Below are 72,089 nucleotides of genomic sequence, written 5' to 3' on the forward strand. Positions count from 1 at the left end.
ATTTCAACCCTGAACACGTATTGCAGAAGACCCAGGTGATCAGTTTAGAGACCTCCAATATCCAATGTTCCCACCAAACTTGACACCAATGGCGTCATCAACTATATCTTAGGATGGGTTCACATCTGCACCCCGGTCTCCACTTTCAGGTGTCCGTCTTCTGCCGACAGGAGATGGAAACCCGGCACAGTGTCCACCCGTGAGCGCCCATGAGTGTTTTGTGATCTCCGCAGCAAAACGTTTTTTTTTTTAAACAGACACAAAGTCCTGCATGTCCGACTTTGAGTCTGGTTAAAAAAAAATGGTTTCGCCGTGGAGACAACAAAACGCTCACGAGCTCTCACGGGCGGACACTTTGTAAACCCATTCAAATGAATGCGTTTGAAAAGTGACTGCCGGTTTCCGTTTTCTGTCCAGTTTCTTGGGCAGAAAACAGAAACCTGAAAGCAGAGACCGGGGTGCAGATGTGAACCTGTCTTAAGATATAGTTGATGACGCCATTGGTGTCAAGTCTGGTGGGAACATTGGAAATTGGAGGTCTCTAAACTGATCACCTAGGTCTTCTGCAATACGTGTTCAAGGTTGAAATTCCAAGCGATGATGGGGTGGCCATCAGTCCGCTACAATGATAACTTGCTGTCGAATTTCACATGGTCAGCTTTTGTTTTGGTTGTAATTGTCCATTTTCATTAACTTTACTCTAATGTATATGACCCCATCTAGTCAACCGAAACACGAGGACATAAAAAGGACACAAAAACTTAGCACAATCCAACTCTAATTATACAAAATTAAATACACATACTTCCATGTTGATCAAATTTTTAGCAAATAAATGATTTCATTATATTTTCGTGTATTCTTTGCCAAATCTTTGACATTCCTTTAGATGTATTATATCTTTTAGATATCTGTAGTATCCATGTAACCAATTGTAAAGCTAATAAGGCAAGATAAAAGCCTTCAGGTCTTCAGAATAATAGAACGCTAACAATTACATAGAGTAATTCAGGTCAACCAACTACTGCATGTCAATGTGTCGGCAAATCTGAAGCAGAAGCAGTTCCACTGAAAAAGAGCCAATTCTAACATTATAAGCATTAATAAGAACAGTGGTCAGATTGGTGTAGCATGATTGTAGTGTCAAATTCACCTCCTTGTAAAAAAGAGCCTATTCATCTAGCTTGCTTTAAATTGTAGTGAAGGGACTGGCAGTCCCTATAAATACATTTGTCACAGTTTACAGAATAATTCTTGATACAATAGCGCTGCCCATTCTTTGTGACCACACTGCTTATCACCTTTAAGTTCCTTGCTTTGTTTTGACAATAAAATGTCTATATTAACATGAATTACATTACAATTGTATCCATTTACCAAGCAGCATAGCCAGAGATAGTGGATTGAGACATATACATTTTCCTTAGAACAAAGAACCTTGAAATACCCTTTCATATTTTATGCTCTGCCTTCCTCTAATGCTTTACACATGTCATCATGGTCAATAGTCTTTCTGCCAATGTTAAAAGGAAATTCTTTAGAATAATGCACTTCGGAACAAATAGAGAGTAAATGAAAGGCACTTGGAGTAGGCAGTTTTGCGTAAATGCTTTTAGAATGTTATTAATTATAAATCCAATTTTTACCACCTTCTCTTGCCAGATAAAGACTTGCTGTATCCAATGTCAAATCTTGGGACATAGTGTCTCTTTGATACATTTAAACATTGCATAATTGAATTCATCTTGTAAAACCATACACATTTGTACCCACCATGAAAATGGAATGAGGATTTGATAACAATGAGCAAACACAAAGACTGGCCTGTTGGACAAATATGGCAGAGTATTCGCGACAAAGAACTGTGACCTTGGCAACTCTCAAAATATTCCACGATTTCTACAAAGATCAATGCAGACTTTTGTATTTCCAAGCACAATTATAGATTGCAGTAAATTGAGTAATAATTATCTGAAATTCCAGAGTGGATCGCAGGGTCAAGAACAGTGTGAGAGTCTAAGTCCAATATACACACAGCAATATCTCATATCAACCTAAGTATCTCCCCTGTGTAGGGTTCATAGGGTGAGTTAGTGCCAGTGTTTGTTTAATTCAATATTCTGATGTTTTAGTATGTGATGGGGAAAAAACTAAATTCTAAATACGAAACCCCACATATATTTGTGGGCAAATAACATTACGACACATTGATCTCAACCATCCCTTTGTGGAATACTAATAGGTAGCAACTAGAGATGAGCGAGTAGTATTAGTATTAGTAGTAGTAAAATATTCGTACTCGATCGAATACCACGCGATAAACATAAAGGTGTTTACCGCGTGGTAAACACCTTTACATTCACCTTTACAAATGCCTACTCGATCGAATACTACTCACTCATCTCTAGTAGCAACTGAAGACTGGAATTGAAAAAATTTGAGCTATAGGGAATACATTATTGGAAAATTGAATATCATTTGAAACATTTTTTGTTGTGTTTTTAATGTGACTTAACCCCTTCCCGCCGATGGCACTTTTTGACTTCCTGACCAAGCTCCATTTTTCAAAACTGACATGTGTCACTTTATGTGGCAATAACTTTGGAACGCTTTAACTTACCAAAGTGATTTTAAGATTGTTTTTTTTCGTAACACATTGTGCTTCATGTTAGTGGTAAATTTTGGTTGATATGTTTTGTGTTTAATTATGAAAAAATTGGAAATTTGGTGGAAATTTTGAAAAATATGCATTTTATATAGTTTGAAATGATGTACATTACATACAGATAGTCAGACCGCCAAAATTATATCCTAAATCTCATGTCCCAGATCTCTGCTTTATGTCGGCATCAAACTTTAGGCGCCCTTTTAATTTTTACGGACATTATAAGATTTACAAGTGAAACAACAATATTCAAAATTTTCCCAGTAGTTTAACCCTATAAGTGCTTAACAGGAATTAATACAAAATGGAGGTGAAATTTTCAAATTTGATTTTATTTCACTAATATTTTCGTTTAGCCCTAGAATTTGCACATTCACAAGGGGTTAAAGGAGAAAACGCATCCCACAATTTGTTAGGCAAGTTCTCCCGACTACCATAGTACCCCACTTGTGGGTGTAAACTAATATATGGACGCACAGCGAGACGCAGGAGGGAAGGCGCGCCAAGGAGCTTTTAGAGGGCAGATCTGGCTGTGATCAGTTTCAGGAACCATGTCACATTTACAAAAGACCTTGAGGAGTCAAAACAGTGGAAACCTCTAGAAAGTGACCCCATTTTGAAAACCGCACCCCTCAAAGAATTTATCAAGTGATGTAGTGAGCATTAGTAACCCCGAAGTGAATATGTAAGCTGTGCGGAGTAAATTGGGTACACCAAATCCCATTCTATTTTCCTACCAGCTCCTATGACGCGGACAGGGAAGAGGGGCATTCTGGGGGATCAGCGCTGGTGTATTCTCTCTTATAAGCTCTAAATAGGGGGTGTCCCCTGAAAACGCTCGCACAGCTTATACATTTCCTTCTAGTCGAAGCCACTTATGTCCTAATGATTTGGCGACTTTTAGGGTTTTTGTCTTCACATTGTACAAGGTAGATTTTTATTTTTATTTTCTGGCAATGTGGTCATATGAGGGCTTGGTGTTTGCGGTATTAGATGTGCTTCTCAATGCCACCATTTTGGGCCCTGTAACTTATTGACTACATTTTATTAACTCTTTCTGGGTGGGATGTAAAAGGAAATATCAATTCTGGCATTGCTTTTTAGCATTTATTTTTTTTCCCGTGCAGCGTACAGCATAAGTAACATGTTACCTTTATTCTGCGGGTCGCTACAGTTACGGCGATACCTCATTTATATGATTTTTTAATGCTTTGCTATTTGTGCACAATAAAATTCAATCTAGGGAAAAAAATCAATTATTTTTGCATCGCCATCTTCTGAAAGGCATAACATTTTTATTTTTCGCTAGACAGAGCTGGTTGAGGGCTTATTTTTTGCGGGAACACTTCTTCTTTTTAATGGTACCATTTTGGTTTTCATCTGACCATTTGATTACGTTTTATTGAACATTTTGTAAGGGAAAGGTGGTGAATAATCATTATTTTGTGCGGTTTTCTCAGTTTTTTTTTTACGACGTTCACTGTTCGGGTTAAGTAATGTTTTAATTTTATTGTTCAGGTTATTACGGACGCGTCGATACCAAATATGCAATTTTTTTCTATTTTTCTTTATTTTACATAATAAAACATTTTATATGGGGAAAATGGGATTTTTGGGGCTTTATTTATTTCTATTTTATTTTAAACTTATTTAAACTTTTTTATTTTTACTTTTTTCCAACTTTTTTTTTCTGTCCCCATGGGGGATTGAAGCGGTGATCGGCTGATCACCACTTCACTACATATACACTGCAATACACGTGTTACACGTGTATTGCATTGTATAGGAAGCTGTCAGCCTGTGTAGACGCACAGGCTGACAGCTTCCTTTAGGCAGGATCAACCAGGTACGTGAAGGGGGTAAGTGATGGGGCAGACCCGGGGTCACTGATCAGACCCCGGGCAGCCCCCTACGAACACTGGCACCCCCCAAAACCGGCACGGGGGGTGCCGATCGGCACCATTTTAGAGCGAAACCCCGGAGGTGCCGGCGGTCATGTTGACCGCCGGCATATCAGGGGTTAACACCCGCGATCAGACCCGGTTCCGACCGCGGGTGTTATGGGACATTGTCAGCCGTGTATTACGGCTGACACCCGCAGTGCATGGTGCGCACACAGGTTCTGTGTGCGCACCATGCATCCGCAGTAATAGTACGGCGGTTTGCGGGAAGCCCTTCCCGGTAGCGCCGTACTATTACGGCGCATGTTGGGAAGGGGTTAATACAAAAAATTAGTAAGGCAAATGGACCAGCCTCACGGGGGACAGGCATAAAAACCAGTGCTCACCCGAGGAATTAAATATGGAAGTCAACTTTAATCAGCACAACGCGTTCCAGGCATTTGGAGCCCTTAAGTGCAATATCAATCTTCTTCCATACAGCAGCCGTCTGCTCAAAGGACCTGTGATGATGTCATAAGTGTGGGAGGAGTGAGGGAGTCACATGATCGGGTCTTTCTGTTACAGCTTCATCTGTGAAGACGTCTTTGAGACGGTGACTAGCAGCTGCCCTCCTGTGCCATATTGGCGTTTTTGTTGAGACATCTATTGGTTGTGTCTCACACAACCGAACCAGATGAGCAGTCACCTGTTTTTCCTTATTAATATTCCTCCATAACCCGAGGGTGTTACACCAGGAACGGCTAGATGCCGTGTTCTTTCTTTTTTGTTCTTTTTTAATACAAAAAATGTCTTGATATATTCCAGTTTTTGAATTAGTTGATAGTTAACAGTAACCTATAGAGTTTCTGAGTATTTTTTTCTGCAGCTCAATTGTCAGCTTTACTGTATAGACTAAGAAATTGTGAACAGAGCCATCTCATTATTGTATTATACTGTTGGAAGGCTAAATAAAGTATAATTGCAACATTATTCACATAGATAAGGTTCTCTAATGTATCTTCCTGTTGCTTCACTTTGGTATTTGGGGGGATAATGCCATCCTCTATCTCTTGATATGTTATATTTAAGGCTATACTCACACATGACATTAAATTATTGAAATCAGCATTCAGATTTGAAGACAGCTGTTTAATGTAAAGTATTCCTCAGACATAAGCAGCTAGCTATAAAGCTGTATACAGCAGGGCTGTGGAGTTGGAGTTTGGACCAATATGCCTGGAGTTTGAATTGAAAAAAAGCTGAGGACTCCGGCTTCAAATTAGTTTTTGGAAATGACTAGTTGTTGTAGGGTTTTATTCTGATTGTCAGATTTGGAATGAAGACAGAATTTTTCTCCCTGACATGGGACAATTCACATCAGACTTATGGTTGTATTTTTTTTGCTGTAGGGTTATAGGTTGGGCTTGATGGACCTGTGTCTTCTGTGTCTTCTTCCAACCTCATCTACTATTTTACTATATAGTAGCCAAACATACATGTATGCTGAAAGGAAACTCTTCTCTACCAATGTCTCAGCAACCAAACTCTGTAGGCACATTAGACATATAAAGTACTTCAGGAACCTATCGTATTCTTTGTAGGCGATCATAAAATCAGTGAAAACATTAAAAACCTAAGAGGCCATGTGACCATAACCCAACAAAACAGCCTATGAATGGCAAAGTTCATGAGTAAAGGTGTTGTCATTCATGGCTGTTACTTTGGGGTGGATTTTAACATGTATCGGATCAGAGCTGATCCACATAGGTTCCAGTTAGTATATAAATATGGGTTTGACAGTAGACAAGGAGACAGCAAAAAGTGTTAGCGTTTGTCAGATCTTTTATGAACCTTGTTTAAAAACATAGTTACATAGTAGATGAGGTTGGATGAAGACATCAGTCCATCAAGTACAACCTATAACCCTACAATCCCCTACAGTGTTGATCCAGAGTAAGGCAAAAAACTCTATGAGGATTATGCCAATTGCCCCATTTCAGGGAAAAAATTCCCTCATTCGGGAAGGAATTTTCATATCTGCAACATTCATTCTGTTTTTTGTTCCATCGTAGGAAGACAAAAATACAATGGCCGCTAAAGATGGATCCATTAAATTACATACCCGACAGATCCCGATGATTATAATGGAATCCATTAAAGGGGCTCTATCAGCAAAATCATGCTGATAGAGCCCCACATATGTGTGAATAGCCTTTAAATGTTATATTAAACTACCCCCCCCCCCCCCCCCCGTTTTAAAATAAAACCCTAAAAAAGAATGTGATTTACTTTCGCATCGTGCACACTGGGCGGGCATTCCGGTAGCGCCGTCTTCTTCATCCACACCTCCTCTTCCTCCGATGTCCTTGGGTCCTGTCCTCCTCCGGCGCTCGCGAACTGACATTGATATAAAAAAATGACCTGGGCGCATGCGCAGTAGCATGTGGCTTCTACTACGGCTACTACGCATGCACCCAGGCCATTTTTTAATATCAATGTCAGTTTGCGAGCGCCGAAGGAGGACGGGACCCAAGGACATCAGAGGAAGAGGAGGCGTGGATGAAGAAGACGGCGCACCCTGAATGCCCGCCCAGCATGCATGATGCGTAAGTAGATCACATTCTTTTTTAGGGTTTTATTTTAAAACGGGGGGGGAGGGGGTAGTTTAATATAACTTTAGCGGTGCCTGAATAGCCTTTTTAAAGGCTATTCACGCATATGTGAGACTCTATCAGCATGATTTTGCTGATAGAGCCCCTTTAAGTTTCTGTTTTGGTGTCCATCATTTTCCCAGACAGAAAAGCAGAGCTTTTTCATCCAAGTTTTGTTTTGACAGAATCTACACCAAGGACTCGTAATGCAGTTGTGAACGTAACCGTCCTGAAAAGTAAACAGTATTTTCTACTTAGTCAAGTGTTAGTTCTAAAGGAAAAGCATTGCCACAAAACAGAAAACTATTACTCTTTTATTTTCTAGGAATTACTTTTCAATGCAAATTTCACTGTGCTATGATTGTTAGCTTAATATCCTATTTGTAATTATGATGATAAATGAACACACTATATGGATTTTAGTATCAGATTGTTATTGAGATTTACTGTCTTGTACCTTGCTACATTACTAAATTACAATAAAACCGCAGCAGTAATAGTCAATCAATGAATATTCATAACCTGAACATGTTATACAACTGTAACCATCGATAAGAGAAAAAATGAAGACTTGTTATTTTTAAACATAATCAAGTTAAAGAAAGCCGAACTCCACACAACCGGTACGCCGGGCCTAAAAATAAATTGCTTCATTAACTGTAATCATATCAGCCCTTTCCCATTATTGTAATTTAATTGTACAATGAATGAAAAAGGTAGGAATACATCATTTAACATAAAGGCGTGCGGTGGATAATTATCATAAATGACTTTATTCCTAATCGTGCTATGCAGCATTTGCAGAGAAAATAGAAAATACAAGCTGATAAAGGAAACCTGAAAGACAAATTCACAAGAAAGGAATTAATGGTGGGTGGCACTTGTATGTAATGGCATCTCAAGTCTCTGCTAAATCTCCTAGAAAACTAAAGCTTTTGAAGGAGCACTTTTAAAAAACAAAACAAAAAAAGAAATTATGTCATTTGAATGTACATGTGGAAGGTCCTTTAAAGGGATCCTACCATTCAAACTTTTTTTTGTCCCTAACACGACTGAATAGCTTTAAGAAAGGCTATTCTTCTCCTAACTTTCAATGTCTTCTCCACGCCGCCGTTCGCTTGCCGCTTGTCGGTTTTTGTCGGTATGCTAATGAGTTATCTCGCAGCACTGGGGGCTGGCCCCAGCACTCAAACTGCACTGGGAGCGTCCCCAATGCTGTGAGAGAACTCTCTCCAGCGCCGCCTCCATCTTCATTAGCAACGGCCTCTTCACCACGTCTTCTTCCAGTGCGCGGTGGGTCAAAATTCAACACATGCGCAAGTCAGCTCTGCCGACGGGCCACGAGCAGAGCCGACTTCACATGTGGGCGGCCATATTTTTGTGGCCGCTTATGCTAGCATGCGCAGTATGCTCCTGTAGTTCTTTTTTTTTTTTTTTTTTTTAATGTAGATTGTGAGCCCCACATAGGGCTCACAATGTACATTTTCCCCTATCAGTATGTCTTTTTTGGAATATGGGATGGAAATCCACGCAAACACGGGGAGAACATACAAACTCCTTGCAGATGGTTGTTTGCCCTTGGTGGGATTTGAACACCTGGGCTCCAGCGCTGCAAGGCTGCAGTGCTAACCACTGAGCCACCGTGTGGCCCCAGTATGCTCCTGTAGTTCTATGGCCGCCTGCATGTGAAGTCGGCTCTGCCCGAGGCCCGCTTGCAGAGCCGACTTGCGCATGCGTTGAATTTTGACCCACTGTGCGTCAGAAGAGGCAGTGAAGAGGCCATTGCTGAAGAAGATGGAGGCGGCGCTGGAGAGAGTTCACTCGCAGCATTGGGGACACCACCACTGCTGTTTGAGCATTGGGGCCTACCCACAGTGCTGCGAGAACTGATTTGCATACTGACAGAGAAGACATTGAAAGGTAGGAGAATATCCTTTCTTAAGGCTATTTCGACGAGTTTGAATGATAGGATCCCTTTAATTTCCTGCAGGGGTTACAGTAAATTTGGTGGTAAAAAGAGTGTCATCTGTAGCCCTGTTTTTACCATCAAAAATATTAGCACCCTGGGCAGAAACCTGATGGCCCCATTATTCCCATATGAGATTGAATAGGAATCATTGGGATCAATTTGAAAATAGATCTCATATTTGCACTTCCCCCTTATGCTAGGTTCACACTAGTGTTCGGGGACTCAGCCCCAATTCTGCTTAAAATTGGTAAGCAGGACTTTTGTCTCCACCGATTTCAGCACAAAATTGAATTCAGCGCACTGTCGGCGGTAAATAAAACCGCATGTGCCCCAACTCATGAAAGGTCCTCTTTAAGAGGAGAGCATTTCCATTTTTTGGGACCCAAAGTGGACCCAAAGAATGAAAACACAAAAGCTAGTGTGAACTTAGCATTAGTGTAAATGTTGAAGTGTTTCTGAGAAAAAAGCCCCACATTGTGAGCAACAGCCAAAAAGCGCTGCCATAAAAAAAAAAAATAGTTCCCCTCTGGTGACTTTCTGCTTCTAATATACCTATATGGAAAACACCAGCGTTTCCGTAGGTTTAATTGACATGCTGCGACTTACAAAAACGCAATGGTTTTTGAAATCGCAGCATGTCCACTGTGTATAGCCAGAATCCCATCCAATTCACAGGTACTGCATTTTTTCCTGCAGCATTTTCACTGCAGGAACATCGCACTGGTTACGTTACATGGGGCACCGGTCTGAAAAGGTTTATCAGTGAGGGTGGGAATGGAGAAAGTTTTTATCTTCAACATTCCCCCACCACTGTTGTTCCAACACTACCATACTGGTCTCTGCTTTTAGGCCCGTCGTGACAAACAGTAAATGCCCGCCCAGCCAATCACCGTATGAGGCCGATCATCACTATCGCCAGTGATTGTCTGTGCCCAAATGCGAGAAGGGAACTAGGGTGGTACAGTATTGAAAGGATACTGGCAAAAGATCAGTAACTTACTCTGAACCACATATTAAGAAATTTTTACAGTCCTTAAATAAAAACCGTTTTAATATACATCCAACAATAATGAAAGTCATTTCACAATATATGTCAAATATTTTGTTAGTTTTTTAAATTTGACAATAAGAAAAAGAATTGGTTAACCTGTAATTCAAGGAAAATAAGTAGAGTATTAGAAATTGCTATTAATTATGGGGAGGTTAGTGCGGTAGAAACAGTGGTGCGGACCCAAACAGTCAAGACAGGGACACAAAATATGCAGCAAACTGGTTTATTTAGAAAAAAAACAAACAGGAAAATAAATAAACCTTGACTTCAAGCACAAAATGAGCAAAACAATATACAGCCTTAAATTCGTCAAAAACAAAATAAAAAAACCTGCTCGTCTGAGCAACTAACTAAACTGAACTGATAACCTAACTATACATGTGGCTTACTACCAGCCACATGAACAAAATAAGTGAAATATTGTCTCACTGGAGTTACAGGACAGAACCATACAACTCCTTTTACTTCATGGAACTGCACTGGAATGCAGGAGCTGCAGCCTTTTTCTGGCCCAGTAATGAGCCGAGGATCTACACCTGGGCTGAGGCCTATCCAAATCCGCCCTGGACCACACATATGTCAGAAACCTGGGGCTGATATGTCTGGACTCCAGCACTCTGTCACCTTCTCACAATATCTGTGGTCCAGATTTACTAATAGTACAGAGTTAGGCAGGAAGGTATGGATGATTTGAATGGGGCATCACACAAGGTGGGGATAACCTTGGTAGATAAAGAGTAGGGGTATCTGCTTGTCAGGAGCTGCCATTTCAGTAGCAATGGAGACGTGGTTGATAGAGCATTATGTGTTCATGTAAACACCTTTATTAAAACGGGCCGTTCTATCATTCAAACACAGAGACGTTTCCGGAATCATTTCAAGGTTGGCCGTCATGGTCGTGTTCCGAAGTTTGACACGATAGTGAAGTGGGTGAATCACTTTCAACGAACAGGTTCTTTGAGACCCGGAACTGCATGAGGAGGTGACCAAGCGGTACAGACCCCGAAAACATCGAAAGGGTGCATCAAGCAGTTGAAGCCAGCCCTCGACGTTCAGCCATAATCAATGTTTTAATTTATTTTTTCTTTTGTTTTTCTTTGATTTTTGTAATGGAAACAATCAAGCTACACATTGAAAAAATAAAATTTGAGTTTCGTTGAAAAATGAGTGTGTAACTGTTATTTCAAATCATCCATACCTCCCTGCCTAACCCTGTACAATAGCGTAAACTTAGACTTAGACTTTGAAAATGTGCTAGATTTATCACAGTGGCTGACGCTAGATGATAAATCTGGCATAGTGAGACGGTCTAATCTATGTATATATCTATGTCTAATCTATGTATATACCTCCCATTTATTGGCTTACTTTGAGCCACAATTTTTGGTGCATCATAGCAAATTTAAGCCATGCTCCACTTTACTGGGAATCCCCATTCACTTGCTCCAAGATGCACCACATTACTCAAAATATGCGCCATTTATATGCCCATGTCTAGTTATAGCCACAAAAAGTAAATCTGGATTTCTGTCTTACAATTTATTTCACAAAAAAAAAAACAATATACACAGTATTTTAAGAAATGTGAAAGTTTACACAATGTAAAAAGTTTAACCACCATTAGTAGTCACCTACGTGAATCGGACACACTAGTGCAGATAAAGTGTTCTCTAAATGTTAATAAGCTTATATGACTTTAGTTGACCTGTGTCAAACTGAGCCAAATAGGACAAACACTTCGCTCCGTCCGCTAAAAGTTTATTTTTGTACACCACAATTTTCTAATGGAGGCATCAGAATTGCAAAACAGTCTAATTCCACTCAAACTAATGATGAACCAAGTGCTAAAAGCTACTACATAATGGACAGATGCCAAGAGATGGGATACTAACAAGGACAATTGTTTTCATTCATTAAATGCTATGGGACAAAGTTAACATTAAAAAAAAAATTCTGGTGGAAAGATCCCATATTCCAATCTACCGAGCACGGCGATATTGTAGTGATGAGGTTAACCACTTACTGCCTGTACACTGACTAATAAGTCATGTATATAATAGGTTTAATGGCCGAGATTTATTATGTTTTGTGCACCAGTTTTCTGGCGTACAGGGCATAAAGTGGTCACAATTTTTGGTGTAATTTTGACTATCTTTATTATTTATTTATTTTTAACTTTGGACCACCTTTGACTCTTTCCTGTGCAAGGGGTGGGACCATAGGCATACCACATTTTCAGAATACCAGAAACCAGGCATAAATGGTGCAGAAAATGTACACTACCTACAGGCTACCATACATTTTCCCCCAGGAGCACGGCCCGGTGGAGGGTGTACCTCCCTTATGAGGAGTTTTAGAGGAGGTCTTGGAAGGGATTCTTCGGCCCCCACAGAGCCCTGATCTCAAAATCATCCAGTCTGTCTGAAGAAGATTATATGATAAGACAGAAGGATTTGAGCAAGCCTACATCTACAAGCTTCGTACTTCAAAATGTTTAGAACAACCTTTCGGCCAAGGTCCTTCAAAGACTGTCTAAAAGTGTACCGAGAAGAAATCATGGAAGGGAATGGGTAAAGTTCACCCCAAATATTCATGGGATTTAGATTTAGTTTTTGTTTGTTCACTTTGTCAACTGACATATCATAACTATTAACACTTATTTTGCAAAGCATTCTTACTTTGCAGTATTTTTCCACACGTGACTAAACCTTTTGCACAATATTGTATGTCATTGGGATCCCATGTACAAAGTGATTCACAGCACTCCCAATTCATGTCCCCAGGTTCTGCTGCTGCATCAAACAGTCATGATGTCAGGATGCCCCACATGACCTCTGAGGCCCAATCACAGGCCTTAAGGGTGACCCTGAGGTATGTAACATCAGCCAGACACTGTAAGGATGCCCAGGAGATGTGAGGCAAGGTGAGTATCAGGGATTGGGGCCTCAACCACAATACACTCTCTCAATGTATACCAATTCTGTGAGGTATCTGCATGACTTGATAGCTTTTCAGTCTTATTAACTATGTCCTTCCTCCCAACCACAGTCAGGTTGTATAATCAATATCAGGCTAAGCGGAGATCACTCCACACAGAGAACTAAATGATCCTGAGTCTTTCTTTTCTTCCTAGTTGCTATGACTCCTAGTATCTTTTCTATCTGCTATGAGCTTGTACATGTTATTTTTGTAATATATTACTGTATTATCCATGCTGCTGTAACACACTGAATTTCCCCATGGTGGCATTATTTTATTTTATCTTATTTGATTGTATCTTATCTTACAGCAATTTGTTATCACACAACAGAAGTCAATAAAAAGTCATGCTAAAGTGTCTTATGACTGTTTTTTTAACTTGTTAAGTCCCCTTGCACATGACCGTGTACAAGTTCGGTGTGCTAGCCAGGTTTTTTGCAGATAGCACACTGACCCATTCATTTCTGTCAGCCTACACACTGATCCGTGTAATACACGGTCATCTGCATGGGCTGACAGTCCTAATTCTGTCTGTTTTTTCAGTCACTGCCCCCATTCATTGGCTGGGATGACATCCATGTTCCGTCGGTGCTCTGTTCTACTAAATCTGTATATTTTTCCAGCTAAGCATGCATGTGTTACTGGCAGACACTTCAGTCAGCTCTTCATCCACCCCCCCAAAACAAAAAGATTGGGCATATAAAATTCAACACGTTCAATCCTTCATTCCCGACATCAACACTCCAATAGGCATCAGACAGCTAAGCCCACTGATCGAACGTTTCATATGATGTAAATCTATATGGCCACCTTTAGTTTCACTAGTTTTTGTTTTTCAATAGGACTATGACCCAAAACTTATTTTCCAGCTGTAAATGAGCTAGAGTACAAAAAAAGTAGAGAGCAGAGTCCCTTGACCTAAGTTGGAGTGGACAGTCAGGGAAAAGCGGTCATATTTCCATATTGTCAGAAAATCATTCCTAACTCGAAATTATCTGAGAGAATGCCAAAAGTGGCCCAAGTTATTTCCAAGCCAAAGGGTGTCTCCGCTGAGGAATATAAACTCTAAGAAGGTTTCGAGCTACATTACCTATTTTCATCACTGCATTATGCAGTTTCTGACTATACGAGAGAAATATACAGGGACGTTTTTTCTTGAAAGTCCGCCATGAATACTATTTCTCTGCTACATAGAAGCTACATGGAAGAGGAGTCTAAAAATAATTCTGATCAGAATAATGTGTATTTGTGTATTCATGACATCTTCAAACATTTCCAGAGAATTTAAGGAAAAGGAAAGCTAAAGAAAATTATTGATAGTTGTTCATTCTTGGATGGGGCTTTCCTAGACCAAATGGTTTATGCATGTTATTTCCAACAAATATACATTTCCATAAACACTCAATGGATATGAATTTCAATGTCTACTTCAGACAAAAAGTTCTGGCACAGAGTCGGAAGCACATTGGGCAGGAGTATGAATATTTATATAGGAAACAGTAGCTGTTTCTTTCTGTCTTTGACTGAAAAAAGAAAAAGGAGGAAAGATCATTGAAATTCAGATACAATAAAGCTATTTTGTAATACAGACAACAAAAAGCGTGATTAGAGTCGTACAGATTAAGTACGCATGTAAATGATGGCAAACTGTGCGACAGTATGTTTAGACTACAGGGCAGGCGCTGTCTTTGTAACTTTATAATAATACTTTCTATTATCTATAATATTACAGAGAAGAAAATATGGCAATGATTTCCAGTTAGGACTCGTAATAACTTATGGGTTGGCAAACTGAAGAGGGATTAGTGAGAGCACCATGGAAGAGGTTGTCTATATACTAGTAGATATGGCCACATTAAACTTAGATTGAATTTAGTTAAAGAGGACCATTACTTTCGGTACCGATATCTCCCCACTGTCATATGGGCAAAACTTACTACTCAGGGGGAAACATCCCTCACAGCCCAGCGATGACACTAAACTGTAAGCATATTGAGCAGAAAAATATACTCCAACATGCCATAAAAATTAAAATTTAACTTTTACTCATGATTGGTTAAAAAACATACATGAACACGGATCCAGACATGTAACAAAAAACAGATTAGCTTACGCGTTTCGGGAGACAAACCTTGGTCTCTTACTCATAGCTCACAGCCCAGCAATGACACTAAACTGTAAGGGCCCCCTTTCTGACAGTGCAGAGATGTCAGTGCAGAAATGAATGGCCCCGGGGCACATAACGGGAAAGCCAACAGTGCACTGAATTCAGAAATGAATGGCCCCTGGTCATATAACAGGAAAGCCAACAGTGCGCTGAATTTAGAATTGAACGGCCCCGGGGCATGTGACGGGAAAGCCAACAGTGCACTGAATTCAGAAATGAACGGCCTCAGGTCACATAATGGGAAAGCCAACAGTGTGCTGAATTTAAAAATGAATGGCCTCAGGTCACATAATGGGAAAGCCAACAGTGTGCTGAATACAGCTTTCTAGTGGTATATAATACCGCACATCTATGAGGTCATGATAGGTCCTCTTTAAGGTTTAATTTTTTATTAAACCAATTTATTACAATATCACAATATGGTAGTAAAACCCTTAAAAGGGAGCAATTCTTAAAACAAACAATAGGTAGTCAGACAGAGACATAGTTTGGATATCACTTTGTGATGCAGTATGTGAACAACTTGTGACACACATATCCGGACATATCCAGCCAAGAGTTAAGGTAATATACATACATATCTGCATCGAGAATCTAACAACTATTGATTTAGTAGTTAGAAAGAAGGAGCCCCATATAGTGAGATGAGCAAACTACTTTATATTTGGTTTTCTTTGGTATACATTTTCCAAAAGTTTCAGGTTAAGCATAAACCAAGATTTTGGGGGTTCACCAATCACAAATCATATTCATCATTATTATTACTACTATATTGACAGTCAAAGCTCCTTTCATTGGTTAACTCTGTGAATATTTGTGAAACAAATCTTGTAAGTTTGCCCATCTCTATCTATATACCATTTCTGTACATGGACCGCTGTGATATAGACCATCATATAGAAGAAAAATAAATTACCTAATGAATGTCTAATATCATTTGTGCAATGCTATATCAGCTCCTTGTTACTTGTATACTGTATACTGAGATGTTCAATTGAAGTAATAATTTAGGGTTAAGCAATAGAGATGAGCGAACACTAAAATGTTCGAGGTTCGAAATTCGATTCGAACAGCCGCTCAATGTTCGTGTGTTCGAACGGGTTTCGAACCCCATTATAGTCTATGGGGAACAGATACTCGTTAAGGGGGAAACCCAAATCCGTGTCTGGAGGGTCACCAAGTCCACTATGACACCCCAGGAAATGATGCCAACACCTCTGGAATGACACTGGGACAGCAGGGGAAGCATGTCTGGGGGCATCTAACACACCAAAGACCCTCTATTACCCCAACATCACAGCCGAACAACTACACACTTTACACACTCAATACCACCTCTCTGACAGTAGGAAAACACCTTGAAACATGTGTATTTGGCACTTGCAGTGAGGAGAGCTTGTCACCAGCAGTGAATTTGGCCCTTGTAGTAAGTTGAGGTTGGCACCAACATTTGTTTTGAAAATCAGGGTGGATTGAGCCTCTAACCAGCAGAGTTGGGGCAAATTCATGGTGGAGGGAGCCTCTAAACACCCCAGTTTGGGCAAATTCATGGTGGAGGGAGCCTCTAAAAACCCCAGTTTGGACCAATTCATGGTGGAGGGAGCCTCTAAAAACCCCAGTTTGGACCAATTCATGATGGAGGGAGCCTCTAAACAGCCCAGTTTGGGCAAATTCATGGTGGAGGGAGCCTCTAAAAACCCCCAGTTTGGACCAATTCATGGTGGAGGGAGTCTCTAAAAACCCCAGTTTGGACCAATTCATGGTGGAGGGAGCCTCTAAACAGCCCAGTTTGGACCAATTCATGGTGGAGGGAGCCTCTAACCAGCAGAGTTGTGGGAAAGCAGGGTGGAGGAAGCCTCTAACCAGCAGAGTTGTGGGAAAGCAGGGTGGAGGGAGCCTCTAACCAGCAGAGTTGTGGGAAAGCAGGGTGGAGGGAGCCTCTAACCAGCAGAGTTGGTGGAAATCAGGGTGGAGGGAGCCTCTAACCAGCAGAGTTGGGGGAAATCAGGGTGGAGGGAGCCTAGTATTAGCAACACCTCTGGAATGACACTGGGACAGCAGGGGAAGCATGTCTGGGGGCATCTAACACACCAAAGACCCTCTATTACCCCAACATCACAGCCGAACAACTACACACTTTACACACTCAATACCACCTCTCTGACAGTAGGAAAACACCTTGAAACATGTGTATTTGGCACTTGCAGTGAGGAGAGCTTGTCACCAGCAGTGAATTTGGCCCTTGTAGTAAGTTGAGGTTGGCACCAACATTTGTTTTGAAAATCAGGGTGGATTGAGCCTCTAACCAGCAGAGTTGGGGCAAATTCATGGTGGAGGGAGCCTCTAAACACCCCAGTTTGGGCAAATTCATGGTGGAGGGAGCCTCTAAAAACCCCAGTTTGGACCAATTCATGGTGGAGGGAGCCTCTAAAAACCCCAGTTTGGACCAATTCATGATGGAGGGAGCCTCTAAACAGCCCAGTTTGGGCAAATTCATGGTGGAGGGAGCCTCTAAAAACCCCCAGTTTGGACCAATTCATGGTGGAGGGAGTCTCTAAAAACCCCAGTTTGGACCAATTCATGGTGGAGGGAGCCTCTAAACAGCCCAGTTTGGACCAATTCATGGTGGAGGGAGCCTCTAACCAGCAGAGTTGTGGGAAAGCAGGGTGGAGGAAGCCTCTAACCAGCAGAGTTGTGGGAAAGCAGGGTGGAGGGAGCCTCTAACCAGCAGAGTTGTGGGAAAGCAGGGTGGAGGGAGCCTCTAACCAGCAGAGTTGGTGGAAATCAGGGTGGAGGGAGCCTCTAACCAGCAGAGTTGGGGGAAATCAGGGTGGAGGGAGCCTAGTATTAGCAACACCTCTGGAATGACACTGGGACAGCAGGGGAAGCATGTCTGGGGGCATCTAACACACCAAAGACCCTCTATTACCCCAACATCACAGCCGAACAACTACACACTTTACACACTCAATACCACCTCTCTGACAGTAGGAAAACACCTTGAAACATGTGTATTTGGCACTTGCAGTGAGGAGAGCTTGTCACCAGCAGTGAATTTGGCTCTTGTAGTAAGTTGAGGTTGGCACCAACATTTGTTTTGAAAATCAGGGTGGATTGAGCCTCTAACCAGCAGAGTTTGGGCAAATTCATGGTGGAGGGAGCCTCTAAAAACCCCAGTTTGGACCAATTCATGGTGGAGGGAGCCTCTAAAAACCCCAGTTTGGACCAATTCATGGTGGAGGGAGCCTCTAAAAACCCCAGTTTGGACCAATTCATGATGGAGGGAGCCTCTAAACAGCCCAGTTTGGGCAAATTCATGGTGGAGGGAGCCTCTAAAAACCCCCAGTTTAGACCAATTCATGGTGGAGGGAGCCTCTAAAAACCCCAGTTTGGACCAATTCATGGTGGAGGGAGCCTCTAAACAGCCCAGTTTGGGCAAATTCATGGTGGAGGGAGCCTCTAAACAGCCCAGTTTGGACCAATTCATGGTGGAGGGAGCCTCTAAAAACCCCAGTTTGGACCAATTCATGGTGGAGGGAGCCTCTAAACAGCCCAGTTTGGACCAATTCATGGTGGAGGGAGCCTCTAAAAACCCCAGTTTGGACCAATTCATGGTGGAGGGAGCCTCTAACCAGCCCAGTTTGGACCAATTCATGGTGGAGGGAGCCTCTAAAAACCCCAGTTTGGACCAATTCATGGTGGAGGGAGCCTCTAAACAGCCCAGTTTGGGCAAATTCATGGTGGAGGGAGCCTCTAAACAGCCCAGTTTGGGCAAATTCATGGTGGAGGGAGCCTCTAACCAGCCCAGTTTGGACCAATTCATGGTGGAGGGAGCCTCTAAAAACCCCAGTTTGGACCAATTCATGGTGGAGGGAGACTCTAAACAGCCCAGTTTGGACCAATTCATGGTGGAGGGAGCCTCTAAAAACCCCAGTTTGGACCAATTCATGGTGGAGGGAGCCTCTAAACAGCCCAGTTTGGACCAATTCATGGTGGAGGGAGCCTCTAACCAGCAGAGTTGGTGGAAATCAGGGTGGAGGGAGCCTCTAACCAGCAGAGTTGTGGGAAAGCAGGGTGGAGGGAGCCTCTAACCAGCAGAGTTGTGGGAAAGCAGGGTGGAGGGAGCCTCTAACCAGCAGAGTTGGTGGAAATCAGGGTGGAGGGAGCCTCTAACCAGCAGAGTTGGGGGAAATCAGGGTGGAGGGAGCCTAGTATTAGCAGAATTGTGCAACGCTTATGGTGGATGAGTATGAGGATGCGAAGGAATTGGAGAGGTTGAGTACAGACATGGAGTTTCATGTTGGGGTGCTTTACATAGGTGGGCACAAAAATGAAGGCTCTATCCAGTGGTGGTTCATTTTTATCAAAGTGAGCCGGTCGGCACTCTCAGCTGACAGACGGGTGCGCTTGTCAGTGATGATGCCACCGGCTGCACTGAACACCCTCTCAGATAGGACGCTGGCGGCAGGACAGGACAGCACCTCCAAGGCATATAGGGCAAGTTCAAGCCACAGGTCCAACTTCGACACCCAATACGTGTAGGGCGCAGAGGGGTCGGAGAGGACAGGGCTGTGGTCGGAAAGGTATTCCCGCAACATGCGCCTATACTTCTCACGCCTGGTGACACTAGGACCCTCCGTGGCGGCACTTTGGCGAGGGGTGCCATCAAGGTGTCCCAGACCTTAGACAGTGTGCCCCTCGTTTGTGTGGACCGGTGAGAACTTGGTTGCCTACTGGAGGAACTGCCCTCCCTGCCGCCAACGTCACATGCTGGAAACATCTCCATCATATTCTGCACCAATTGCCTGTGGCAAGCATTGATGCGATTGGCCCTCCCCTCTACCGGAATAAAAGACGAGATGTTGTTTTTATACCGGTGGTCAAGGATAGCAAAGATCCAGTACTGGTTGTCCTCCATGATTTTGACAATACGCTTGTCGGTTGTAAAGCACCCCAACATGAACTCAGCCATGTCTGCCACAGTGTTAGTTGGCATGACTCCTCTGGCCCCACCGGAAAGTTCAATCTCCATTTCCTCCTCATCCTCCATGTCTACCCATCCGCGCTGCAACAATGGGACGATTCGAAGTTGCCCGGAAGCCTCCTGTATCACCATCACATCATCGGACAACTCTTCTTCCTCCTCCTCCTCCTCCTCCATTAAATGCAGTGAAGCGGACAGATGTGTGGACCTACTCTCCAGCTGTGACGGATCGGATGCTATCCCTAACTCCTCTGTGTGATCTGAGTTATCCCTGATGTCAATCAGGGATTCTCTCAGAACACACAAGAGCGGGATTGTAAGGCTCACCATCGCATCCTCAGAACTCACCCTCCTTGTGGACTCCTCAAAGACCCGTAGGATGTCACAAAGGTCTCTCATCCATGGCCACTCATGGATGTGAAACTGAGGCAGCTGACTTTGTGGCACCCTAGGGTTTTGTAGCTGGTATTCCATCAAAGGTCTCTGCTGCTCAACCACTCTATTCAACATCTGAAACGTTGAGTTCCAGCGTGTGGGGACGTCGCACAAAAGCCGGTGTTGTGGCACATGCAGGCGTTGCTGGAGAGATTTTAAGCTAGCAGCGGCTACTGTCAACTTGCGAAAGTGGGCGCACATGCGCCGCACTTTCACCAGTAGCTCTGGAACATTGGGGTAGCTCTTTAGGAAACGTTGCACCACTAGGTTGAAGACGTGGGCCAGGCATGGAACATGTTGGAGTCCGGCAAGCTCCAGAGCTGCTACCAGGTTCCGGCCGTTATCACAAACGACCATGCCTGGGCCCAGGTGCAGCGGCTCAAACCATATTGCCGTCTCATCGAGGAGGGCATCCCTCACCTCGGAGGCAGTGTGCTGTCTGTCCCCCAAGCTGATCAGCTTCAGCACAGCCTGCTGACGTCTACCAACGCCAGTGCTGCAACGTTTCCAACTCGTAGCTGGGGTCAATCTAACAGCGGAGGAGGAGGCGGTGGCGGAGGAGGAGGCGGTAGAGGAGGAGGAGGAGGAGGAGGAGGAGGGGGGTGTTCTTCTCGTGTCCCTGCCAGGAATGTTAGGCGGGGAGACGAGGTACACCGGGCCAGTTTGGGAAGCAGTCCCAGCCTCAACTACATTCACCCAGTGTGCCGTCAGTGAAATGTAGTGTCCCTGTCCGCATGCACTTGTCCACGCGTCGGTGGTCAAGTGGACCTTTGTGCAAAGCGCGGAACTAAGGGCCCGCCTGATGTTGAGTGACACGTGCTGGTGCAAGGCGGGGACGGCACACCGGGAGAAGTAGTGATGGCTAGGGACGGCATAGCGAGGTGCCGCAGTTGCCATCAGGTCCAGGAAGGCAGGAGTTTCAACAAGCCGGAACGCCAACATCTCCTGGGCCAGCAGTTTAGCGATGTTGGCGTTCAAGGCTTGCGCGTGTGGGTGGTTAGCAGTGTATTTCTGCCGCCGCTCCAATGTCTGAGAGATGGTGGGTTGTTGTAAAGAAGCGCCTGATGGTGCCTTTGATGGTGCAGGAGAAGGAGATAAGACAGGAACAGGGGAGGATGAGGGAGAAGTCAACAAAGTGGCGGAGGCAGATGAAGTGGTGTCCTGGCTCGTCCTCTGGAGTGCATCGCCAGCACAGTCAGCAGTGGCAGTGGCAGAGGCAGTGGCAGAGGCAGTGGCAGTGGCGTGAACGGCAGGCGGCCTTTGTCCTGCCGTTGCTGCCTGCCACTGATTCCAGTGCTTGGATTCCAAATGACGGCGCATTGAAGTGGTGGACAGGTTGCTCTTCTCAGAGCCCCTAATCAATTTCGAGAGGCAAATTGTGCAGACAACACTATATCTGTCCTCGGCGCATTCCTTGAAAAAACTCCACACCTTCGAGAAACGTGCCCTCGAGGTGGGAGTTTTTCGGGGCTGGGTACGAACTGGAACATCTTGGGAGATTCCCGGTTTGGCCTGGCTTCGCCTAAGCTGCTGACCTCTGCCTCTAGCTACCCTTTTTGGTGCTGCACCTGCCTCAACATCCACACTACTTTCCCCGCTTGACATCCCCCCTGTAAAGGTCGGGTCAGTGTCCTCATCATCCACCACTTCCTCTTCCAACTCCTGTCTCATCTCCTCCTCCCGCACAATGCGCCGGTCAACTGGATGCCCTGACGGCAACTGCGTCACATCATCGTCGATGAGGGTGGGTTGCTGGTCATCCACCACCAAATCGAACGGAGATGGAGGAGACTCTAGTGTTTGAGCATCTGGACACAGATGCTCCTCTGTTAGGTTCGTGGAATCGTGACGTGGAGAGGCAGGTTGAGGGACAATGAAAGGAGCGGAGAACAGCTCTGGGGAGCAGGGACAGTTGGGGTTATTGTTCTGTGAAGCTTGGGAATTTTGGGAGGAAGGAGGACAAGACTGTTGGGTAATAGGAGGAGAGGAGGCAGAGTCTGACTGGCTGCTGGACAATGTGCTGTAAGCGTTCTCTGACAGCCATTGCAAGACCTGTTCCTGGTTCTCGGGCCTACTAAGGTTTGTACCCTGCAGTTTAGTTAATGTGGCAAGCAACCCTGGCACTGTGGAGTGGCGCAATGCTTGCTGCCCCACAGGAGTAGGCACGGGACGCCCTGTGGCTTCACTGCTACCTTGCTCCCCAGAACCATTCCCCCGACCTCGCCCACGGCCTCGTCCACGTCCCTTTCCGGGAGCCTTGCGCATTTTGAATTCCCAGTTAGAAATTGGCACTATATACCAGTAGCAAAAATTGTGGGTGCACGTAACCCCAATATATTCTTTGAATTCCCAGTCAGACAATGGCACTATATACCAGTAGCAAGAAATGAGGATATTTATAACCCCCATATATTCTTTGAATTCCCAGTCAGACAATGGCACTATATACCAGTAGCAAGAAATGAGGGTATTTGTAACCCCAATATATTCTTTGAATTCCCAGTCAGACAATGGCACTATATACCAGTAGCAAGAAATGAGGGTATTTGTAACCCCAATATATTCTTTGAATTCCCAGTCAGACAATGGCACTATATACCAGTAGCAAAAATTGTGGGTGCACATGACCCCAATATATTTTTTGAATTCCCAGTGAGACAATGGCACTGTATAGCAGTAGCAAAAATTGTGGGTGCACGTAACCCCCATATATTCTTTGAATTCCCAGTCAGACAATGGCACTATATACCAGTAGCAAAAATTGTGGGTGCACGTAACCCCAATATATTCTTTGAATTCCCAGTGAGACAATGGCACTGTATAGCAGTAGCAAAAATTGTGGGTGCACGTAACCCCCATATATTCTTTGAATTCCCAGTCAGACAATGGCACTATATACCAGTAGCAAAAATTGTGGGTGCACATAACCCCAATATATTCTTTGAATTCCCAGTGAGACAATGGCACTGTATAGCAGTAGCAAAAATTGTGGGTGCACATAACCCCCATATATTCTTTGAATTCCCAGTCAGACAATGGCACTATATACCAGTAGCAAAAATTGTGGGTGCACGTAACCCCAATATATTCTTTGAATTCCCAGTGAGACAATGGCACTGTATAGCAGTAGCAAAAATTGTGGGTGCACGTAACCCCCATATATTCTTTGAATTCCCAGTGATACAATGGCACTATATACCAGTAGCAAAAATTGTGGGTGCACGTAACCCCAATATATTCTTTGAATTCCCAGTGAGACAATGGCACTATATACCAGTAGCAAAAATAGTGGGTGTATATAGCCCCAATTCTATTGCTAGGGGACTTGCAGGGTATTTCTGAGGTGAAGGTGGGGGGGCACACCGTTGGAACGGGGATTTGGGGTGTATATATGGGGTATACGGGAATACACTGTCAGTGTGTTCCATTCAGGATCCTGGGAAAGCTGGGTTGCGGCGATTGAGCCCGTCAGTGCCACGTTACACTGACAAGCTTCTCCCTGGAATTGAAGTTATATGTAAGCCCAATATATTCTTTGAATTCCCAGTGAGACAATGGCACTATATACAAGTAGCAAAAATTGTGGGTGCACGTAACCCCAATATATTCTTTGAATTCCCAGTGAGACAATGGCACTGTATAGCAGTAGCAAAAATTGTGGGTGCACGTAACCCCAATATATTCTTTGAATTCCCAGTGAGACAATGGCACTATATACCAGTAGCAAAAATTGTGGGTGCATGTAACCCCAATATATTCTTTGAATTCCCAGTCAGACAATGGCACTATATACCAGTAGCAAAAATTGTGGGTGCACATAACCCCCATATATTCTTTGAATTCCCAGTGAGACAATGGCACTATCTACCAGTAGCAAAAATTGTGGGTGCACGTAACCCCCATATATTCTTTGAATTCCCAGTGAGACAATGGCACTATATAGCAGTAGCAAAAATTGTGGGTGCACGTAACCCCCATATATTCTTTGAATTCCCAGTCAGAAACTGGCACTATATACCAGTAGCAAAAATTGTGGGTGCACGTAACCCCAATATATTCTTTGAATTACCAGTCAGAAACTGGCACTATATAGCAGTAGCAAAAATTGTGGGTGCACATAACCCCCATATATTCTTTGAATTCCCAGTGAGACAATGGCACTATATACCAGTAGCAAAAATTGTGGGTGCACGTAACCCCAATATATTCTTTGAATTCCCAGTCAGACAATGGCACTATATACCAGTAGCAAAAATTGTGGGTGCACATAACCCCCATATATTCTTTGAATTCCCAGTGAGACAATGGCACTATCTACCAGTAGCAAAAATTGTGGGTGCACGTAACCCCAATATATTCTTTGAATTCCCAGTCAGACAATGGCACTATATACCAGTAGCAAAAATTGTGGGTGCACGTAACCCCCATATATTCTTTGAATTCCCAGTGAGACAATGGCACTATATACCAGTAGCAAAAATTGTGGGTGCACGTAACCCCAATATATTCTTTGAATTCCCAGTCAGACAATGGCACTATATACCAGTAGCAAAAATAGTGGGTGTATATAGCCCCAATTCTATTGCTAGGGGACTTGCAGGGTATTTCTGAGGTGAAGGTGGGGGGGCACACCGTTGGAACGGGGATTTGGGGTGTATATATGGGGTATACGGGAATACACTGTCAGTGTGTTCCATTCAGGATCCTGGGAAAGCTGGGTTGCGGCGATTGAGCCCGTCAGTGCCACGTTACACTGACAAGCTTCTCCCTGGAATTGAAGTTATATGTAAGCCCAATATATTCTTTGAATTCCCAGTGAGACAATGGCACTATATGGCAGTAGCAAAAATAGTGGGTGTATATAGCCCCAATTCTATTGCTAGGGGACTTGCAGGGTATTTCTGGGGTGAAGGTGGGGGGGCACACCGTTGGAACGGGTATCGGGGGTATATATCGGGTATACGGGAATACACTGTCAGTGTATTCCATTCAGGATCCGCGGAAAGCTGGGTTGCGGCGATTGAGCCCGTCAGTGCCACGTTACACTGACAAGCTTCTCCCTGGAATTTAGCTCTTACAAGAGCTGTTGTGGTTGTCTTCTCCTTCCTATCCTAGCCTGTCCCTGCCTACCCAGAATCTAAGCCCTAGCTAACTGGACGGAAACCTCCGTCCCCGGTGAATTGCAAGCTCAGAATGACGCGAAGCTGGGCGTCGCTGTTCTTTTAAATTAGAGGTCACATGTTTTCGGCAGCCAATGGGTTTTGCCTACTTTTTTCAACGTCACCGGTGTCGTAGTTCCTGTCCCACCTACCCTGCGCTGTTATTGGAGCAAAAAAGGCGCCAGGGAAGGTGGGAGGGGAATCGAGTAATGGCGCACTTTACCACGCGGTGTTCGATTCGATTCGAACATGCCGAACAGCCTAATATCCGATCGAACATGAGTTCGATAGAACACTGTTCGCTCATCTCTATTAAGCAACAGACAAGACCTCTGTATGCTTTTCTATGAAGCTGAAGGTAGACAGAGGAACAGTAAAAACCTCATGGACCTCTATGTAAGCCATGATATTGTGCAAGGCAGACCAATAATATAGTCATGTGCTTCAGTCATTCAAAGGAGTTGTTTATCCATGTAAAAGACTCACCTTAATGTTCTGTGTTTGTATGGCCATTCACTTGTGTCATTGATGAACTCATTTGTGTTGACAGATGAATGGATGGAGATGTCCCATGTCCATGTTGAGATGTCACCACTGGAGGCCAAGACTAGTGGTGACTCAAGTTGTTGATATGGGAGCGGTAGGGCGTAGAAGCTCATTGGCAAACCCTTTAAAGACACATCCCTTTAAGGTTCTATTCATACTATTATTAAGGCTTCTGTTCTGCATGAAGCCATGACAGGTATTATCATGCTGGCCAACATTTGATTGTCCAAGAGAACATGGGATGCAGCTTGCTTATGGGCATGGCCATGCCTTTTCTGGACATTACCCCTTTTTTTGGAAGCCTCCATAGTTTCTGCAGATTTTGCAACTATCGGTATGATGGATCCATTTTCTAAGGGATCCCAAAAATCGTAAGGAGTAATATTAACCCAAGGATGGTCTCCATTGGGCTACCTTTGATTGTAAAAATAGCTTTTCAGACTTTGCCTTTCTTGCTAAAAACATTAGTAGCCTAATGGAACAGAACGAAGCACCAATGTGAACAAAGACTAACTGATTTTTTTTCCAGCAGTCACTTATGTTTCTCTCAGACAGACTGTAGGCAAATATTGTTACCTTTTGACTAATATCTGCATTTTTTAGCATTTTAATATGATATTTCTGCTTATTTCGCTTTGTATTCTGCCTCTTTTATAATAAAGTGCAACAAACAGGGCTTTACAAAACAAACACGGCAAAAAAAAATCTACAAGGTCTTTTAAAGAAAAATGGATGCGTTATTTATTAAAAATGTTGCTTTTTCCAGCCATTCTTTAAGTTTCCTTTCACAGTTTTAGTGAGGTTTCTCTCGGCACAGCCTTGAGCAGTTCCTGTAGCTTCACAATAAAAACCCTTCACATAAAGAAAACTTTTATAATATATGGTACAACAATTCCCAGTCAAGTAACTTCAAGATTTTCAAATGTCATGTTGGTATCCTAAGGCTCTTTTCTGCTTATGAATAATGTCTGATTTTACCTTTTAACCTGACAGTATTATGGCACACTGTCTCCACAGTGCCCCCTATAGCTACTACGCTATTTATACATTCCATTTTCATAGTCGCCTTTTGCCCTAGAATGCAGAATCATAAAAGATTATTTTATACACTATGTTATTTTAATATTTAATATGGTAAAAAAATAAACATTTCAAGAAGGTAAATATCCATTTTTGTGTTTTTTGAGCAATCCATATCATCACCGCATGAATACATGTTTGTTATGCCGCAGTAACGACCTTTGGTAATTACTAGAGATGAGTGAACACCGTTCGATCGAATAGATAGTCGATCGAATATCAGGCCGTTAGAGGTATTCGATTACAATCGAATACCACGAGGCAAACGCAGTAAAAATTTGTATCTCCTCCCACATTCACTGGTGCGTTTTTTGCACCAATAACTGCGCAGGGGAGGTGGTACAGGAACTATGACAACGGAGGCATCGAAAAAAAATCGGAAAAAGGAATTGGCGGCCGAAATCAGGTGACCTCCACTTTAGACGAACGGTGAATTTAACATTCGATTAATTTGAGAATGTGAACTATGTGACTGTGAGACAGGGATAGATGTACAGGCTGAGTTAGCTAGGGATTACCTTTATTTAGGGGGAAATGTTACTCACCCAGCTCTTTGGGGCTCTATCTGGTCGGGATCCCTGTCAGCTTGCGATATGCGCGAGCTGACTTTTTTCCATAGGAATGCATTGACCAGCGTAGCACTGCTACACGGAGAAGCGGCAGAGCTCAGCACACACAGAGATGCAGCAGAGCTGAGTGTGCAGCATAGTTCAACGCACACTCAGCACTGCTACATCTGATTTAGCAGTGCTGAGTGTGCGTTGAACCACGCTGCACACTCAGATCTGCTGCATCTGATGTAGCATTGCTATGTGTGCGCTGAACCATGCTGCATACTCAGCTCTGCTGCATCTCTGTGTGTGCTGAGCTCTGCCGCTTCTCCATGTAGCAGTGCTGTGTCAGCACTGCTACATCTGAGATCAGACCACAATGGAAACTGCTGTGGACGGATCTTAGACTCCGCCTCCTCCGAAAGAACCAGCGTTGATTGGCCGAATGCTGTACACTGGTCAATGCATTCCTATGGGAAAAAGTCAGCTCGTGCATATCGCATGCTGACGGGATCCCAACATAATACAGTGACTTGGGCATGTTAGATGCCCCCAGACATGCTTCCCCTGCTGTCTCAGTTGCATTTCAGGGTGTTGGCATCATTTCCTGGGGTGTCATAGTGGACTTGGTGACTCTCCTGAGTCGAATGGTGGGATCCCCTGAAACGAAGCATTTTCTCTCATAGACTATAATGGGGTTTGATATTCGTTCGAATAGTCGAATATTGAGCAGCTATTCGAAATGAATAACGAACATCAAATATTTTACTGTTCGCTCATCTCTAGTAATTACATTGATTATTCTAATTTTTTATTTTTTTTGCTTAAAAATTTGCCACTATTAGGGACAACACGGTGGCTCAGTGATTAGCACTGCAACCTTGCAGCTCTGTAGTCCTGGGTTCGAATCCCACCAGGAACAACATCTGCAAGGAGTCTGTATGTTCTCCCCGTGTTTGCATGGATTTCCTCCCACTCTACAAAGACATACTGATAGGAAAAACATGTATACATTGTGATCTCTATAATGGGGCTCACAATCTACACACATGCGCAAAAAAAAAATTACTGGTGTAAGTCAAAGTCAAGTTTATTGCAGTTCATACTTTGGTTTACCAGTATTGGCAGTGTAAGAGTTTGGCACAATTATGGAACTTCAGTAGACCCATAAAGAGAGACTTCTACCAGCGGCGAGGGAAGTTGGCTCCGCTATGGGTAGACTATATGGGTATTGTTTATTGGCATAATTTATAACCATTTAAATTGGATATCAGAGTTACAGGGGCAGGAGGGGTTATTAAGACTCATGGGGTTAATGGGGAGAAGGACACGAGCCATTGCCATCCTCCGTATCTCCTGCATGAACAATGGTTCAGACGGATGCCACATATCCAATCCTTTATTCCCTGGATATCTGCTCTCAGTGAAGGGTTCTGGTTTCAAGCAGAGATGTAAGAAAGGCTAAAAGGGAGTGTTGCTAGGTCTAAAATTATTCAGGGTCAGGGGATAATAATACTCCTTAGGGAGTGGGCACCTTTGCAGGCGTATGGAGACTTACAAGCCATTTCATCTCCACTGGGGGATTATGGGAAATATATGCATGTTGTTAAAGGGGCTGTCCTAACAGGCAGAGGACAGAGGCACTGTTTTCGTAATTAAATCCTGGAAAACAGATTTGCATATATTTCCTAAAATTATTTATTAGCATAAAAGGCAATAAAAATTAGGACAAGATTACAGTAGAGAATGCGCACTCTGTTTACTCCTCTACATGTTGTACCATTACTGTTATGATTTTTGTTATTTTTTACATATATTTTTAATACATTTTGGTTAGTTAAGTAGCAGCACTCCAATTTTTTTTTTTTTTTTGGGTGTACATATTCAAATATGAGAAGACCATATTATATTGGAATCCTTGTGGTGGGAGCAGCAGCTAAGGAACATCATACCAACAGCATACAAGGAGATCAATAACGACTTTCACCAACCTTCATCCATGGAGAGTGTCTACTGTGCATGGATTTCTGGCATTTGGTATCCTACTTACTACACAGAACACCCTGTCCATTACATTGTATTACACTTCTTACATTGGTGAAAAATTGGGACACCCACATCACATCAATCTTACATGAAATCTGTATGTGGACACGCAGCTTCAGACCACCTGGATTATGTACTTACAGCTTCTTGGCTCAATATGTGACATGGTTTTACCTTGGTGTTCTACAGCACCGCCATAACCTTCCAGTATGGATCACACTCGCATAGAGCTAGCTCATGGTTAACTATTATTCCTTGGCCTGTAAATAGAAGCAGTCTGATGATTTAGAAGACATGTATTACATTGTTGGCATTGTATATGGTTTTAACAGCACTACTACTTGTGGCATACTGAAGCCCCTCTGAGATAGGTACTGTATATAGTTATCTCCAAATAACAACCTTACATAGCAATAAAGTGACCATGGGAGTACTTCCCTTTGAAAGTGGGTTCATCATCCTAGGCGGTGGTAAGCTAGTGAAGCTAGATACTAAGGTGGAATAAGGGGGTATTTATTAAATCATCTAGTCCGGTTTTCTGGTGTAGATGGGTATAGTTATGGTATATCACTGGGGCTCATCCTTTCTTGCTCGTCATATATGCCACAATCGTTCGTCGTGCGATTTACTCAACACTTTTTGCAAAACTGAAAGGGGTGAGATGGAGAGCAAAGCAGGTCTGGGAGGGGATGCCTCAGTCCAACAAATGTATTACAACTCTGGAGTAAGTTTTATATGTCATTTATGCCAGTTCCTGACTTGTACAGATTTCAGTTATGGTGCACAAGGACTATTTCTGATTTGTGAAGCAAATAGAGCCTCTCCTCGTCTTAGGACCAGGGCTGTTTTGATATTTTGGTGGGCCTGTGCAAACTTTTTGAAAGTGGGCCTCCAATACACCCATAACTTAATTTCCCCTGCCCCCCTTAACCATCAATGTTACATTTAAAAAAAACCCCAAAAAACGAATACTCACCGAACCGCGTTCCTGTAGAGCGGCAGGCTCTGATGGCAATGTTTGTGGCTTGGCGTTCGTTGCACTTCCCTGCCAGAGACATTATCAGCCGAAGGCTGAATAATGGAGCATAGATCTAATAGCAGCTCCGTTCTCCACTATAGTATTCATCTATGTATCCTAAGGCTGCATTCACACAGAGTAACGCCAGGCGTCATTTGTGTGTAATTTGTGTGTCTTTTACGGCCGTCATAAAACGTTTACATAGAGTTCTATAGGAAAAGACGGCTGTAATTTACTGCCGTCATTTACGGCCGTCATTACAATGACGGCCGTAAATGACGGCCGTAACTGACGGCCGTCTTTTCCTATAGAACTCTATGTAAACGTTTTATGACGGCCGTAAAAGACACACAAATTACACACAAATGACGCCTGGCGTTACTCTGTGTGAATGCAGCCTAAGGATACAAATAGAGGTGAAATCACTGCCTGCCATCCAGAAGAGTGGGACTTCACCCCAAATGTGAGACCGTCCCACTCGATCTGAGGCGGCTGAGGGGGCCCCTGAAACCATAGGGCCTAGTCACTGTTGCACGTATGGTTAAAACAACCCTGGTCAGGAATGTATTAAGACTGACGTGGGAAATACGTATATAAAAGATATCAATCCAAATCAAAGGCAGCACTGGTAGGAGCTATGGGTGCCAAGCCTCAGGGTGCAGACTATAGTCCCAAATAATATGCCAAAAACAAGACAGCACTCCAAATAGTGAAAAAAGTATGGGTCTGTTTAATAATTCAGGGATCTCTCTCTCTCTATCTATCTATCTGCCTACTGTATCATATCTATCTATCTATCTATCTATCTATCTATCTATCTATCTATCTATCTGTCTATCTGTCTATCTGTCTATCTGTCTATCTGTCTATCTGTCTATCTGTCTATCTGTCTATCTGTCTGTCTGTCTGTCTGTCTGTCTATCTGTCTATCTGTCTATCTGTCTATCAGTCTATCTGTCTGTCTGTCTATCCATTTATAAGCATATTTTGTATATTAAATGCCATGACAAGCTACCCTATGGGGATACCTCAGGATACTTGCAGTATGAATACTTTTTTGTTATCCAGAGTATACAATATTTTTGATGTAGCCTAGAAATGTCATGTGAATGGGATCCAATACTAACCACAGAATCCACAGTTACAAAATATACATGTGTCTTGAACGAAGATTTTTTTCTCATTTTGGCTAAAGAAGAAGAAAACGTTACATTAAAACATTCACATGAAAAGTAACCGGGAAATCAGTAGAAAGACTTTACAGCAGAATGTTTTATCTTTTGTTTAAACAGCCACTAGATGTCTCTAGATGTCCTAGTGATATGGTTTTAAGTGTATATATATATATATATATATATATATATATATATATATATATATATATATATATATATATACACACACACATATGTAGCAAGTGTTAAAGGAACCACTGGCGCACTTTGCTATTAGTAATGTATTGCTTTGCACATATAACATAGGTTCATTATTTTATATATAGAATTTTTTGACATTTATTTCACTTATGTAAAAATATTCGGGTTCATGTACACGTAAGATTAATACATTAATAATCAATCCAAACAATAGGCATACAGACCCTGGTAACAAGAGCTTACAATCTATGACTCATATATGGTCTTCTTGAAATACACTGAAAATTATTCTCTTGTTTTGTGGCCTTTTCAAATACTTTTTGCGAATTTTTTTATATCTTTTAATATCATTTTTAACCTCTCTTAACTAGTGAATTCCTAGGTTATATATAAACAGTTAGGGGATAAATTACATATATATATATATATATATATATATATATATATATATATAATATAGCGAACAAGATGATTTCATATCCTTATATCAATCGTCTTCAAGAGTTGAATGTGTTAGCTTTCATTCACACGACTAAGCCAAGTATATAATGGATCATCACAGTATCTGTGTGTTTTTTTTTACAGACCCATTCACTTCAATGGGTTAAACAGGTCTAGGAGAACTGTCCCGATCATCCAAGCCGTGAAAAAATAGAGAATGTTCTATTTTTTGACAGGTCTCGGGTGTCACTCGGCCGATATACTCGGTCGTGTGAATAGGCACTAAGGTTACATGCACATGGCAGTGAAAAAACAGGGACATTAAAAATGGATAAGACTGCTCTGAGCCAACATTTTCCGCCCCCATGATGAAGCATTTTCCAGAAGTATAGTTGGACTTCCTCGTCGCCCTGCTCCAGTTAACCATTGTTTTCTCTTTATACTGTTGTTACTATTATAATGTTCTTATACGTAAAAAAATTTATAAAAATAATTGGCATAGAAAAATGGATAAACTGCGAGTCCATTGTTTTTTTAATCAGTTTCTCTGTTTTCAATGTCTGTTTTAGGCTAAGGCCCCACTGGGCGGAAACGCAGGAAAAAAAAAAAAACATCGTAAAAAACATTGCAAAAAACTGCAGAGAAAACACTGCGTTTTCTGTCACGGAAAAAAACGTGCATGTACACGTGTTTTTCATTGCGTTTTTCAGTTTTGTGCTGCGGAAATTCATATGAGTTTTCTGTTAAGTTTTCATTGCGTTTTTGCTCGAGTTTCTCATGTGCAATAAAGGTAATTGAAAGGCTATGTTGAAAACCCTAAGGAATTATGGTCCTCCGCTATTTAGGCCGGGGCCCCACTCGAAAAATCACGGCATTTTACAGTACTTGCAAAGTGGATAGGATTCATGCAAATCCCATGCCCACTTTATGGAAAAGAATCGTGCTGCGGACACGCTGCGATTTCCAAAACCGTTGTGGTTTTGAAAATCGCAACATGTCAATTATATCTACGGAAACGCCGGCGGCTTTCCCATTGATATAATTCTAACAGAGAGTCCGCGGAGGAAACTCTTTGAACTTTCTATTCAAAGCGCTGTGGGAAGAATCGCAATACGTTCACGCCACAGTTGTTCCTGCAGCACTTTAGCATGGCAATTCCGGCCCGTGGGGCCGTAGCCTTAACCAAGCAAAATAGTGAGTTTTTGTCCGCGGATTTTGATGCTTTTCCATGGCGTTTCTGCGGAGTTTCCGCAACACATTTATCATGCAGCATTTTTGCTGCAGTTTTCACACTCTCCATAGAAATCTATGTAGGGAATAACTCAGCGTTTCCGCGACTATAATTGACATGCTGTGTTTTTCAAAAACGCAGCTTTTCCGCAGTGTTTTTTTCCACAGTGTGGGGCTAGGATTAGACAAAATTGAATTCACTATGCTGGTACTGTAAAACGCAGGGTTTTTTCCTGCTGCGTTTCCACAATATCCAAAAACGTTGCGTTTCCGCCCAGTGGGGCCTTAGCCTTACATCAAATTGTCATCCATTTCCAACTGACAGTTTAAAAAACATTTAGTTGTTCTATTTTGTTTTTCTCCCAACCCATCCATCCATTTTTAATGGTCATCCATCAAATTCAAAGCCAGTGGACATCAAAAATATATTACAATTAAATTTTTTGATTTTTGTTTTTTAACTTCCCCCATGCCAAAAGCCACAACTTTTTTTAAAAAAATTTCCTATCATATAGCTGTATGAGGGCTTATTTTTTTCTGGGCAGATTTTACTTTATATTGGCGCCATTTAATATTCGGTACAATGTACAGGGAAGCTGCAAAAAAGTTCAGAATCAAGGGCCTTCGGGCAGAGCCGACTGTGCATGTCTGCAACTATTTTCTTGTGGCTGCTTGGATTTTCCAGACCAGTGCCGGAAGAAGACACAAGGAGAAGCGTTCCTGAAAAAGATGAAGCCATCGCTGAAGAGTTTTCTTGCAGCACTGGGGACTCCCCCAGTACTGTTTGAGCACTGAGGACCGCCCCCAGTGCTGCGAGAGAACTCATTTGCATACAGAAGAAAACTGGGAATATCACCGGACCGGCGGCGTGGAGAAGACTTCTAAAGGTAGGCGAAGAATAGCCTTTCCTAAGGCTATTCCTATGTGTTAATATTAAAAACTGGGATTCAAATGATTGAATATGACCCTATTTTGCCAAATGAAACAATGGCTAGCAAAAAGTGAGATCTTTTCTTTTTCTCCTTCTCCAGTGACCAAGCCCTTATTCTATTCACACCAAAGGCAGAATTGTTGAATTTGACAAATTTTTCTTGCGGCTGTGCCCACTTTTTTTTTGCAAATAATCCTAAATAGGCTAATAGATGACATTTTTTTCTGCAAACCATTTGATGAATCCCCCCCCACATACGCTCTATAACACGGCACTTCACGACTATCCCACTTTTTATATGAATCTGCCTCCGAATATCTGATTGTTAGACTACATAATAATATGACACAATATGAGCCTTGTCTTACAGATGGGGTGCCAACCGATTGTCTTGACAGAAATAATCCTACGTTGCGTAGGGTTGCGGCAATCTCTAGTTTAGTGACATAACTTGATCCTTTTTTATAGTTTAATAAATTAGATCATAATTAAGGATATATTGTCAATTTTGGCATGAACTGAGGACGAGGGTACGGTTCAGTTATCGCAATGTCCTGGTTGATGAAACTCCTAGACAAGGAGATTGTAAAGCAGATAGATGGAATATACGGAGCAACTATAATATTATCTTTTTAAAACCGTGTAATATTTCAGGAAGAATTTCTATGCCATTGAATAAACCAGATTAATGTGATATTGTTACGTTGTGGGTTTTTGTTACTAATTTATAATATGTATTATCATATAAGACTATACTTGGGTTTGTGTTATTTTTGTGTAGCGTTCACATTACATATCATTAGGATAATTACACACATAAACTCCTATGAGTCATCATTATACAAGAATAATCTGGGATTGTATGATATTTTCACAGCTACCAGTGTTCATTAAATACACATGATGCCTTTGGGCAGCTTCATCACTGACAACTTGGGTTTATCACCTGTATCCATGGTTAAATGAAACTAGGGTATGCCTGAGGGTAAAAGACTATACATAGAATTAGGAATGGGAAATTTTGATGTACCTGCACCATTATCTGCAATGTTAGAAGCTTAGTAACATGGTGATGAATTATGTTAGGACACTTTGCAGATGCTTGCTGATCATGTTGATCTGTTACTTTGTATGCTATCATGTTCAATCATACTGTTGCCTTGATGTATTTTATGTTAATGGACAGTAATAACATAACGTAAGGACATTTCTGTCATATAAAGATAACATATAGTCTGCCAATGGGAGCTCAGAATATGATATATTATAATAGTGTTTTTTAGTGTTAATCTTGGTGTTTATAATATTCCAATATCACTAAGATTTACTCTTAGTCTATCAATCTGTACATTATAATGGGCCAATGTTACTAGTTTTATTATATACCAAGGCTGGATCAGTGACCTATGTTCACTCGAGTGCAGTACTAGAGATGTGAGCAACAAATGGGATCCGACCTGAATATTCCAAACTGTTCAATTAGTCTTTTTTAATGTAGATTGTGAGCCCCAAATAGGGATCACAATGTGCATTTTTTTTTTTCTATCAGTAGATGTTTGTAGAATGGGAGGAAATCCACACAAACACGGGGAGAGCATACAAATTCCATGCAGATGTTGTTTCTGGCAGGACACCAGCACTGCAAGGCTGTAGTGCTAACCATTGAGCCACCGTGTTGCACCAAACTGTCTAGTTTGTAATGAAATTGAACCATTTGGAATTCATCTCAGATGAACTAAAATATCCATCACCAGTAAATTATTATTCTCATGGTGCTTGGCATGTCCATGTAATTGCTGAGGTCCAATCACAGGCTTCATTGGTGACCCAGGTCATATGACGTCAGAGAAGAGCGCCAGACACTGTGAGGGGGCCCAAATAAGGTAATGGAAGTTGAGTATTAATGTTTTATTATTTTTTTTTTAATGTAGATTGTGAGTCCCATATAGGGCACACAATCTACATTTTTCCCTATCAGTATGTTTTTGTAGAATGGGAGGAAATCCACACAAACATGGAGAGAACATATAAACTCCTTGCAGATGTTTTCCTTGGCAGGATTCAAACCCAGGTCTCCAGAGTTAAACACTGACCCACCATGTTGCCCCAATGTTTTATTTTTTTGTCACCTACCCTGGGCTTTCAGCTAATATTCTCTGGGGTCTGAAGGGACCTCAGAGTATAGTAATTTCCCATCTGGTTCTATCCAAACAAGTTCAGACCAAATTGAATCGGGGTGTTTGCTTCCTCCAAATACAGGACAAAACTAATCTTCTGGGGTTCGCCCATTTTTACTCAGTACCAGTGTTGACTTGTAAGAGTTGCATGAGTGCCTACATGTACATCTACTCATTTAGGGTCAGGCTCCATGTAGTGGGCTACAGCAAAAAAGCGCTGCAGGAAATATTGTGGCGGCAACGCATCACAATTTTTCTGTTAGCGTTTTTCACAGAAGGTCCGCAGAGCTTTCCTCTGTTTAAATGAAACTCCTTTGAGTATAGTGATGGCTCTAATTCTAGGGAACTGGGAAATATCTTGTGAGGTTAAAATGTTGCCCTTTTACCACTCTCCCCGATATACAGTGACATTGACATCCATAGGTAAGAAGCCAATCTGGCCGCACCTTCCTTTATCTCGTATACATCATTGAGGTAATCAAACTGTACTACACCATTGTGCCACTCGGCACTCCTGAGCACTTGATGTCAGAGAAGGGCGCTGGATGCTATGAGGGGGCCCATAAATGGTAACGGAAGTTGAGTAGAAATGTTTTATTATTTTTGGCACTTTCACTGGGCTTTCAGTTATTATTCTGAAGAGACCTCAGAGTATAAGAATTTCCCATCTGGTTCTGCCCAAACAAGTTCAGACCAAATTGAAACGGGGGGGTTTGCTTCCTTCAAACACAGGACACAACTAAGCTTCTGGGGTTCTCCCATCTTTACTCAGTACCAGTATTGACTTGTAAGGTGTGCATGAGCGCATCTACTCTTTTAGGCTAAGGCTCCATGTTAGAAAAATTGTGGCAGCAACGCATCCTGGTTTTCATGGCAGCGTTTTACACAGGAGGTCCACAGACAATTTGTAGCTCGTACTGTGTCCAAGAACAAGAACAGACAATTTGGCCAAATACATTCTTTTAATATGTATGTGGTATCATTTGGCTATTTTTTCCTTGCCAAATGTCAAAAACCTATGTTACATGTTTTAAGCTTTTGTTGAATAAAAGACATTTAATAAACTGTTTCTTATTCTGCCATAAAACAAAGAAATAAGAAAACAGTGACATTATATACACTATACAGCACGATAACTTTCTATAATACCTTTATATTTTTTAAACTTTTTGGTGTTTTTGAATTTTAAAAAATTTCAAATTCTGAAAGTACGGTTATGTTTTTAAACAGGCTGTTTGCTACCACCTGATACGATCCATTGACCCATAGTAATATCTATTGCTGTACTAAGTCTCTCTTTACATTAAATGCCTTAAATAGAGTCTTAGAGTCACCAAAAAATGAAATGTAATGTACTAATAAAAATAAAAAAAAACTATAACGCAGAGGCATATTATAAAATAAATGAAGAGAGTCAGGATTGCAGCTAGACTCTTGTCCATAGCGGCAGCATACTCTACTTTACATGCGCTTTATGTATCAGTAATGTATTCTCTCCAAACCACTCTGATCGGGCAAAAATTCAAGTTGTAATTCAGAGATGGCCGATAAACCTTTACACCTTCAATTCAACACAATGAAGTAGCGTGGTAAATATATAAGCCTCCAAAGAGACAAAATCAAGTAGAATTCAGTGTATCCAATGCAAGGTTGTGAACCACATGGCAGACAATGCATGACCTCAAGAAGCCATGTAAGATAGCAGTGTGACCTCATAACCTCGAAGTTCATGCTACAAGATATATCTCTGTTCATGGCAAAGAGTAATATCTTCAGTGACGCTGCAGCACATAACAATTTCTGAAAGAGCAAAAAAGTATTTCCAGAAAAAGTTTATTTTCAATGTTCAGAGAGCATAAAATATATTATAGGGATTCTATCATTAAAAATCATGTTTTAAACTAAAAGCAGGTAGGAGAAGCCTCTATGAAGGCTATTTATCTCATACCTTTATTTTGCAGGTCCACGCTGCAGTTTTTGAATTTTCTTCCTTTCTTCATTATGGTAATTGTGCTCTTACACGAGACCACTAGAGATGAGCAAGTAGTATTCGATCGAGTAGATATGCCAACGAATACTACGGTGTTCAAAATACTCGTGCTCGATTGAACACCACTCGCTATTCGCAGTAAAAGCTTGATTCAGAACCAGCATTGATTGGTCGAATGCTATAGAGTGTATAGCATTCGGCCAATCAACGCTGGTTCTGCAGGAGGCTCGTCTTTGATGAGGCGGAGTCTATGATCGGACCACAATGAAGACTGCTCTAATGTTAAATATGCAGTTTTCATTGTGTTCCGATCTTAGACTCCGCCATGTCAAAGACGAGCCTCCTGCAGAAACAGCGTTGATTGGCCAAATGCTATACATTCTATAGCATTCGGCTAATCAACGGTGGTTCTGCAGGAGGGATGCTGGGGATTGCTACTCAAAGGTAAAATACTATCCTGCGGGTCTATTATTCTCCCTGCACCATGTCCTGCTCTGTAGGGTTCCTTCTCTGTATGTGGGCCCAGACTCCTTCCGCTTTGTTTTTACTCATCCAGCGCTTGGGTACTAGGCTAGACAGTCTGTGCTCTCCTGGTAATATACAGAAATCGCATCCGGCCCTACATAGTTCCCGGTGCTGACTGCCCAAGTACCGCACTCTCCTTCGCTCCTCCTCAATACTCTCCTTCTGCTACTCATGGACTTGGTGACTCCCATTTGTCGAATTGTGGTTTCCCCTGAAACGAGCATTTGATTACCATAGACTATAATGGTTTTTGATATTCGATCGAGTAGTCGAATATTGAGGCTCTACTTGAAACGAATATTGAATCTCAACCATTTCACTACTCGCTCAACTCTAGCGACCACCACAAAATGGCGATAGGACATGCAAAGTCGGCTGTTCGTCGGTCATTTTGTGGTAGTCTCATGTAAGAAGAGGAGGAGAATGGCCGACAGAATAGAAGACAGAGGCAGCACTGGAATGGATGACAACGTTGTGCTCTGAGTACAGTTAGCATTATGAATAGAGATGAGCGAGGACTGTTCGGATCAGCCAATCCGAACAGCACGCTCGCATAGAAATGAATGGACATAGCCGGCACGCGGGGGGTTAAGCAGCCGGCCGGCGTCAAAGCGGAAGTACCAGGTGCATCCATTCATTTCTATGGAACGTGCTGTTTGGATCGGCTGATCCGAACAGTACTCGCTCATCTCTAATTATGAACAAAAGAAGAAAAGTTCAAAAACAATGGCACAGACCTACAAAATTAAGGCTGAGATGTATAAAGGCTATCCTTATGTGCTTTTAGTTTAAAAACATGTTTTTTAATTATAGAATCCCTTTAAAGTAAATCAAAGCAAACATCATTTACCTACTGTGTCTCTCCATATTTATGGCTTCTTTTATCTTCAGGGCCCAGCAAACAAGAACCTAACATACTAGGCCGCATTGCCACATGAAGACCTAGCACAGAAAGTCCCCCTATCACATGATCAGTCCAAGACACACAAGGTTTGTGCAATCCACTTGAAAAAAGGTGTTAGGCTAAGGCCCCACGGGCCGTATCCGCAGCCCTAAAGCGCTGTAGAAAGAACCGCTGCGTGAACGCATTGCAGTTCTTTCTGCAGCACTTTTAAGAGAAAGTTCACAGAGTTTTCCTCTGCGGACTTTCTCTTAACATTATATCTACGGGAAAGCCGCCGGCGTTTTCGTACATATAATTGACATGCTGCTATTTGCTAAGCCACAACGGCTTTGCAAATCGCAGCTTGTCTGCGCTGCGATTTCTTCCGCAAAGTCAGCATGGGATTCGCATGAATTCCAACCCCTTTGCTTGCACTGTAAAACGCCACAATTTTTCCTGCAGCGTCTCCGCTGCGGGCAAATCGCAGCATTTACAGCCTGTGGGGCCCCAGCCTTAAACAGATTCCACCACTGAAAACTTTGTTTTTGTTGTTGACACATTGGAATAGCCTTAAGAAAGACTATTCTTCTCCTACCTTTAGATGTCTTCTTTGCCCCACCATTCGGTTAAAATTCTGTTTTCCGTCGGTATGCAAATGAGTACTCTCGCAGCACTGGGGGCAAGCCCCAGCGCTCAAACAGCACTGGGGGCATCCCCACTGCTGTGAGAGAACTCTCCAGCGCTGCCTCCATCTTCTTCAGGAATGGCCTCTTCATGTGTCTTCTTCCATTGCAGGCAGTGAAACTTATAGGCCTTGGGCAGAGCTGACTGTGCATGCCCACAGGCCACAAGAAAATGGACGCTTACTTACTGTGTATCAACTGTGTTATCAACTGGATCCTCTGCACCCTCTCATTATGCCACCTGGCAAGTCAATTTTTTTTTTTGCATGTGGAGGGATATTAAAATCTCATCCACTGTGTTGCTGATGTTCAGTGAACTGCTGTGGATTTCCAGTGCACCTATCTGCAAAGAAAAAACATTGGAACAGATAAATTAATAACTTTTAGACAATGCAGACTAGAGGCCAGATCTTCCAGTGTCTAATGCTGTTTAGTAATTTGGTGTTCCTTTAGGTGTGACCAAGTGGATCCAAAGAACAGAAACCCGAACACTAGTGTCAACCTAGCGTCAGCTGACTTTCTCTACCAGGGCCCATAAACCTTTAAATGGAGTCTATCATTAGAATCCCTTTTTTCAGTACTACCAAGTCGGAATAGTCTTCCCCTAACTTTAGAATTCTTCTCCGTGCCACGCATTTTGGTGATATTCCCGATTTTCTCCGTATGCAAATGAATCTCCAGACAGCACAGGGGGTGGTCCCCCTGTGCTCAAAGAGCTCAGGGGGCATCCCCTGTGCTGCCTGAAGACTTTCCAGTGACGCCCTTCTTCTTCTACAGCTGCGTGCGTTCTCCTGCGTCTTCTTCCAGCAAGACTGCGTTCACTAGCCTTTCTTAAGGCTATTCCAACATGGTAGTACGGGAAAAAAAGGCATTCTAATGAGAGAATCCTCTAATTACAACCCTTCTGGGTATCTATTATATTGAAAATAGACAAGTTCATCAACTCCAACCCAAGTTGTAAGAAAGGGGGATGCTATATATGAAACTTGGCTGCAAACTGTTCTCCTTATAAAGTAGCCGCGCTCTTAGTAGATCATCATTTTATTTCTATGTTAACTATCTTGTAACTCTTTGTATGTGTGCACGTCTAGATATTCAGGTGAGTATATGTGTTATATGGCAGGCATAAAATAGTCGCGGCAGGAAGAGTTCAAGTAGCCATCGAGCTTGTGTATATTATATACTGTAGGAAAACAATTTCTTGGAGTCAGGGGTCAGAAGACGTCAGAATATTCTACTGTAATGAAATAGCAGAAACTGTTCAGGTGTATCGTGAATGAATTAAAGACACCAACTCCTGGGGACGTCTCAGTGTCTATCACCGGAGCTGTGTGCACCAATGTGTGAGGGAATACAAGTGATTGACTACTGGAAAATGAATGACTCTTTGCTCTTCTTAACTGACAAGATCAATCCGGTTATCTGGGAATCACAAGCTGAGGGCGAGAAAAATAAAAGTTCCTCTAGCAATGGCAAATGACCACGAGGTCGATATTTTCTGCTTATGTGTAAGCACTGCATCATGCGTTTGAGTTTGAAGCAATCCTTGAGATTTGCTTGTAATCAAAATATATGAACATTAATTTAGGATAATTTTATAGGAAAGTAAGACCCCCTTCACACGACGCATTTGCAGTTCTACATTGGTGGATCAAAGTACTGAAACATACATTTCTATTTGGGCCCAGGCACATGACTGCACATTTTCCAGATGTACTGTATGTATGTGATGTATACAAGGACAGAAAATTCTGCTCACTTTTGCCCCTATTTGGAGCACATACATAATCAATAGAGATGAGCGAACACTAAGTGTCCAAGGTTCGAAATACAATTCGAACAGCCGCACACTGTTCGACTGTTCGAACGGATTTCAAACCCCATTATAGTCTATGGGGGGAAATGCTCGTTTCAGGGGTACGCAAAATTCGATAAAATTATACTTACCAAGCCTACGAGTGACGGTCGGGCTGGATTCTCCTTGAAGTCTTCTCCCGGCGCAGCGTCCCCGCATCTTCTTCCGGCTGGAATTCACTCTGCCTAGGCATCGGGGCCTAGGCAGAGCCAACTGCGCATGTGCGGTCATGCGCGGACATGCGCAGTCGGCTCTGCCCGGCCCGACGCCTGAGCAGAGCCGACTGCGCATGCAAGGGCATGCCCGCGCATGCGCAGTCGGATCTGCCTAGTCTGGATGCCTAGGCAGAGTGAATTCCAGCCGGAAGATGCCGCGGGGACGCTGCATGGAGAAGACTTCTAAAGGTAAGAGAAGAACCAGCGTTGATTGGCAGAATGTATAGCATTCTACCAATCAACGCTGGTTCTGCATCGAACCTTAAACTTCAAACAGCTAGTAGTGTTCGATTGAGTACGAGTATTTCGAATACCGTAGTATTCGATCGAACACCTACTCGATCGAACACTACTCGCTTATCTCTAATAATCAAGTCTTTGTGACGATCTGTGATTGCAGAAGACAAGGGGACATGTATTTTGCAGATTGCAGATCAGTGTTTGCGGAGGGAAAAAAACAACATTGTCATGTAAAGTAGGCCTTAGAAATTCATTTCTGTCAACCTATGTGCATGACCATGTATTACATGGATCAGTATGCGGGCCGACAGTCCAGGCTGCAAAACTCAGGACAGGTTCTATTCCTGTCCTGTTTTGTGGCTGTGCTCCTTTTCATTGAATGAATGGGGATGCAGATTTTCAGCTGGTGCACGGGGAGCACATGGGTGAGATCCATATGCCGCCCGTGTCGGGCTGTGCCATTCACAGCCAGCGCCCATCATGTGTATGCAATTAGATTGAAACTGCTTGTACATGAGCAGCAACAGAAGGATAGAAGGATTCATAGTAGTTTCCTATATCAGATCAAGCGATTGTATGTTCAAGTACATTCATAGGACAGTAAAAAACGGTTGAGGCCAGAACCCTACATAGTGTAAACACCATGATTTTAGTTACATAGTAGATGATGAGGTTGGATGAAGACATTAGTCCATCAAGTCCAACCTATAACCCTATAATCCCTACAGTATTGATCCTGGGGAAGGCAAAAAACCCCATGAGGCTCGTGCCAATTGCCCTATTTCAGGGGAACAATTCCTTCCCGACTCCAATCTGGCAATCAGTATAAAAACCCTGGAACAATGTGTCCTTAAAATCTACAGTCCATAACCCGTAATATTGTTGTCTTCAAGAAAGGCATCCAGGCCCTCTTTGAATTGCTCAATGAATCCGCCATCACCACTTCCTAGGGCAGAGACTTCCAGAGCCTCGCTGTTCTTACTGTGAAGAATCCCCTTCTATGTTTATGGTGAAACTTTTTCTCCTCCAAATGTAATGAATGTCCCCTTGTCACTGTCACTGGCCTAGGAGTAAAAATATCCTTAGAAAGTTCTTTGTATTGTCCCTTCATGTATTTGTACATTGTTATTAGATCTCCCCGCAGACGTCTTTTCTCTAAACTGAATAACCCCAAGTTTGTTAATCTATCGTTGTACTCCAGTCCACCCATTCCCCTAATCATTTTGATTGCCCTTCTTTGCACTTTTTCAAGTTCACTTATGTCTTTCTTGTATATCGGGGTCCAAAATTGTGCGCAATAGTCTAAGTGTGGCCGTACCAGTGATTTGTATAGAGGCATAACTATGTCCTTGTCATGAGAATCTAGACCTCTTTTGATGAATACCAAATTTGCCCTGACTTTTCAGGATCGATTTTAAAATCCGATTTTATAAGCAATCCTATTCACTACACAGCATGGAATCTAAGAATTGTTAGAATCCACGCTGTGTAGTGAATCACTAAGTAGCCAGAGGATTTTTTTTTTTTTTTTTAATCCTCTGGCTACTTATTCCCCCCTGGTGTCCACTTACCTCCAGAGATGGCTGCTCCGCTGTTCTTCGCCTCGCTGCCGCTCCAGCTGCAGTCTTCTTCTCCCTTCACTGCCCCCTCCCTGCCAGGTTAGGAGAGTGTGGGCGGGTTAGGAGAGTGTGGGTGGGTACTGGGAGGGGAGACGTCATTTACTGTGTCTGGCAAGAATATTTCCTTTAGGTCACCAGTAGAGATGAGCGAACACTAAAATGTTCGAGGTTCGAAATTCGATTCGAACAGCCGCTCAATGTTCGTGTGTTCGAATGGGTTTCGAACCCCATTATAGTCTATGGGGAACAGATACTCGTTAAGGGGGAAACCCAAATCCGTGTCTGGAGGGTCACCAAGTCCACTATGACACCCCAGGAAATGATGCCAACACCTCTGGAATGACACTGGGACAGCAGGGGAAGCATGTCTGGGGGCATCTAACACACCAAAGACCCTCTATTACCCCAACATCACAGCCTAACAACTACACACTTTACACACTCAATACCACCTCTCTGACAGTAGGAAAACACCTTGAAACATGTGTATTTGGCACTTGCAGTGAGGAGAGCTTGTCACCAGCAGTGAATTTGGCCCTTGTAGTAAGTTGAGGTTGGCACCAACATTTGTTTTGAAAATCAGGGTGGATTGAGCCTCTAACCAGCAGAGTTTGGGCAAATTCATGGTGGAGGGAGCCTCTAAACACCCCAGTTTGGGCAAATTCATGGTGGAGGGAGCCTCTAAAAACCCCAGTTTGGACCAATTCATGGTGGAGGGAGCCTCTAACCAGCCCAGTTTGGGCAAATTCATGGTGGAGGGAGCCTCTAAAAAACCCAGTTTGGACAAATTCATGGTGGAGGGAGCCTCTAACCAGCCCAGTTTGGGCAAATTCATGGTGGAGGGAGCCTCTAACCAGCCCAGTTTGGGCAAATTCATGGTGGAGGGAGCCTCTAAAAAACCCAGTTTGGACCAATTCATGGTGGAGGGAGCCTCTAACCAGCCCAGTTTGGGCAAATTCATGGTGGAGGGAGCCTCTAACCAGCCCAGTTTGGACCAATTAATGGTGGAGGGAGCCTCTAACCAGCCCAGTTTGGACCAATTAATGGTGGAGGGAGCCTCTAACCAGCCCAGTTTGGACCAATTAATGGTGGAGGGAGCCTCTAACCAGCCCAGTTTGGACCAATTAATGGTGGAAGGAGCCTCTAACCACCCCAGTTTGGACCAATTCATGGTGGAGGGAGCCTCTAAACAGCCAAGTTTGGACCAATTCATGGTGGAGGGAGCCTCTAAAAACCCCAGTTTGGACCAATTCATGGTGGAGGGAGCCTCTAACCAGCCCAGTTTGGGCAAATTCATGGTGGAGGGAGCCTCTAAACAGCCCAGTTTGGGCAAATTCATGGTGGAGGGAGCCTCTAACCAGCCCAGTTTGGACCAATTAATGGTGGAGGGAGCCGCTAAACAGCCCAGTTTGGGCAAATTCATGGTGGAGGGAGCCTCTAAACAGCCCAGTTTGGACCAATTCATGGTGGAGGGAGCCTCTAAAAAACCCAGTTTGGACCAATTCATGGTGGAGGGAGCCTCTAAACAGCCCAGTTTGGGCAAATTCATGGTGGAGGGAGCCTCTAAACAGCCCAGTTTGGGCAAATTCATGGTGGAGGGAGCCTCTAACCAGCCCAGTTTGGACCAATTAATGGTGGAGGGAGCCTCTAAACAGCCAAGTTTTGGGAAATTCATGGTGGAGGGAGCCTCTAACCAGCCCAGTTTGGACCAATTCATGGTGGAGGGAGCCTCTAAACAGCCCAGTTTGGGCAAATTCATGGTGGAGGGAGCCTCTAAAAAACCCAGTTTGGACCAATTCATGGTGGAGGGAGCCTCTAACCAGCCCAGTTTGGACCAATTAATGGTGGAGGGAGCCTCTAAACAGCCAAGTTTGGACCAATTCATGGTGGAGGGAGCCTCTAAAAACCCCAGTTTGGACCAATTCATGGTGGAGGGAGCCTCTAACCAGCCCAGTTTGGGCAAATTCATGGTGGAGGGAGCCTCTAAACAGCCCAGTTTAGGCAAATTCATGGTGGAGGGAGCCTCTAACCAGCCCAGTTTGGACCAATTAATGGTGGAGGGAGCCGCTAAACAGCCCAGTTTGGACCAATTCATGGTGGAGGGAGCCTCTAAAAACCCCAGTTTGGACCAATTCATGGTGGAGGGAGCCTCTAAAAAACCCAGTTTGGACCAATTCATGGTGGAGGGAGCCTCTAACCAGCCCAGTTTGGACCAATTAATGGTGGAGGGAGCCTCTAAACAGCCAAGTTTGGACCAATTCATGGTGGAGGGAGCCTCTAAAAACCCCAGTTTGGACCAATTCATGGTGGAGGGAGCCTCTAACCAGCCCAGTTTGGACCAATTAATGGTGGAGGGAGCCTCTAACCAGCCCAGTTTGGACCAATTAATGGTGGAGGGAGCCTCTAACCACCCCAGTTTGGACCAATTCATGGTGGAGGGAGCCTCTAAACAGCCAAGTTTGGACCAATTCATGGTGGAGGGAGCCTCTAAAAACCCCAGTTTGGACCAATTCATGGTGGAGGGAGCCTCTAACCAGCCCAGTTTGGGCAAATTCATGGTGGAGGGAGCCTCTAAACAGCCCAGTTTGGGCAAATTCATGGTGGAGGGAGCCTCTAACCAGCCCAGTTTGGACCAATTAATGGTGGAGGGAGCCGCTAAACAGCCCAGTTTGGGCAAATTCATGGTGGAGGGAGCCTCTAAACAGCCCAGTTTGGACCAATTCATGGTGGAGGGAGCCTCTAAAAAACCCAGTTTGGACCAATTCATGGTGGAGGGAGCCTCTAAACAGCCCAGTTTGGGCAAATTCATGGTGGAGGGAGCCTCTAACCAGCCCAGTTTGGACCAATTAATGGTGGAGGGAGCCTCTAAACAGCCAAGTTTTGGGAAATTCATGGTGGAGGGAGCCTCTAACCAGCCCAGTTTGGACCAATTAATGGTGGAGGGAGCCTCTAAACAGCCCAGTTTGGACCAATTCATGGTGGAGGGAGCCTCTAAACAGCCCAGTTTGGGCAAATTCATGGTGGAGGGAGCCTCTAAAAAACCCAGTTTGGACCAATTCATGGTGGAGGGAGCCTCTAACCAGCCCAGTTTGGGCAAATTCATGGTGGAGGGAGCCTCTAACCAGCCCAGTTTGGGCAAATTCATGGTGGAGGGAGCCTCTAACCAGCCCAGTTTGGACCAATTAATGGTGGAGGGAGCCGCTAAACAGCCCAGTTTGGACCAATTCATGGTGGAGGGAGCCTCTAAAAACCCCAGTTTGGACCAATTCATGGTGGAGGGAGCCTCTAAAAAACCCAGTTTGGACCAATTCATGGTGGAGGGAGCCTCTAACCAGCCCAGTTTGGGCAAATTCATGGTGGAGGGAGCCTCTAACCAGCAGAGTTGTGGGAAAGCAGGGTGGAGGGAGCCTCTAACCAGCAGAGTTGGTGGAAATCAGGGTGGAGGGAGCCTCTAACCAGCAGAGTTGGGGGAAATCATGTTGGAGGGAGCCTAGTATTAGCAGAATTGTGCAACGCTTATGGTGGATGAGTATGAGGATGCGGAGGAATTGGAGAGGTTGAGTACAGACATGGAGTTTCATGTTGGGGTGCTTTACACAGGTGGGCACAAAAATGAAGGCTCTATCCAGTGGTGGTTCATTTTTATCAAAGTGAGCCGGTCGGCACTCTCAGCTGACAGACGGGTGCGCTTGTCAGTGATGATGCCACCGGCTGCACTGAACACCCTCTCAGATAGGACGCTGGCGGCAGGACAGGACAGCACCTCCAAGGCATATAGGGCAAGTTCAAGCCACAGGTCCAACTTCGACACCCAATACGTGTAGGGCGCAGAGGGGTCGGAGAGGACAGGGCTGTGGTCGGAAAGGTATTCCCGCAACATGCGCCTATACTTCTCACGCCTGGTGACACTAGGACCCTCCGTGGCGGCACTTTGGCGAGGGGGTGCCATCAAGGTGTCCCAGACCTTAGACAGTGTGCCCCTCGTTTGTGTGGACCGGTGAGAACTTGGTTGCCTACTGGAGGAACTGCCCTCCCTGCCGCCAACGTCACATGCTGGAAACATCTCCATCATATTCTGCACCAATTGCCTGTGGCAAGCATTGATGCGATTGGCCCTCCCCTCTACCGGAATAAAAGACGAGATGTTGTTTTTATACCGGGGGTCAAGGATAGCAAAGATCCAGTACTGGTTGTCCTCCATGATTTTGACAATACGCTTGTCGGTTGTAAAGCACCCCAACATGAACTCAGCCATGTCTGCCACAGTGTTAGTTGGCATGACTCCTCTGGCCCCACCGGAAAGTTCAATCTCCATTTCCTCCTCATCCTCCATGTCTACCCATCCGCGCTGCAACAATGGGACGATTCGAAGTTGCCCGGAAGCCTCCTGTATCACCATCACATCATCGGACAACTCTTCTTCCTCCTCCTCCTCCTCCTCCTCCTCCATTAAACGCAGTGAAGCGGACAGATGTGTGGACCTACTCTCCAGCTGTGACGGATCGGATGCTATCCCTAACTCCTCTGTGTGATCTGAGTTATCCCTGATGTCAATCAGGGATTCTCTCAGAACACACAAGAGCGGGATTGTAAGGCTCACCATCGCATCCTCAGAGCTCACCCTCCTTGTGGACTCCTCAAAGACCCGTAGGATGTCACAAAGGTCTCTCATCCATGGCCACTCATGGATGTGAAACTGAGGCAGCTGACTTTGTGGCACCCTAGGGTTTTGTAGCTGGTATTCCATCAAAGGTCTCTGCTGCTCAACCACTCTATTCAACATCTGAAACGTTGAGTTCCAGCGTGTGGGGACGTCGCACAAAAGCCGGTGTTGTGGCACATGCAGGCGTTGCTGGAGAGATTTTAAGCTAGCAGCGGCTACTGTCGACTTGCGAAAGTGGGCGCACATGCGCCGCACTTTCACCAGTAGCTCTGGAACATTGGGGTAGCTCTTTAGGAAACGTTGCACCACTAGGTTGAAGACGTGGGCCAGGCATGGAACATGTTGGAGTCCGGCAAGCTCCAGAGCTGCTACCAGGTTCCGGCCGTTATCACAAACGACCATGCCTGGGCCCAGGTGCAGCGGCTCAAACCATATTGCCGTCTCATCGAGGAGGGCATCCCTCACCTCGGAGGCAGTGTGCTGTCTGTCCCCCAAGCTGATCAGCTTCAGCACAGCCTGCTGACGTCTACCAACGCCAGTGCTGCAACGTTTCCAACTCGTAGCTGGGGTCAATCTAACAGCGGAGGAGGAGGCGGTGGCGGAGGAGGAGGCGGTGGCGGAGGAGGAGGCGGTAGAGGAGGAGGAGGAGGGGGGTGTTCTTCTCGTGTCCCTGCCAGGAATGTTAGGCGGGGAGACGAGGTACACCGGGCCAGTTTGGGAAGCAGTCCCAGCCTCAACTACATTCACCCAGTGTGCCGTCAGTGAAATGTAGCGTCCCTGTCCGCATGCACTTGTCCACGCGTCGGTGGTCAAGTGGACCTTTGTGCAAAGCGCGGAACTAAGGGCCCGCCTGATGTTGAGTGACACGTGCTGGTGCAAGGCGGGGACGGCACACCGGGAGAAGTAGTGACGGCTAGGGACGGCATAGCGAGGTGCCGCAGTTGCCATCAGGTCCAGGAAGGCGGGAGTTTCAACAAGCCGGAACGCCAACATCTCCTGGGCCAGCAGTTTAGCGATGTTGGCGTTCAAGGCTTGCGCGTGTGGGTGGTTAGCAGTGTATTTCTGCCGCCGCTCCAATGTCTGAGAGATGGTGGGTTGTTGTAAAGAAACGCCTGATGGTGCCTTTGATGGTGCAGGAGAAGGAGATAAGACAGGACCAGGGGAGGATGAGGTAGAAGTCAACAAAGTGGCGGAGGCAGATGAAGTGGTGTCCTGGCTCGTCCTCTGGAGTGCATCGCCAGCACAGTCAGCAGTGGCAGTGGCAGAGGCAGAGGCAGTGGCAGAGGCAGTGGCAGTGGCGTGAACGGCAGGCGGCCTTTGTCCTGCCGTTGCTGCCTGCCACTGATTCCAGTGCTTGGATTCCAAATGACGGCGCATTGAAGTGGTGGACAGGTTGCTCTTCTCAGAGCCCCTAATCAATTTCGAGAGGCAAATTGTGCAGACAACACTATATCTGTCCTCGGCGCATTCCTTGAAAAAACTCCACACCTTCGAGAAACGTGCCCTCGAGGTGGGAGTTTTTCGGGGCTGGGTACGAACTGGAACATCTTGGGAGATTCCGGGTGTGGCCTGGCTTCGCCTAAGCTGCTGACCTCTGCCTCTGCCTCTAGCTACCCTTTTTGGTGCTGCACCTGCCTCAACATCCACACTACTTTCCCCGCTTGACATCCCCCCTGTCCAGGTCGGGTCAGTGTCCTCATCATCCACCACTTCCTCTTCCAACTCCTGTCTCATCTCCTCCTCCCGCACAATGCGCCGGTCAACTGGATGCCCTGACGGCAACTGCGTCACATCATCGTCGATGAGGGTGGGTTGCTGGTCATCCACCACCAAATCGAACGGAGATGGAGGAGACTCTAGTGTTTGAGCATCTGGACACAGATGCTCCTCTGTTAGGTTCGTGGAATCGTGACGTGGAGAGGCAGGTTGAGGGACAATGAAAGGAGCGGAGAACAGCTCTGGGGAGCAGGGACAGTTTGGGTTATTGTTCTGTAAAGCTTCGGAATTTTGGGAGGGAGGAAGGAAGACAAGACTGTTGGGTAATAGGAGGAGAGGAGGCAGAGTCTGACTGGCTGCTGGACAATGTGCTGTAAGCGTTCTCTGACAGCCATTGCAAGACCTGTTCCTGGTTCTCGGGCCTACTAAGGTTTGTACCCTGCAGTTTAGTTAATGTGGCAAGCAACCCTGGCACTGTGGAGTGGCGCAATGCTTGCTGCCCCACAGGAGTAGGCACGGGACGCCCTGTGGCTTCACTGCTACCTTGCTCCCCAGAACCATTCCCCGACCTCGCCCACGGCCTCGTCCACGTCCCTTTCCGGGAGCCTTGCGCATTTTGAATTCCTAGTTAGAAATTGGCACTGTATACCAGTAGTAAAAATTGTGGGTGCACGTAACCCCAATATATTCTTTGAATTACCAGTCAGAAACTGGCACTATATGGCAGTAGCAAGAAATGAGGGTATTTGTATTCCCAATATATTCTTTGAATTCCCAGTCAGACAATGGCACTGTATACCAGTAGTAAAAATTGTGGGTGCACGTAACCCCAATATATTCTTTGAATTCCCAGTCAGACACTGGCACTATATGGCAGTAGCAAGAAATGAGGGTATTTGTATTCCCAATATATTCTTTGAATTCCCAGTCAGACAATGGCACTGTATACCAGTAGTAAAAATTGTGGGTGCACGTAACCCCAATATATTCTTTGAATTCCCAGTCAGACACTGGCACTATATGGCAGTAGCAAGAAATGAGGGTATTTGTATTCCCAATATATTCTTTGAATTCCCAGTCAGACAATGGCACTGTATACCAGTAGTAAAAATTGTGGGTGCACGTAACCCCAATATATTCTTTGAATTACCAGTCAGAAACTGGCACTATATGGCAGTAGCAAGAAATGAGGGTATTTATAACCCCAATATATTCTTTGAATTCCCAGTCAGACAATGGCACTGTATACCAGTAGTAAAAATTGTGGGTGCACGTAACCCCAATATATTCTTTGAATTCCCAGTCAGACACTGGCACTATATGGCAGTAGCAAGAAATGAGGGTATTTGTATTCCCAATATACTCTTTGAATTCCCAGTCAGACAATGGCACTGTATACCAGTAGTAAAAATTGTGGGTGCACGTAACCCCAATATATTCTTTGAATTCCCAGTCAGACACTGGCACTATATGGCAGTAGCAAGAAATGAGGGTATTTGTATTCCCAATATACTCTTTGAATTCCCAGTCAGACAATGGCACTGTATAACAGTAGTAAAAATTGTGGGTGCACGTAACCCCAATATATTCTTTGAATTACCAGTCAGAAACTGGCACTATATGGCAGTAGCAAGAAATGAGGGTATTTGTATTCCCAATATATTCTTTGAATTCCCAGTCAGACAATGGCACTGTATACCAGTAGTAAAAATTGTGGGTGCACGTAACCCCAATATATTCTTTGAATTCCCAGTCAGACACTGGCACTATATGGCAGTAGCAAGAAATGAGGGTATTTGTATTCCCAATATATTCTTTGAATTCCCAGTCAGACAATGGCACTGTATACCAGTAGTAAAAATTGTGGGTGCACGTAACCCCAATATATTCTTTGAATTACCAGTCAGAAACTGGCACTATATGGCAGTAGCAAGAAATGAGGGTATTTATAACCCCAATATATTCTTTGAATTCCCAGTCAGACAATGGCACTGTATACCAGTAGTAAAAATTGTGGGTGCACGTAACCCCAATATATTCTTTGAATTCCCAGTCAGACACTGGCACTATATGGCAGTAGCAAGAAATGAGGGTATTTGTATTCCCAATATACTCTTTGAATTCCCAGTCAGACAATGGCACTGTATACCAGTAGTAAAAATTGTGGGTGCACGTAACCCCAATATATTCTTTGAATTACCAGTCAGAAACTGGCACTATATGGCAGTAGCAAGAAATGAGGGTATTTGTATTCCCAATATATTCTTTGAATTCCCAGTCAGACAATGGCACTGTATACCAGTAGTAAAAATTGTGGGTGCACGTAACCCCAATATATTCTTTGAATTCCCAGTCAGACACTGGCACTATATGGCAGTAGCAAGAAATGAGGGTATTTGTATTCCCAATATATTCTTTGAATTCCCAGTCAGACAATGGCACTGTATACCAGTAGTAAAAATTGTGGGTGCACGTAACCCCAATATATTCTTTGAATTCCCAGTCAGACACTGGCACTATATGGCAGTAGCAAGAAATGAGGGTATTTGTATTCCCAATATATTCTTTGAATTCCCAGTCAGACAATGGCACTGTATACCAGTAGTAAAAATTGTGGGTGCACGTAACCCCAATATATTCTTTGAATTCCCAGTCAGACACTGGCACTATATGGCAGTAGCAAGAAATGAGGGTATTTGTATTCCCAATATATTCTTTGAATTCCCAGTCAGACAATGGCACTGTATACCAGTAGTAAAAATTGTGGGTGCACGTAACCCCAATATATTCTTTGAATTACCAGTCAGAAACTGGCACTATATGGCAGTAGCAAGAAATGAGGGTATTTATAACCCCAATATATTCTTTGAATTCCCAGTCAGACAATGGCACTGTATACCAGTAGTAAAAATTGTGGGTGCACGTAACCCCAATATATTCTTTGAATTCCCAGTCAGACACTGGCACTATATGGCAGTAGCAAGAAATGAGGGTATTTGTATTCCCAATATACTCTTTGAATTCCCAGTCAGACAATGGCACTGTATACCAGTAGTAAAAATTGTGGGTGCACGTAACCCCAATATATTCTTTGAATTCCCAGTCAGACACTGGCACTATATGGCAGTAGCAAGAAATGAGGGTATTTGTATTCCCAATATACTCTTTGAATTCCCAGTCAGACAATGGCACTGTATAACAGTAGTAAAAATTGTGGGTGCACGTAACCCCAATATATTCTTTGAATTACCAGTCAGAAACTGGCACTATATGGCAGTAGCAAGAAATGAGGGTATTTGTATTCCCAATATATTCTTTGAATTCCCAGTCAGACAATGGCACTGTATACCAGTAGTAAAAATTGTGGGTGCACGTAACCCCAATATATTCTTTGAATTCCCAGTCAGACACTGGCACTATATGGCAGTAGCAAGAAATGAGGGTATTTGTATTCCCAATATATTCTTTGAATTCCCAGTCAGACAATGGCACTGTATACCAGTAGTAAAAATTGTGGGTGCACGTAACCCCAATATATTCTTTGAATTACCAGTCAGAAACTGGCACTATATGGCAGTAGCAAGAAATGAGGGTATTTGTATTCCCAATATATTCTTTGAATTCCCAGTCAGACAATGGCACTGTATACCAGTAGTAAAAATTGTGGGTGCACGTAACCCCAATATATTCTTTGAATTCCCAGTCAGACACTGGCACTATATGGCAGTAGCAAGAAATGAGGGTATTTGTATTCCCAATATACTCTTTGAATTCCCAGTCAGACAATGGCACTGTATACCAGTAGTAAAAATTGTGGGTGCACGTAACCCCAATATATTCTTTGAATTACCAGTCAGAAACTGGCACTATATGGCAGTAGCAAGAAATGAGGGTATTTGTATTCCCAATATATTCTTTGAATTCCCAGTCAGACAATGGCACTGTATACCAGTAGTAAAAATTGTGGGTGCACGTAACCCCAATATATTCTTTGAATTCCCAGTCAGACACTGGCACTATATGGCAGTAGCAAGAAATGAGGGTATTTGTATTCCCAATATATTCTTTGAATTCCCAGTCAGACAATGGCACTGTATACCAGTAGTAAAAATTGTGGGTGCACGTAACCCCAATATATTCTTTGAATTCCCAGTCAGACACTGGCACTATATGGCAGTAGCAAGAAATGAGGGTATTTGTATTCCCAATATATTCTTTGAATTCCCAGTCAGACAATGGCACTGTATACCAGTAGTAAAAATTGTGGGTGCACGTAACCCCAATATATTCTTTGAATTACCAGTCAGACACTGGCACTATATGGCAGTAGCAAGAAATGAGGGTATTTGTATTCCCAATATATTCTTTGAATTCCCAGTCAGACAATGGCACTGTATACCAGTAGTAAAAATTGTGGGTGCACGTAACCCCAATATATTCTTTGAATTCCCAGTCAGACACTGGCACTATATGGCAGTAGCAAGAAATGAGGGTATTTGTATTCCCAATATATTCTTTGAATTCCCAGTCAGACAATGGCACTGTATACCAGTAGTAAAAATTGTGGGTGTATATAGCCCCAATTCTATTGCTAGGGGACTTGCAGGGTATTTCTGGGGTGAAGGTGGGGGGGCACACCGTTGGAACGGGTATCGGGGTATATATCGGGTATACGGGAATACACTGACAGTGTATTCCATTCAGGATCCTGGGAAAGCTGGGTTGCGGCGATTGAGCCCGTCAGTGCCACGTTACACTGACAAGCTTCTCCCTGGAATTTAGCTCTTACAAGAGCTGTTGTGGTTGTCTTCTCCTTCCTATCCTAGCCTGTCCCTGCCTACCCAGAATCTAAGCCCTAGCTAGCTGGACGGAAACCTCCGTCCTCGGTGAATTGCAAGCTCAGAATGACGCGAACCTGGGCGGCGCTGTTCTTTTAAATTAGAGGTCACATGTTTTCGGCAGCCAATGGGTTTTGCCTACTTTTCTCAACGTCACCGGTGTCGTAGTTCCTGTCCCACCTACCCTGCGCTGTTATTGGAGCAAAAAAGGCGCCAGGGAAGGTGGGAGGGGAATCGAGTAATGGCGCACTTTACCACGCGGTGTTCGATTCGATTCGAACATGCCGAACAGCCTAATATCCGATCGAACATGAGTTCGATAGAACACTGTTCGCTCATCTCTAGTCACCAGTTGAATAGGCCACCAGAATCAAATGGCATCCTTCCCGTAGGAGAAAGACAAGAAACAGTACTAACCGAGTAGTTTGTAATACCTTGTGCTACTGTTATCTGGTCCCAAGCTCATTGAATGTATGTAACAAGAATATTTGCTATAGTCGTAGATTCCTAACTGCAATGTAGACTAGATTACCCGCAGTAAGGAGCCTTCCTGGCTAGTCTCATAGCCCTTTTCCCAACATTGCCCTAATAAGCTGTCTTCATAGTTTACAGTATATCTCCTTGTTAATCTTTCATCATTGAGTTTGTGTTATTTTCTATATTTGTGCATGTAAATGTGTTCTTTTAACTTCTTTTCTTATCTTCTGTCTTTTTAGCACAACTATCACTTTGTCATATTGTCTCAAATACAAAGAAACGGATAATATTTATAGTCATAATGTTCAGTTTTGTCAAACTTGGTGAAGTGCCGTCGTTTGTTTTAATTTGCCTCCATAATTGTTGCGCTTCCAGATCCGCTTTTGCTGTCACAGCATCCATTTTAATGGATCAGAACTTTTCGAAGTTTTTTTTCCCAACTTCTCTGAGAGCACTTTTTGTTGTATTCATGTAATATTCTTTGTTATTTATAATTATGGTTCTTAGCATTTTTGTCACACATTCTACAAAGATGTAATCTGTTTTTCCCAACAAGCTTGACTGATCCTTTTATATCTTGTATGCATGAGTTACTACCACAATATACAGTAGACTTTAAAAGCATCTTGCATTATAATAAGTAAGCTGCCTTTTGTTCAAGTGCATTTTAAAATATTCAGAAATTCTCTGTTATTCCTATAATAAATGTCTTTAATCATTACAGGGTATATTATTCAATAGAATGGATATGATGGAGCCTTAATACCAAGGACATTGACGTACCCAGTGATATTATAATGTCAAAATGACTTCTTTATGATTATAAACCAAGGGCAAAGTAGCTTATGCTTTATATGGAAACATTCCACTTGTCTATTATTTTATGTACGGTTCAACGGAAACTTGGGCTGAATAAGTGAGGAGTATGACCTTAAAGTGTACCTCCGATTGTCAAACAACATTTCATAAATGAATGGTACAGATGGATTTTAAGAATCTTTGTAAAAATATCTTATTCATTAAATCTGTTTCTTTTTCCACTTATTAACCCTTTAAAGGGATCCAATCATTGGATTCCCTTTTTTTTTCTCCCTAACACGTAGGAATAGCCTTAAGAAAGGCTATTCTTCTCCTACATTTAGATGTCTTCTCCCCACCACCGTTGCTTTTTTCTTCTGTATGCAAATGAGTTCTCTTGCAGCACTGGGGGCATCCCCAATGCTGTCAGAAAAATCTCCAGCGACTCTCTATCTTCGTCTGCAATGCCTCTCTCCACATCTTCTTCCAACATTGGGCTTCAAATTTCTATGCATGCACATTCGACTCTTCCATCGGGCCTCGAGCAGGGCCGACTGTGCATGCCCGTGGCCATTTTCTTGTGGCCGCTTATACAGTAAGCTGATTTAAGCGGACATTTTCTTGTGGCTGCTATAACTGTGTAAGCTGACACAAGAAAATGGCTGCGGGCATGCCCAGTCGGCTCTGCCTGAGGCCCAATGAAAGAGACAACTGTGCATGCCTAGAAGTTTGAAACTCACCGCTGAAAGAAGATACAGGGAAAGGCGTTCCAAGCATAGATAGAGGCATCAGTGGAGAATTCTCTCGCAGCATTGGGGATGCCTCCAGTGCTGTTTGAGTGCTGTGGACCGCCCCCAGTGCTTCAAGATAACTCATTTGCATACAGAAGAATACCGGGAATTTCTACCAAATGGCAGTGTGGAGAAGACATCTAAAGGTAGGAGAAGAATAGCCTTTCTTAGGGCCCCTCCACACGGAGTAAACGCGCGTGTAAGAAAAATGCCATTGAAGTGAATGGGAGTCTGATTTTTACACGTGTATTTTGCCAAAATAAAAGCGCATTTATTCAGTGTGAAGGGGCCCTCAAGGCTATTCCTAAGTGTTAGGGAGTAAAAAAGGGAATCCAATGATTGGATCCCTTTAAGTTTCATCTATTTTCTTATCTTGAATTTAGCTTTTCTCTTTTCCGTTTTCCAAAAGCCACAACTATTTTTTTTTTTTTTTTCATTCATAGAGTCATATGAGGGATTATTTTTTGCAGGACAAATTGCACTTTGTGATGATAACAATTACTTTGCTGTTCAATGTACAGGGAAGCTGGAAAAAAAATCAGAATAGAGTGGAATTGGGGAAAAAAATGCACATTAAACTAAACATTGGATAATCCTGAGGTTTTGAAGATGGGAAATGGTCAGTCTGCTAGACCTCCTAGTTGCAACGGTTATTAAGCCTCATTTTGTTGCGTTGTTTCCTCGCCTTCCCATGTCTGTTCTCTGGGTGCATTTTTTTAGTATTTAAAATGAATGTTCTTTTTTTTTAAGTATAGTTCTCAACGGACCTTGCATTATGTTTTTTTTTTTTTTTTAAGCATTGAATGTTAATCGAATTTTGAAACAGGAATAATACTATAATCCTATAACATTGTATATATTGAATTACAATCGGTGATGAGATTTTACATTATGTTATACATTTATCACATAGGCTGTAAACATTAGGAGGAATAAAAATAATAAAAATAATTGATTATTTTTATAATATATGTGTATTTGTTTCTAAGTAAATATTTTATTTTTTATTAACTTTATGTACTAATTCTTAGTACCATTCGGTTGTAGTGTTTTTGTCCTAAAAAAAACCATAAACACTAGGAAATATTCTACCAAAGAGGCAAGGTTTTTCGTAAAAAATAACAGCTTTGTAATCAACATTACTTTCAATGGGTCAAGGCAATATTTAACGTTCATGCTTCCCTAGGCTGCTGTAATAGACAAGGCAAGAATGTGAAATATCACTATACTATGCATAAATATAACCCCGATACAGGGAATAAATAATACCATACAGTTTCCAAATTATTCGATCACGTAGTTCTTAAGTTATTTTACTAAAATATCACAGGGAAACATAGACATCTTCATATATAATGGTAGTGTGGAAATGACATGTCTGGTGGGTGACCCGGGAAGCATCGAGGCGAGAGTGGGGGATCTGCGAGGTGAATACAGCTATATGCTATTTTAACCCATATTTAGGTTTTCTAGGATGGGTAAAAAATCCATTTGATTGCACAAATCATTCATCATTACTAGTCAAGAGATATGTTATTTAATACAGAAATGACTAATATGTTATTGTCATAAGTATAACTTGGAGACAGCAAAGCCGCTACTTATTTCGTTTTTCATCTCTGTCACTTCTGTAATATTATAGCAGACTTCACACAAAAATTGTACTCTCTGCCTCTCAGAGCTGTCACCTTTGCTATCAGGCTCCGACTCCCATTCCAAACAAAGAAGTAAGCATCTTCTCCAGTGTAGGGTATATCATTTTAGCCAAAGGTCAGATAAGGTCTGTAATCTGAAATAAAAGATCTCTGCAGACCGAAAAACTCAAATCCCTACAGTCTGGAAGCTAAGGCCACGAAAAATTGAATATCCAGGACCTCAAAGTTAACACCTCTGCAGTATTAAAAGCTAAGTCCTTTGCTGTCTCGAAAGTTAAGACTTCTGAAGTCATAGCAGCTTATAAAACAAAATAGCTTTACTGGAATTATTTGTTGCTTTGATGACATCAGCGAATGTAAGAAATATTTGGGAGGAATTCTGTACAACGGCAAAGCAATACTAATGGATGTGTATGTGCCAAGGGTGTTCATGGAACGCAAATGTATAGACAAGCAATCTGGACAGGTATATGATTCTCAGTCTACGGAAAAACAGTACATTCACCATATAACTACAGTTTACTTGTTGCACATCAACCAATTTAACCCCTTTTCTGAGGCCCCAAGTTGCGGAAACGCAGCTTTTTTGTTGTTGCAGATTTTGTTGCATTTTTTGAGCCAAAGTCAAGAATGGCTACAAAAGGAATGGGAAATATATAAGAAGTTCTCTAGTGCTCAATCCACTTCTGGCTTTGGCTCAAAAAACTTCAACAAAATCTGCAAACAAAAAAAGCTGCGTTTCTGCAATGTGGGGCTTTAGACTTAGGCCATGGCCCCACGGGATGACCTGCAGCCAAAAGGCACTGCGGGAAAAACCCCAGTGGCAATGCATCGCGGTTCTTCATTAAACAGAAAGTTTGTGGAGTTTTCCTCCATGGACTTTCTGTTCAAATTATATCTATGGAGAAACTGCCGGCGTTTCCATATATATAATTGACATGCTGCGATTTCCAAAAGCGCGCCAGTTTTGGAAGTCGTGGCGTGTCCACACCCCTGTTATTACTGCAAAGTGGGCATTGCATTCACTTGAATCCTATCCACTTTGCCTGTACTTTAAAACGCTGCGATTTTTCCTGCAGCGTTTCTGCCATGGGCAAATCGTGGTGTTTCCGGCCCAGGGGTCCCGGCCTTAAGGGGATTTTCTGGCTTTTTGATATTGAAACAATATTAGAATGGCGGTGGTCTGACAAACCGGCACCAATCAGTTAAATGTCAGCTGATCTGCAGTAACCAAGCACAACACTGCACAGTCAACGAACCCCCAACCAACTCATTCTGTTAACCAATGGTAAAAGTAAGTCATAGGTATCAAAAGCCCAGAAAACCCCCTTAGTCTATGGCCCCACATAGTTTGCCGCAGCCAAAAAGTGCTGTGGGTAAAACAGAAACGCGCTGCAGACTTTCTGTAGGTATAATTGACATGCTGTGGTTTCCCAAAATATGACGGTTTTGGAAATCGCAGCATTTCCACCGTGCATAGTTTTGCAATGTGCTTGATGCAGCGTTTTCAATACGGCAAAACAGCTGCATTTTATGCTACGTGGAGTTCCAGCCTTAGACCTGTTTCATGTTTACATTTGGGTTTCCATTTGGGGAGTCCGCTAGTGGATGCGCCAAACGGAAACCTAATCCACATAATAAAAGCAGTTAACTAAGGAAATCCGCGGAACCCACAGACTTTAATTGGGTCCATATGTTTTCTGTACAAAAAATGCGAAGAGTAAAGTGCTGCTTGCAGGACTTTTCTCTCTAAATATTTCATGGGGAGAGGGGAACGGAATGGCCCGAACACAGGTGTGAACCGGGGCTTAAACTGAGATTCTACTTTGCAGAAACACAGCTTTTTTTGTTGCAGTTTTTTGGGACAAATCAAGACAAGTATATAAGAAGTATCTACTGCTCAATACACTCCTAGCTTTGGCTCCAGAAAGCAGGAATATCTGCAACAAATATCTATGTTTCCACAATGTGGGGTCTCAGCCTTGAGGATTTATTTTGGGCCTTAACCAAGCATCTTTAGGCCGGGGCCCCATGGGCCATTTTACAGTATCTGCAATGTGAATGAGATTCATGTGAATCCCACGTCCACTTTTGCGTTTAAAACCGCAGAGCGGACACACTGTGATTTGAAATCGCAACATGTCAATTATATCTATGAAAACTCCAGCGGCTTTCCCATAGATATAAGGGCAAAAGCAAGTCCGTGAAGGAAAACTCAGTGAACTTTCTGTTCAAAGCACTGCGGGAAGAACCGCGATACAATCCCGAAGCGTTTTTTCCCGCAGCGCTTTAGTGCTGTAAATCGTCCTGTGGGGCCTTAACCTTATAGGGATTTTTTGTCATCTGACCTATTTTATTTTTCCGTTGATGTGTTCTTATGTACTCTGTTTTGGAGCACATATTATTTATTTATAACCTTATAATAAAAATTTTTGAGAGACTATAGAACAAACCTACAATTCCTCCTTAATTTTTTAAAATATTTTTTCCATTGTAACATAATAAAGCTACGTTCACATCTGCAGTGTCTGACAAAAATCAGAAGAGGAAAAATTTGATGGGGTTCATTGGGTTCTGTGTGTAACTGTTGTACTCTGTTGTCCAACTCTTCTGAGATGACACTAGTGTGAACCTGTCTACAAAAGGAACGGGAAATATATAGGAAGTTCTTATATTTCTACCTTCTGCTCAATCTACTCTTGGCTTTGGTTCAAAAAAAGGCAGTAAAATCTGCAACAAAAAAAAGCTGCGTTTCTGCAATGTGGAGCCTCAGTCTTAGATACTGTATTTATGGTATATTCACAGATGGTGGTCATCGAGCCCCTTTTCACCAAACAAGATTGACAAGCATTGTTCCACTTATCCTATAAAATTTATTGACTTAATTGGCACAAGGCTATTTATTTTCCATTTGTATGTGGCTGCATGTGGTTGACAAAAGGGTTCCTACAGGGGCATTAATAGAAATCATCAAAGTTCATTGACAACAGAGGGAGCTGAGCTTCAGTGGTGCAACCCGGCCATAATACAGAGGATAGAGCTTTCTGATTCTGGTCCCGAATTGTGCATTGGATGGGCACCATGGAATCGCTCCAGCTAATCAATCCAGAGGCCAATTGTCAGCCCCCCACTGATCAGGCACTTATGGCCTGGGGGCCCGGCCTTAAAAGGAGTCAGTCATCAAGCTAACAAATCAGCCCAGATCCACATATAGACAAGTTAGAGTCACCTGAATCAAACAGTATTTCCCCCTTATGAATCAGTTTCTTCTAGATATTGCTGATGTTGTAAATATGCAAATTAGCTTTTTGGATAAACGTGGGCATTGCCGCTTTCTTTTTCGAAGCATCATCCATGCCCTCATAGCACCAAAGAGCTAATTGACGAAAACAGCAATATTTTCAAATTAAGGCACCCATTCACACCAAAAATTCTGTGTAATTTGGGGATCCTAACCCATCTATCTGCAGGGTTTGGTTGATATGCTTAGTTCAGTCTGGTCTAGGTGGTTGAGTTACCCTCAATATTAAAGTTTTTCAATGTCCTATTCAAGGTTCTTAGTTTACCAAATGTTGGAATTCCACAAAAGATTGTTGCTATAATAGTACTGATATGGCTGGTAGTAGATTGTTCAAGAGCATATAAGTAACACTTTATTATCTAGTGCCATGAAGTCTTGCAGTTAATTAAAGATAAGTGATAAATGTATGATGGCTGGAAGTGTAACAATCATGAGAATGAGGATCCCATGTCCTCTATATGAGTGGAGCGTGGTCATCCACATGCGCTACCACTCTTTAATCTCTATGGGACATATAGAGATGACCAAGTAGAGTGTGGGTTATGTCCATCAGGCTTATTGACTTTAAATGAAGACTTAGTGCCCATGTATAACCACTAGACTCTAGTCCCCATCAGGGCTCGTTCACATCTGCGTTCTGCTCTCCGTACTGCAGGTTTCCGTTTCCTGCATAAAACAGAGCAGGAGACGGAAACCTGCAGGAGTCTTTCTCACCCATTCATTTGAATGGGTGAGAAAGCTGTCCGGCCGTGAGTGGCGGTGAGCGTTTTATGCTCTCCGCCGCAAAACCGGGTTTTATAATCCGGACACAGAGTCAGACATGCAGTACTCTGTGTCCGGATTAAAAAATCCGGTTTCGCGGTGGAGAGTATAAAATGCTCACCGCCGCTCACGGCCGGACCCGGTCTGTGCTTTTCGTCTTCTGGCATGCAGAAGATGGAAAGCACAGAACGGAAGGCTGAACGCAGGTGTGAACCTAGTGTCACTGTGTATTCCAACCTTTTACTGACTTTTTAATTTATCCTTCATTGAAGAAGTTCAAAGAGAGCCTGGATGCCTTTCTTGAAGAGAACAATATTATGGCTTATCGATTCTAGATTTTAAGGACACGTTGATCCAGTGTTTTTATACTGGCTGCCAGATTGAAGTCGGGAAGGAATTTTTTCCCCTGAAATGGGGCAAATAGCATGATCCTCATGGGTTTTTTTTTTGCCTTCCCCTGGATCAACACTGTAGGGGATTGTAGGGTTATAGGTTGGACTTGATGGACTAATGTCTTCATCCAACCTCATCTACAGTGTAACTATCCTACTATTGCATTTTATCCCTCTCCTGTTCACAACCCCTTTAACAAAGACTCCTTCACTTCTCAAACATAGATTACTGCATATATGTATTCCAATATCTTCACTTGGTGCCAAACTTACCTACTATATTGAATTCAATAATTCATGATACCGTAAGATGTATAACCCCATCTCACTCTCATACATTTGGATGCCTATATTTATAGCCTCCCCATTCTTCACCATGTCACAATAATAAGACTTGTGTTTCCCCTATAGCCTACGCCGCCTAGCCCTCTAAATAAAGGAATACAAAGCAGTGGAAAAAGTGGTGCCTGTACAGTAACACTACTGGAAAATCAATTTAAGGGATATATTAATACTTTATGGTAGGTTTTAGTTTTCACTGACGTTATTGTGAACCCTGCGAAGTGGTGAGTGCAAATGTTTACATTTTAATAAGGAAACTAAAAACCATAGATTTCAAGGAAAACACTGGTAATACATTGCATTTATGACACGTGAGGTTGCTCACCGCTGTGCAGAGAGCACAGAGTAATGGCTGTAATATGCACTCTAAGCCCAATAGTCTCAGTTCACAACATGCCCTAATTTCATACTACAAATCTTTTAATGGCAGTTATATTTTAATTAATGTGATTATGTTCTGCCATTAGCGAGCCCTCCCATAGCATATTTCTCCTGCCAGACCCATGGATGCCAGTAAACCGCTAACATAAAAAGGCTGTTTGCTTATTAAATTTAAAGACACAAAGAGACATTAGTTCAATTTATTCGTCGGACTCATACACATGCACCAAAGCTGGTTGCTGCAATTATCTCCTATAATTAACTCTAATTTATATAGCCCCCCCCCCCCCCATTTGGAAAAATTCAATTTTTTGTGTATTAACAAGGACGCTTGTAAAGCTTGTTAGTTTCATTATTTACAATCTACGCAGATCGCTATAGAAGCCGTAGTAATTATTGAGGCCATATTGTAAATCTGAGTCGTGGGCGCTTTTTTTTTTTTTTTTTTCAATTTTTTTCCCCCTCTTCTCGCTCTGTATGCCGCCTGCAACATCAATTTGTTTGGGATGTCTAATGATTGAAATGGTGCTGTAGATGGAAATGGATGTGATGTTACGAAGAAAAGAAGATCTACAGTTTTCATTTATCTTTGCTGCAATACAAGTGCTTTGTCATTATCTCGTGCATATGGTTTCATTATTTCGATATTCTGTTACATCGCCTCTTGCTATTATGCCTGGAAAGCCTGCAGGCTACAAGAGCACTTATCTTTCCTGATGACTGTTGAATCATTTAAAACAAGTTATAAGTGAAACAATTAAAATGATATTGGTTCACAATTATATTTATGGCTGCCAGGCATAATGAAATATGTGCCGGAGCAGTCGGAGGTTCTCGGTAAAGGATATGAAACGTGGTTAAACAGAGGGTAAAGGAAGCTTTAATGAAAAACTAAAGTGTAAGAACACATTAATTGTCGTGAAACATTTAATTTAATTGAGAACAAAGGAAAGGTAGAAATCATATTAGCAATGTTTTATGAACACCGAGAGATAGCGGAATTACAATGTCATCTGTCACATATCGTATTCTCTCGTCAAAAACGAAAATTAAAAAGGCACTTCTTAACTTTAACAAGAGCAAAGCAAATACACCGAGTCGATTTAGGGAGATCATTTCCATTCTGTTATGGATGTCACCGCATTCAATTAAATACAATAGATGTTATTATTAGAGATGAGCGAACACTAAAATGTTCGAGGTTCGAAATTCGATTCGAACAGCCGCTCAATGTTCGTGTGTTCGAACGGGTTTCGAACCCCATTATAGTCTATGGGGAACAGATACTCGTTAAGGGGGAAACCCAAATCCGTGTCTGGAGGGTCACCAAGTCCACTATGACACCCCAGGAAATGATGCCAACACCTCTGGAATGACACTGGGACAGCAGGGGAAGCATGTCTGGGGGCATCTAACACACCAAAGACCCTCTATTACCCCAACATCACAGCCTAACAACTACACACTTTACACACTCAATACCACCTCTCTGACAGTAGGAAAACACCTTGAAACATGTGTATTTGGCACTTGCAGTGAGGAGAGCTTGTCACCAGCAGTGAATTTGGCCCTTGTAGTAAGTTGAGGTTGGCACCAACATTTGTTTTGAAAATCAGGGTGGATTGAGCCTCTAACCAGCAGAGTTTGGGCAAATTCATGGTGGAGGGAGCCTCTAAAAACCCCAGTTTGGACCAATTCATGGTGGAGGGAGACTCTAAAAACCCCAGTTTGGACCAATTCATGGTGGAGGGAGACTCTAAAAACCCCAGTTTGGACCAATTCATGGTGGAGGGAGCCTCTAAAAACCCCAGTTTGGACCAATTCATGGTGGAGGGAGCCTCTAACCAGCCCAGTTTGGACCAATTAATGGTGGAGGGAGCCTCTAAACAGCCAAGTTTTGGGAAATTCATGGTGGAGGGAGCCTCTAACCAGCCCAGTTTGGACCAATTCATGGTGGAGGGAGCCTCTAAACAGCCCAGTTTGGGCAAATTCATGGTGGAGGGAGCCTCTAACCAGCCCAGTTTGGACCAATTAATGGTGGAGGGAGCCTCTAAACAGCCCAGTTTGGACCAATTAATGGTGGAGGGAGCCTCTAACCAGCCCAGTTTGGACCAATTAATGGTGGAGGGAGCCTCTAACCAGCCCAGTTTGGACCAATTAATGGTGGAGGGAGCCTCTAACCAGCCCAGTTTGGACCAATTAATGGTGGAGGGAGCCTCTAAACAGCCAAGTTTTGGGAAATTCATGGTGGAGGGAGCCTCTAACCAGCCCAGTTTGGACCAATTCATGGTGGAGGGAGCCTCTAAACAGCCCAGTTTGGGCAAATTCATGGTGGAGGGAGCCTCTAAAAAACCCAGTTTGGACCAATTCATGGTGGAGGGAGCCTCTAATTAGCCCAGTTTGGACCAATTAATTGTGGAGCGAGCCTCTAACCAGCCCAGTTTGGACCAATTAATGGTGGAGGGAGCCTCTAACCACCCCAGTTTGGGCAAATTCATGGTGGAGGGAGCCTCTAACCAGCCCAGTTTGGACCAATTAATGGTGGAGGGAGCCTCTAACCAGCCCAGTTTGGACCAATTAATGGTGGAGGGAGCCTCTAACCACCCCAGTTTGGACCAATTCATGGTGGAGGGAGCCTCTAACCAGCCCAGTTTGGACCAATTCATGGTGGAGGGAGCCTCTAAACAGCCAAGTTTTGGGAAATTCATGGTGGAGGGAGCCTCTAACCAGCCCAGTTTGGACCAATTCATGGTGGAGGGAGCCTCTAAACAGCCCAGTTTGGGCAAATTCATGGTGGAGGGAGCCTCTAACCAGCCCAGTTTGGACCAATTAATGGTGGAGGGAGCCTCTAAACAGCCAAGTTTTGGGAAATTCATGGTGGAGGGAGCCTCTAACCAGCCCAGTTTGGACCAATTCATGGTGGAGGGAGCCTCTAAACAGCCAAGTTTTGGGAAATTCATGGTGGAGGGAGCCTCTAAAAAACCCAGTTTGGACCAATTCATGGTGGAGGGAGCCTCTAATTAGCCCAGTTTGGACCAATTAATTGTGGAGGGAGCCTCTAACCAGCCCAGTTTGGACCAATTAATGGTGGAGGGAGCCTCTAACCACCCCAGTTTGGGCAAATTCATGGTGGAGGGAGCCTCTAACCAGCCCAGTTTGGACCAATTAATGGTGGAGGGAGCCTCTAAACAGCCAAGTTTTGGGAAATTCATGGTGGAGGGAGCCTCTAAAAAACCCAGTTTGGACCAATTCATGGTGGAGGGAGCCTCTAATTAGCCCAGTTTGGACCAATTAATTGTGGAGGGAGCCTCTAACCAGCCCAGTTTGGACCAATTAATGGTGGAGGGAGCCTCTAACCACCCCAGTTTGGGCAAATTCATGGTGGAGGGAGCCTCTAACCAGCCCAGTTTGGACCAATTAATGGTGGAGGGAGCCTCTAACCAGCCCAGTTTGGACCAATTAATGGTGGAGGGAGCCTCTAACCACCCCAGTTTGGACCAATTCATGGTGGAGGGAGCCTCTAACCAGCCCAGTTTGGACCAATTCATGGTGGAGGGAGCCTCTAAACAGCCAAGTTTTGGGAAATTCATGGTGGAGGGAGCCTCTAACCAGCCCAGTTTGGACCAATTCATGGTGGAGGGAGCCTCTAAACAGCCCAGTTTGGGCAAATTCATGGTGGAGGGAGCCTCTAACCAGCCCAGTTTGGACCAATTAATGGTGGAGGGAGCCTCTAAACAGCCAAGTTTTGGGAAATTCATGGTGGAGGGAGCCTCTAACCAGCCCAGTTTGGACCAATTCATGGTGGAGGGAGCCTCTAAACAGCCAAGTTTTGGGAAATTCATGGTGGAGGGAGCCTCTAAAAAACCCAGTTTGGACCAATTCATGGTGGAGGGAGCCTCTAATTAGCCCAGTTTGGACCAATTAATTGTGGAGGGAGCCTCTAACCAGCCCAGTTTGGACCAATTAATGGTGGAGGGAGCCTCTAACCACCCCAGTTTGGGCAAATTCATGGTGGAGGGAGCCTCTAACCAGCCCAGTTTGGACCAATTAATGGTGGAGGGAGCCTCTAAACAGCCAAGTTTTGGGAAATTCATGGTGGAGGGAGCCTCTAACCAGCCCAGTTTGGACCAATTCATGGTGGAGGGAGCCTCTAAACAGCCCAGTTTGGGCAAATTCATGGTGGAGGGAGCCTCTAAACAGCCCAGTTTGGGCAAATTCATGGTGGAGGGAGCCTCTAACCAGCCCAGTTTGGACCAATTAATGGTGGAGGGAGCCTCTAAACAGCCAAGTTTTGGGAAATTCATGGTGGAGGGAGCCTCTAACCAGCCCAGTTTGGACCAATTAATGGTGGAGGGAGCCTCTAACCAGCCCAGTTTGGACCAATTAATGGTGGAGGGAGCCTCTAACCAGCCCAGTTTGGACCAATTAATGGTGGAGGGAGCCTCTAACCACCCCAGTTTGGACCAATTCATGGTGGAGGGAGCCTCTAACCAGCCCAGTTTGGACCAATTAATGGTGGAGGGAGCCTCTAAACAGCCAAGTTTTGGGAAATTCATGGTGGAGGGAGCCTCTAACCAGCCCAGTTTGGACCAATTCATGGTGGAGGGAGCCTCTAAACAGCCCAGTTTGGGCAAATTCATGGTGGAGGGAGCCTCTAACCAGCCCAGTTTGGACCAATTAATGGTGGAGGGAGCCTCTAAACAGCCAAGTTTTGGGAAATTCATGGTGGAGGGAGCCTCTAACCAGCCCAGTTTGGACCAATTAATGGTGGAGGGAGCCTCTAACCAGCCCAGTTTGGACCAATTAATGGTGGAGGGAGCCTCTAACCAGCCCAGTTTGGACCAATTAATGGTGGAGGGAGCCTCTAACCACCCCAGTTTGGACCAATTCATGGTGGAGGGAGCCTCTAACCAGCCCAGTTTGGACCAATTAATGGTGGAGGGAGCCTCTAAACAGCCAAGTTTTGGGAAATTCATGGTGGAGGGAGCCTCTAACCAGCCCAGTTTGGACCAATTCATGGTGGAGGGAGCCTCTAAACAGCCCAGTTTGGGCAAATTCATGGTGGAGGGAGCCTCTAACCAGCCCAGTTTGGACCAATTAATGGTGGAGGGAGCCTCTAAACAGCCAAGTTTTGGGAAATTCATGGTGGAGGGAGCCTCTAACCAGCCCAGTTTGGACCAATTCATGGTGGAGGGAGCCTCTAAACAGCCAAGTTTTGGGAAATTCATGGTGGAGGGAGCCTCTAAAAAACCCAGTTTGGACCAATTCATGGTGGAGGGAGCCTCTAATTAGCCCAGTTTGGACCAATTAATTGTGGAGGGAGCCTCTAACCAGCCCAGTTTGGACCAATTAATGGTGGAGGGAGCCTCTAACCACCCCAGTTTGGGCAAATTCATGGTGGAGGGAGCCTCTAACCAGCCCAGTTTGGACCAATTAATGGTGGAGGGAGCCTCTAAACAGCCAAGTTTTGGGAAATTCATGGTGGAGGGAGCCTCTAACCAGCCCAGTTTGGACCAATTCATGGTGGAGGGAGCCTCTAAACAGCCCAGTTTGGGCAAATTCATGGTGGAGGGAGCCTCTAAACAGCCCAGTTTGGGCAAATTCATGGTGGAGGGAGCCTCTAACCAGCCCAGTTTGGACCAATTAATGGTGGAGGGAGCCTCTAAACAGCCAAGTTTTGGGAAATTCATGGTGGAGGGAGCCTCTAACCAGCCCAGTTTGGACCAATTAATGGTGGAGGGAGCCTCTAACCAGCCCAGTTTGGACCAATTAATGGTGGAGGGAGCCTCTAACCAGCCCAGTTTGGACCAATTAATGGTGGAGGGAGCCTCTAAACAGCCAAGTTTTGGGAAATTCATGGTGGAGGGAGCCTCTAACCAGCCCAGTTTGGACCAATTCATGGTGGAGGGAGCCTCTAAACAGCCCAGTTTGGGCAAATTCATGGTGGAGGGAGCCTCTAAAAAACCCAGTTTGGACCAATTCATGGTGGAGGGAGCCTCTAATTAGCCCAGTTTGGACCAATTAATTGTGGAGGGAGCCTCTAACCAGCCCAGTTTGGACCAATTAATGGTGGAGGGAGCCTCTAAAAAACCCAGTTTGGACCAATTCATGGTGGAGGGAGCCTCTAATTAGCCCAGTTTGGACCAATTAATTGTGGAGGGAGCCTCTAACCAGCCCAGTTTGGACCAATTAATGGTGGAGGGAGCCTCTAACCACCCCAGTTTGGACCAATTCATGGTGGAGGGAGCCTCTAACCACCCCAGTTTGGACCAATTCATGGTGGAGGGAGCCTCTAAACAGCCCAGTTTGGGCAAATTCATGGTGGAGGGAGCCTCTAACCAGCCCAGTTTGGACCAATTAATGGTGGAGGGAGCCTCTAAACAGCCCAGTTTGGGCAAATTCATGGTGGAGGGAGCCTCTAACCAGCCCAGTTTGGACCAATTAATGGTGGAGGGAGCCTCTAAACAGCCAAGTTTTGGGAAATTCATGGTGGAGGGAGCCTCTAACCAGCCCAGTTTGGACCAATTAATGGTGGAGGGAGCCTCTAACCACCCCAGTTTGGGCAAATTCATGGTGGAGGGAGCCTCTAACCAGCCCAGTTTGGACCAATTAATGGTGGAGGGAGCC

The sequence above is a fragment of the Leptodactylus fuscus genome, chromosome 4 (assembly GCF_031893055.1).
Source record: "Leptodactylus fuscus isolate aLepFus1 chromosome 4, aLepFus1.hap2, whole genome shotgun sequence".
NCBI classification, from domain to species: Eukaryota; Metazoa; Chordata; class Amphibia; order Anura; family Leptodactylidae; genus Leptodactylus; species Leptodactylus fuscus.